This window comes from Triticum aestivum, chromosome 1A (assembly GCF_018294505.1).
Source record: "Triticum aestivum cultivar Chinese Spring chromosome 1A, IWGSC CS RefSeq v2.1, whole genome shotgun sequence".
Lineage (NCBI taxonomy): Eukaryota > Viridiplantae > Streptophyta > Magnoliopsida > Poales > Poaceae > Triticum > Triticum aestivum.
Window position 1 is genome coordinate 378488814 of NC_057794.1, and position 72089 is coordinate 378560902.

General features: G+C 45.5%; 2 protein-coding genes, 1 long non-coding RNA gene and 1 pseudogene across 3 annotated transcripts; 3 read left to right on the plus strand and 1 right to left on the minus strand.

Annotated features, from left to right (window-relative positions):
- The first annotated feature begins 7646 nt into the window (after positions 1-7646).
- LOC123134385 (uncharacterized) lies at positions 7647-8158 on the plus strand. Its single transcript, XR_006465639.1, has 2 exons — positions 7647-7814; positions 7902-8158. It is a non-coding gene; the product is annotated as an uncharacterized lncRNA (long non-coding RNA).
- Positions 8159-10664: 2506 nt separating this feature from the next.
- Positions 10665-14539, plus strand: LOC123134452 (VAN3-binding protein). The gene is made up of 8 exons (XM_044553740.1): positions 10665-10699; positions 11301-11403; positions 11720-11893; positions 12279-12410; positions 12508-12573; positions 12956-13478; positions 13589-13699; positions 14201-14539. The coding sequence occupies exons 2-8, from the start codon at positions 11329-11331 to the stop codon at positions 14389-14391; spliced, it is 1272 nt and encodes a 423-aa protein (XP_044409675.1). The 5' UTR covers positions 10665-10699; positions 11301-11328; the 3' UTR covers positions 14392-14539.
- Positions 14540-22967: 8428 nt separating this feature from the next.
- LOC123134567 (T-complex protein 1 subunit epsilon-like) lies at positions 22968-28573 on the minus strand (annotated as a pseudogene).
- A 3046-nt stretch (positions 28574-31619) lies between these two features.
- Positions 31620-36538, plus strand: LOC123051973 (phragmoplastin DRP1E). The gene is made up of 15 exons (XM_044474992.1): positions 31620-31942; positions 32058-32121; positions 32219-32326; positions 33181-33282; positions 33596-33646; positions 33736-33797; positions 33894-33984; positions 34487-34551; positions 34635-34829; positions 34917-35036; positions 35114-35184; positions 35261-35486; positions 35562-35612; positions 35700-36095; positions 36174-36538. The coding sequence occupies exons 1-15, from the start codon at positions 31796-31798 to the stop codon at positions 36300-36302; spliced, it is 1878 nt and encodes a 625-aa protein (XP_044330927.1). The 5' UTR covers positions 31620-31795; the 3' UTR covers positions 36303-36538.
- Positions 36539-72089: the final 35551 nt, after the last annotated feature.

The window sequence follows — 72089 nt, forward strand, 5'->3', positions numbered from 1 at the left end:
CCCACTAATACACGGTCGCGGAAACGGCCGTCCCCCTCCGTCTAACGGCGTCCGTCAGCCCGCGCCACGTCGACCCGACAGGTGGGCCCGACCTGTCGGTTTCGCTGTTTCCGCGGCTAAAACGACCAGTCAGTGCTCCGCGGTACCGATTAGTCCCAGAGTTGGTGGTTTTTTGTGACATGGCTTAAATATGGTACTGACCGGTTACCCTAGCCCCAAGTGTGGTGGTTTTGGGTAAATAACTCGGAACAGGGGGACAAAGCTTGTCTCCAGTTATGTCCCGTTCCGCCTCCATTTGTCAGGAACTGACCCGACCAATTTTTCCATCTAACAACCTCATATACTTTGGCTAGGATAGTCTAAACTGTCTGGATTTCCATGATTAAAAATAATCAAATTTTTTATTCCTAAATAGCTACGGTCCGCTACCTAATTTTAATAAGCATGTAGTCATGTCATGTCAACACCTATGCATGTTAATCACGCTACGGTCCGCTACCTAATTTTAATAAGCATGTAGTCATGTCATGTCAACACCTATGCATGTTAATCACAAGTTACTTTTTTCTGCATGAAGCCATACATATTAGAGGATGTTTGTTTTCAAGGATTTATTGATTTAGGGACTTAAAAAAGTCTCTATAAGTCCCATCTAAATCAAACAGAAGGGACCTATAGAGACTTAAAGTGGGGATTTGGAACTTATGAAATAAGACTCTCAAGGAGGGACTTATAGTTATAATATGGTCTTCTAGTCCATGTTAAGTCCCAGGAACCAAACAAGTAGGGACTTTTTAGGGACTTGAGACTTATAAGTTGGGACTAAAAAAAGTCATAAAACTTATGAACCAAACAAGGCCTTAGTTATGCACATCAATCATAAGTTACTATCTGCATTAATTTAATCATGTAGTCATGCCACATTAACAAGCATGCATGTGACTCATAAGATTTTTTTTTTAATTTATGTTGTCATACCTACTATATCTAAATAGCTAGCCCTCACTACTGGACTTCTCTCAACATGCGTGCTTACACATCACTTTCATTATTTATAGCCATCTGATGGAAATCGTGTGACATTAGAAGTCATGCATGTGCATTAAACTATCCATGCAAATCATGCCATTTCATTAAGTCATGCATGTCTTTTTCCCAGGGAATCAAGTCATGCATGTTAGTCACAATTTAATTTTTTCGTTAATTTCTGTGTGGTGGTATATGTGTTAGACTCTTGAAGCAAAAATATATGGTGTGTGCTTTACATTGTGTCGAATCCAAAATGTTTTTCTTTCTATACATCATTTTATCACATACTTTGTATGTTTTATTTTTTTAACACAAACTAAGAACACTCTTATCATATTTGTATTTTCATTAGGTTTAGTTGTTTTTAAGCACTTATTGATGCATTTATTTTAACATGTTTTCCACGGCAACGCGTGGAGCATCATCTAGTATGATATATACATGTGTCAGATACTTGGAGCACACATACGTAGTTTATGGTTCACGGTTTTGTTAGAAAACGAAATTTTGTTAATTATGATCCAAAAGTTTTTCGCCTTTATACATGACTTTGTGGCATGTTTCATATGTTTGCTGTTTTGAAATTGTAAACTGAAATCACTCTCACATTTCTTTTTTCATTTTGTCCGTTTTATAGCACATATATAATTATTTTAGCAAGTTTTCCTCTACAACGCGCAAGGCATCGTATAGCTTACACAAGCAGATAAGCCTCAAGGTAGGGCCGAAATCACTGTTCTGACCCTGTGAGCAATCTTTGTTGCAAAATAACGCCAAAGCCCGCGGTGTTGCCGTCCAACATAGAAACACGGAGCATGGCCGCGTTTCCGCTCCATATAAAAATGCAGAGCTAGCTAGCGTTACTACCCAGTCCAAGCTAGGGTCGTTCGCTGACATGGCATGCTGAAAACGCCAGTATCATTGGCGTTTCTAGCTTGACTACAAACGCCAGGGGCCATGGCGTTTCTGGCCTTGATACGCTGCAAACAATGAGCCTTGTAGGCTAGGGCATAGGCTGGTGGACATGCATGCTTGCACGGACTGCTAACAATGCGCTGCACCACAATATAGTACTTCTTGCAAAGCTAAAGGCTGGTGGACATGCATGCTTCCACGGGCTGCTAAAAATGTACTGCACCACAATCTACTTCTTGTAGGCTAGGCTATAGACTCGTAGACATGCATGCTTGCATGGGCTGCTACTGTTTGAAGTGGCAGAACTGGCATCATGCATATGCTTGCATGCAAAGCATCGAAAAAGGATCATGATCTAGGAAAATGCCCAATGGCCTAGCGGCAAGCATGCATGTCAAGGCTAGAAACGCCATGGCCTCTGGCGTTTGTAGACAAGTTAGAAACGCCAATGGTTTTGACGTTTCCTCAAAAACTACGTCAACGAGCGAAGCCAGTTCGGCCTAGACAGCAACGCGAGTTACCTCGCCGTTTTCATGTCGAGCAGAAACGCGAGCTTGCTCAGCGTTTTCATATGAAACAAAAATGTCACGGTCTCTGGCATTGCTAAAATGGTTAGATCGTGAAATACATCATGAAATGGTTAGATCGCCAATGGTTAGATCGTGAAATATTTTCATTCAGAGTTCATTTCGTGCCATAGATTGCTGACGAGGTCAAAATAGTGATTTTGGCCTCAAAGTAGCTGGACCAGCGTTGCCAAGGAGCAACTCGTCCACGCAAGCCCAACCAAATAGCATACCCCACTTGTGTGTGTTGTATTGGGTCTGGCCCGTGTTTTTGAGGTTCAGTAGGCGTGCACATGAGTGATTTAAGTGAACCCCCTAAAAAAGAGTGATTGGGTGAACAGACTAGAAATGGGTGCATACATATTATACTGGTTCAACGCTTATGACATACTAAGATTTAATTTGATTTATGTATGGGAAAGGAATACAAGAAAAGTTTTAATTTAGTTGAGGTTTTGGTAATATTTGATTTGATTTGGATAATCACAAGATTTTATTTTATTGAGTTAACACGGGGCGTGATTTGGGTAAAGTGTCAATTTGCTTTTGATTATTCCAGGTTACTCTATTTACGATGATTTTGTTGTGAACTAAGTAATAAAAGCAGCGTTTGATCCTCGAAAAAAAGTTGCTCTATTTACATTAGTTTTATTTTTGTGCGGCATGAGTTGAGAGTAAAAAAATATCAACAAAAAACCAAGGAGAGGGGGGGGGGGATTCCCGAAGGAGGACGAGGGGAGGCGACCGAAACAACTCTTAGAGTTTTCTTTCGGGTCTATTTAGGGCACATCTATTGCACATCTAAGTGGTTCAATGAAACTAGGAAGAAAAAGAAAAAAACAAAAGGAAATCTTTATAGGAATCTCTGCGTAAATTCAACGATATAGGACTTAAATGTGTAATACTTAGGGCATATCTAGATGTGCCTTAGCAAAATTGTTTTCTTTTCATGTCTTCTTGCTCTCCCTATCCTAATCTCTCATCCTGTGACAAATTTGTGTATCAGAGTTTATCAATCGTGATCCGAGGTGTTACACATATCAAGGGAAAAGAATTCTATGAGACCAGGTCTCACGCGAGACCCATCCTGATGGATGACACGTGACATTCACAAATCACAAAGCATCTCCACCCCCCATTTAAAATCAAGGGGAGGAGAGATTAAATGCTTTGTGATTTGTGAATGTCACGTGTCATCCATCCGGACGGGTCTCACCTGCTAATCGTGAGACCTGGTCTCATATAATATTTTTTTCTCATATCAAGCCTGAGTAAAGGTTTACCCCCTATAGAGAGATCTTGCAGTCCCGCGCACAATCTACCAAATACATACGGCAGGCAGACATTTTTGGGAAGGTAATAAATGTATTTATTACTCATTGCGAGGCAGCACATTACATCAAATTAATAGGAAAATATTTTTTGGTAGGAAACCCGGCCTCGGTGAATCAGATAAGACTGGCAGTAACAAACATAGCACATGTCTTCCTATATATATACGCATCGACATCAACCGTGGCCCAAATCATCCTCTGAGTAGTACGCACTCCCATCTCATCTGACGATCTTGAACAACCTGCGCGCGCAGGAATGGCGAACTACTACATGAAGCCGGCCTTCCAGTTCCTGGTGCTTTTCCTTGTTCTTCTCGGATGCTTCGCGTCTCGCGCTCAGAGTAAGCTGCCACTTCTCAAATCGAAAAATATGTGCCGCGCAGTGTGGTTTTTCAGGGGCGCTGCGCATTTCCTCTCTTATGCTAGATACATCATCTACATTTGTATATGCTGAGCTTCTTAATCTTGGAACTACTTTGCAGGTCAAGGGCATGGACCGGACATATTCTCATGTGAGAGGCAGCTGATGCGGCCATGCGACTTGTGTTACTGCTGCTTGTATGGCAACAATAAGGGAGTGTGCTATGCAACTGATGTGGACTGCAGGCTGGCTTGCCCTCCGCCTAAATTCACCCTACCATGAACCTGAACATTTTCTTGTAATGTCTCTCATGTAGTACGTCTGTACTTCTTACCCCATACTCTGAAGAATAACTGGCAGAATCAACTGATGCCATATGTGTGTGTGCTTATCTGTTTGCACTACTTTTTCTGTCGAAAAACAAAATTGTTCCCAGTTTGCTGAAGCACAAACAGCGAGACCCTAATTTATGTGTGTAGGCGGCCTGATCTTTCACGTCGGCTCTTGATCAGCAGTTCTCCCTTGTTCTTCCTAGCAACCTTGGCGATGTGGTGAACAACCCTCCGTCGCTTAAATTTTCATGATGGAAAAATGAAAAATCACTGATAATGCACACGATCTGACCGCCCTTAACTCGGACGTTTTCTGTATATTTGCATATCTCAAAAACAAATTAATCAAGGTTAAAAAAAAACAAATTAATCTCACATTTTTGTGAGATAAACTAATCATACATAGGAGGCTGCCTCGTTACCAAACTTGTGGATCGTGTAATTTCTATTTAATTTGTAGTAAAACTAGCCAGGATGGCATTTCCTAAAAAAACGTACATGTGCAGTACCCTTTGCAGATATAGACAACCCCATACATGGGATAAGGACTAAGCTGAACTTTTATAACAAAAAAACTATTACGGCAACAACCAAATCTCACGGTTCGGAAATCCAATTTGGCTCCCGGTAGCACGTGCTCCTGTGCTCAAAAATGATTTTTGAAATGTCAAAAAAGTCCCAACAAATTTTTTATGTATTCATAATCACATCCAAATGCTACATGCAAAGTTTTAAGCAAAAAGGTTAAACATATTGGAATGCTAAAAAAACAAATTGAAACACAAATGTTACCCCAAAATGTCACTTCAAGTTTGTTTTTTTCACCGACGAAACACTACACCTCCATTTTGCATTATTGTCAAACATGATTGCGACACAAACACGACATGCACTCAGAATATAATACTACTTTTTCTACTACAGCTCCGTTTCAGAACTTTTTAAAAACATTTTACTACTTTTTCTGAGTTGTTGTTCATCTGGGAGCATTTGCTCCCGGGAGCCAAAACGCCTACCGCGGTTCGACTCGGAATATAATACTAACATATTTAGAAGGAAATGACTCCTAAGTGACATATCTAAGGGGTCCTAAAATTTGGTAGCACCTTGTACTATGTGATCTTTTTTTATGTCGTGTTTCCTCAATTCAGCAGTGACAAGACGAAGGGCTCTCTTCTTTTGCGTTCCAGTGAAGAGAAGTGGAGAATCTGCGCTTGCGACTCATCCTTGGGGGGCAGTTCCTGGGGCATCTTTGTTTTATGTAGTTGTTGCTTGACTATGGTTTACTGTGTGACTCCTCCTGGCATGTAATAGGATTAGTTTAAGTTGTGTAAGTCGAACAAAACTTCTCCTGGATGCTGTTCCGATGGTTTCTTTAATGGAAATCGGAGGGAAAAACCCTCTTTTGCTCAAAAAAAATGTCATGTTTCCTCCTTTGATGGATATATATTAGCTGGTAAGATTTTAAATGCAGTTTAAAATCGAAACATGTTTGATCTTTTGCCTTACTGCACCATGCTGATCCACCCTGGTTTTTTTACAAACTTCTCCTCCTTTATTCACTTAGCAAAACAGTGGCATCGTTTCCAAGTAATGGAAGCACCTCGACCAGTGCGATCCTCCCTAGTTTCTTGTTTTTCTTGGTCGTACAATTCTTTATTTTTTAAAACTATTTTTTTCTTGAAACTGAGGTCGTACAATTCAAGATTTTGTGCGTACAGAACCATCCACCAACGTGTCAATCACATCCCTTGAATATAATGCATGCGTCACATAATTCATCTTTGGCTTGCTAATTACAGAATTAATTCCCGGCCCGAACAACTGATACACACAATCATCGTTTCCTTGATGAAATATGGTTGCATGTATAATATTATTTTCTGCAACTTTTCCATTATCATGGCTTAATTTTTTTAACTGGCTCAGCTCTAATACTACCTCCATCCTGATTTACCAGTTCTCTTCATATTTTACGTCATATTTGGACTATGATTTTAACTAATAAAATATAAGTTATACATAGCAAAAAAAAAATCATTGGACACTACATTCTAATATGAATCTAACAATATAATTTTTGGTGACATGCATTATTTTGCTAGTCAAATATGTGGTCAAATTGTAATCCAAAATACGGTGGCGACTAATAAAGTAGAATGAAGGTAGTAGTATCAATAATGGAGGTTATCGTTCCTGTATCACAGTTTATGCATATGTTTACTTCTATAAATTGCATTGATGTGGATACGCATATCAGTATCCAGGTGAACATTTTTTTGAAAAATTTGAACATATTTTGAAAATGCAATATTTTTTAAATTTATAAACACTTCTTGAAAATATGAACAATTTTTAAAATTGTGAACATTTTTTAAGTTTATAAAAAAATCAAACAGCAAGGAAAAAAGAACCCGGCAAAACCAGAAAAACCGGCAGAGAAAAACAACCGAAGAAAGAAAAAACCAACACATAATGTTCTAGAATCTCTACTACTAAATGAGAGTTTGTTCCGTCGCCTTCACCTACCACCGGTTTTTCTCCCACGTTTTCCTCCCCCTTTGGTTTCCTGTTAGTACTTTTGGTAACCTTAACCGATGCCGTACAAGATAAAAACCAACATGAATATATTAATTTGAAATAATTTAAACCAGATTGGTACTTTTCCAAAACCCCGTCCTGCATTAACTCAATCGGTCAAATCAATCTTACCAAAATTTGTACTAAGTCAAAACTTTCCTTGCCTTCTTCTACCCATACTCCCATCAACTTGAATGTTAGCAAAATTAATGTAAGGTATATGTCCAAGATTGATGTTGAATCACTAGAGTGCACGTCCGTTGCAATGCACAAGCAATCAGTGGTGTTCCTGAAACCGGAGTACCAAGAGCTGCTAAATAGGCCGGCCCAAATCCAAGTGTCATGCGTCAAATAGGGTATTCCGCTAGAGAGGGCTAGAGAGGAACTAAATTCTGTATTTCTGGACCCTCTGACTTCAAACGGCTACGCGAACTCGTGCCTTCAGTTCCGGGATTACGACGGCCCCGGTGAATTAGATAAGATTGGAAGCAACAAACATAACGCATGTCTGCCTATATATATGCATCGACGTCAACGGTGGATCAAACCATCCTGTGAGCAGTACGCACTCTCATTTTATCTGACGATCTTGAACCACCTGCGCGTGCACGAATGGCGAGCTACCACATGAAGCCGGCCTTCCAGTTCCTGGTGCTTTTCCTGGTTCTTCTCGGATGCTTCACATCTCGCGCTCAGAGTAAGTTGCAGCGTCTCAGCGCTGCACATTCCCTCCTCATGAATCGCCATGGTCGATTTGGTTCTTAATCTTGGAACTATTTTACAGGTCAAGGACATGGGCCGGACATATTCTCGTGTGAGAGGCAGGTGATGCGGCCATGCGACTTGTGTTACTGCTGCTTGTATGGCAACAATAAGGGAAAGTGCTATGCAACCCATGCGGTCTGCAAACTGAACTGCCATCTGCCTAAATTCACCCTCCCATGAAGAACCTGAACATTTCTTGTCTCTCATGTAGTACGTCTGTATTACTTCTTAATGCATACTCTGAAGAATAATTGGGCGGAATCAACTGATGATATATGCCTGCGTCACTGCGTGCATCTCTGTTTGCACTATTTTTCGGGTTGAAAAAAAATGCGTTTGTCGCAGTTGGTGTGTATGTTTAATTCTATAAATTGCGCCGATATGGATAAGCGTATCTGTATCAGGGCGATATGTATACATAGATAAATCATTTGAATTCTTTTTGGCAATACAGGCATACTATGGAGGAGTTAGCGTGGTAAACTAAAGTACTCCCTCCCATCCATCTTACTTATCGCAGCTTTAGTACAACTTTACCGATCCATATTAGTATATTACTTCTACGAAAACCAGGTTGAGGTTTCCGCTAGAGCGCACACACAAAAAACATTGCTCGACCATTATTTACTTACCGGTCCAAAGACTTATGACTTTCTTTTGGGATGCAACCAAACCTTGCCTGAAAATAAAAAATATGGGCATTTTCCAAAAATGTAATTTATGCGAATGAGGCATTGCTAGAGAGAGGTACAATCTCACGGTTGCCGTGTCAAATTATCGACCTCCCGCACAGGAGCGGGTGAGCGGGACTGGCCCATTAACACTAGAAGCTGTAGCATAAATTACAATGTGACGATATAATAAAGCTTTGCATGTTTGTCTAAACAAAAGTTGTGACAGAATAGCGAGCAGTTAGATATTTTTCCTACTGCAATTATTTGGGGTATCGGCAGTTTTTTTATTTGGCTTTCCAAAAACACCACGAAAATTTTATTAAATATAACAAGTGAACTAATTTTTGAAGTTTTGAGTTTTCTTTTGAAAATCTTATTTTTTAATTCCTAATTTTTTAACATGGTTTGTTTTGAAAATCTTGAACATTTTTGAAATACACAATTGTTTAAAAATGTAATTTTTAAATTTCTAACAGTTTTTTTAGAAAAACACGAACATTTTTTAAAAACGAAAAAATATAGAAAACTAACAGATTTGAAAATTCGAATATATTTTCTAAATACTTTTTTTAAAGATGAGCACTTTTTGCAAGGGAAAAGAGAACCTGACAAAACCGGCAGAGAAAAACAACCGAAGAAAGAAAAAAAAAACCAACACAGAATGTTTTAGAATGCTAAATGGGCCGGCCCAAGTCCGCGTCATGCGTCAAATAGGGTATTCCGCTAGAGAGGAACTGAATTTTGTGTTTTTATTATTTTTCTGACCCGGTGGACCATTTCTGGTGGGCCCAGCTCCCGACTCTTTCTCTCAACGGCTACACGAATCCGTGGCTTCAATTCCGGGATTACGACGGCAATTAGTGATCAAGCATCGGCTCACGAACTACCATCAGGCTGCTAGTCGTTGCGTGGGGGTTATCTCATCTCCACGCTCAGCACAAGAAGCAAAAATTCCCAACAGGCTCAAACGCCACTTACAGGCAGGAGGCAGCAAAGGTCAGGTCAGTCAGTGCCTATCATTTCTCCTCTTGGACAACTCTGTAGCCTGTACAATTTGCTGCGCCAATTTGGGAGCAGATATCTGCTGGCCTCTATCAGAAGCGCGGCGACGATGCGCCTGCGCGTCGATTAGGGGAGGCGAATCCACCGGTCACTGGCCTGATCCATATGGTTCCGTTCATAGTATGTGCTATCTGATGATCTGATGATCTGATCACCTTTTTAGTGCAGCTGGTCATGTAAAAATGCCACTCACATGTACTAGTACGTTAGTACTGCAGTCTTTGGGAATGCAAGGAGTATAGCAAGGTTTCTGCCCTCTCCTTGTCTGGGCAGCCAAATGCTCAACACTTGTCACCAGCTACAATGAGTAGCACACTTAAACTAACAAGAACCCCGCATCGCCCAACACATTGACAGTAGTACATTGTTCACACCTGTGGAAACCATTAGATTATATCCCATCACTACACTGTAAAGCACTAGAGAGTTGCTTTAGGCGTAAGCTTTCGTTATGGATGATCATCTCAAATCAGTGGTAATCCTCCCTTTCCTTCGGCGTCACAATAATTCATTCACCTTGCCTTTGCAGATCTCTCTACATCATCAGAGCAGATTGCCTGGCTACCATCCATTGCATAATTTGCATTGTGACCAACACATACACCAAAACACTTCCCTTTTTAACGAAGCACGCGGTACAGCACCGCGCATTTTCCATTCGCACATACCATAAGTGGCAATGATAAACCATGCCAAATTGCCATTACCTATTAGCAGGACCATCTCCCCTGTCTAATCCACATCAGTTCAGGCCTTGTTGGCCAGTCTTCAGAGATCAATTCCAGAAGAAGTATGCGAATCTGCCCCCTTTTCCGCAGTTTACTACTCTGCTCGAGCAGCAGAGATCCTGGATGAAGAAAGGTCGACCCAACCGGACGTCGAAACGAGGCGGTTTCAGGTGTATAATAAGTGCAAGATGGATCCTGTGGGGCTGGCAATCATAATACTAGATTACTCTTACTTACTGCTAATGCAGTGCGATCGCCGCTTGCGACTACCTTTTTTAGGTTGAGGTTGTGATATAAATACTTGAACCAATGCAGGTGTCACAACATCGGTGCATCCAGGGCTTCCTACTAAGGTAAGCCTTCCTTCTCTACAGCCCTTATCTTCAGGCTAAGTTTCATGTTCATTGCTTACTGCTACTACTATCACAGTTCTTCCTGGCCTTATTTTGCTTCTTGTAAAATTGGTACCTAAATCCTCTGAAGTATCCACCATTTAAACCAGGATTTGTCTCTGCTAATATTATTTTGTCGTTTAGCATATATATGATGTTTAGGCCACTGAGGCCAGTTCCAGTGTTAAGGTACTGCTCAAGGAAATGTTGCAAGTGTTAATCAGATAGATAACCATGTAGATTATCTCAACATTTTAGCATGGAAAAACAGATTGTCTCACCTGAAACTTGGCTCTCCAATAATTCTCTGCCTACAGTGTCAATTAGACAATGCTTTTTAATAATCTAATAATTGCAGCTGTTCTTTAGTGCCTGTTCTCTAGCAAATTGTCCGTAGCGAGAACGACGAATCGTGATACTGTGAAGGGGTTATACTGTTGGTAGGATCTTGATATCACATTTAGTGGACGACAAAAACTTGGCCCTGACTATAAATAGGCATGATCTTTGAGCTCTCATTACTCCATCCTCATTGATCAACCGGATTCTGCTAAATCTTTAGGTGGAGTCCGTTTTACGTGGGTGATAAGATGGAGCATTTCAGGAGAGGAGTTGAGTTTGGGACGGCCCCCTTCCAGAGATGCCACTCCTTGTCCTGTCAAATGGTGATGAAACTTTCCTGCTTGCTTCGTACTCTTCTCATAAGATAAACTTTTTTTAGCTCTATACAGTATATAATATGCATAGATGTGTGGCCTAATCCTATTATAATATAAATCATACAAATCTTAAGCACTGTTTGTATCTTTGGACAACTGCATCTTATGACAGGATTCAGAGAAAGGAACATCTTCTTTTTTTGTAGTCAGCATGGTGCACTAGATGTTTGAGCAACACTATTACTGCATCTCTATTTGCATGTTCTGATGTCTTAGCTAGTGACTAACCATCTCAGTGATCATGTGCTGAATGTCAAAGCAGGCAGAGAACACGCAGATCGATGCGCAGAAGGCGGGCATCCGTCGCAAGGAAAAGTCGTCGATGCGATCCCCGAAAGGCGAAGAGATGCCCGTGATCCCTGAGCAGGCGATGGAGTTCCTCTCTCGGACATGGAACCCCTCCTCCTCGGATCTCTTTCAAATACTCACTCCCAGTGTATGTTTACATGGACCACACCTCCCATTCCATTAAACAACAGAGGCGGCTAACGTTGATAATCTAGCATGAGGTCGTTTCATTATACTTTGCAACTCACTGGGACACAGTGCATTCGTATTACTCGGTGCGCGTGCTCTCTTTTCATAAGATCCAGAAAATTTCTAAAAGATGGTTACTGCCGAAAAACTAACGGTTGTAGTAATATATTAGCATGTACAACCTCCGTCGGGAATTAACTGTCGCTGAACTGAGTGCTCATTTCAGCGACGGTTAATTCCGGACTGAGGGAGTACTACTTTCTATTGCATTTCTCATGTGTAGATTATGAATGTTCATTAAAATACCACCTTCTGACTGCTGGGTTTTCTCTTCTACCAAACAGTGCCTAGGAGCATCAGCACAAGACCACCATGGAGAAGGCGAGACAAAGGAAGACGAAGACGGAGAGAAAGAGCTCGATGCGATTCGAGTCGATGGCGGTAAAAGCCAATTGTTCAATCAGATTCAGACGTGGGTGAGTTTTTGCTGACCTTTAATGGCAGTTGAAAAGACATCTTATGATCTTCCCTGTGATGGTCAATTTAACTTTTCTTGGTTTATTTATCTGACAGAGAGTTCTGGCCAGTGGGAAGCCTGGCTCCAAGCAGCGCAAGACTAAGCTGAACCAGCCTATATGGGTAAGGACAACAGCACAAGGAATTAATTAAGCACAAGGACAACACTAACATGGCCGCACAGTAGTATAACAAACAGCCAAATAGTGTAGATTGTACACTGTATCAACACTGCCAAACAGTGTAGGATATTAGGATGTACGCACGCCGTGCCGCCTCTGATCTTTCTTACTTGTCGTTTTAGAGATCGGTACAGTTAGACCGTCCTTAACAAGCACTGTCGTTTCTTAATTGTGCAAGAAAAAAGGACACTTGAATTAATAAGCAGAAAAAGGAAGGGTATAGTACTCCAGCTGGTTAAGTGCAGAGCAGTGAAGTGATACTGTGATAGTACGTTACTCAGTTAGCATATTGTCGGATTTGACAACAGTGGATGCTTTGGCAGCTGAACGTTGGGCAGATGAAGGCGCTCCTGCGCGGCTACTTCCTGGACAACGTCTCCATCACGGGGAGCCGGAGGCGGCGGCGGCGGGACGAGCTCCGGCTGCACTCGGCGCAGGCCCACGCGGCCGTCTCGGTGGCCCAGCTCGCCGCGGCCATCGCCGGCGTCGTGTCGGCGTGCGACCTGCGGGGGGACAAGAAGCTGGGCGCGGTGCTCGCGTCGGCCGCCGCGCTGGTGGCCACCGTCTGCGCGGAAGCCGCCGAGTCCGCCGGCGCCAACCGGCCCCGCGTGACCTCCGCCGTGAAGACCGGCCTCGAGAGCCGCTCCCCCGCCGAGCTCCTCACGCTGACCGCCACCGCCGCGACGTGCCTCCGGGGCGCCGCCGCGCTGAAGCTCAGGGCCGCGGACGTCAGAGGGATCAGCACCGGCGCCAATGGTAACGTCAACGCCAACGCCAACGCGATGGCCATGAGCATCAACGCCAGCATCCAGAAAGGCATCGCCCTCAGGGTCTGCCTACCCTGCGGTAAGAGCATGCAGTATTGACACGTCTCGGCCGGGCGCCATTGCTGTAAATGTGATCGATCGACTGGGAACTACAGACCTAACAAGTTAAGACCCGCCATTGGTTTGCAGGAAAGGTACGGGTGAGGACGGTGTCCGTCTTCCCCCGGCGAGGCGGCGGCGCGGTGGCGCTCAGGCTGGGGAGGAAGCGGCTGCGCGGGGCCTTCGCCACCTACGACGACCGTAAGATACTACTAAGATATTAATTTTCTACCATGATTACGACGACGCAAGCATCATCTGATCATCACGACGCATCCGCACCACACAAACGCGCAGCCCGTCCCTTTAAACTGTCTCTACTTTGAAAAAGCAGCATGTGATGCTCGTCGTCGTCTTGTTGTTGCCTCGCATGCACGCATAAGTCATGACCGCACCACGCGCGCTCGCCGTCGTCTTCCCCTCGCTCCACCTGCGCGCACGCGCCGCTTGTCGCCTCGCACCGTACGGCCCCCTACACGCAGAACCTGAAATGTTCCCCTCCAGGATAGCTAGGTCTTGTCTCGTCGTCGCCATGCATGGATTTTGCGTGGTCCAGCCGTGGCGGCACGTCGCGCTCCGGACTCCGGCCACTTGCACACACACTGAGACATCGGCAAGTCGACGACGATTCGTCTCCTCTACGTGTCCGGCTGCCTTACTGACGTGATTTCTTTCTCTGTGGCGCGTTTTGTCGTGGTCCAGACGAGCTACTCGGGGTGTCGACGGGGGGCGGCGGCGAGGCGGTGGTCGACGGCCGGAGGTGCTTCGCGGTGGCCCTGAGCACGTCGGCTGGGACGGTGCAGCTGCTGCTGGAGGACCAGACGCACTGCAAGGTCTGGAAGGCCGCCATCGAAGGCATGCTGTCCGATGCAAACCTCAAGCATGCGAAGTGATCGTTTTTTTTCTCTTAGAAAAGCATGCAAAGTAATTTGTAGATTCTGCTTGGTGTACAATTTTTGTATGTGAGTACTAAAGATGCTAAGCTATATGTAAACATTATAAATATGATCAATAAAATGACTAGCTCTGTGGATTTGTTTAGTTGAGATTTGTTTAGTCTCCTGTGGCCTCAGGATCATGGACGCACAGTGGATCCCGGCCCTTGTCTGCCGGAGGGCTCTGTTTTTAAAGTCTTTTTGAGTTTTTTTAGGGTTTGTGTCCTGCTCAGAGAGGTCAGGCGACGGTGGCTCTCTGAAGATGGAATGAGGTTTTCCCCGTCTAGCCCCTATCCCAGTGGTGTTTCTAGCCCCCCTCCCCGCGGTGCTTCTAGTATCGTCGGAGGTCGTATGAAGATTTGTCTACGGATCTCGCGGGAAGTCGTCGTTTTGTCTTCGGTGGATGCATGTGGATCCGATCTGCGTTCGCATGTCTACAGGTTTAATCCTTCTAATCTACGCTTCTTTTCATCGACGGTGGTTGTTGTTCTGGTGCGTTGATCTTTTGATGTTTCCGACTGTCTACTACAACAAGGTTTGCCTAGCTTCGGTGAGGGAGGGGCGCCTTCGGCTCGCTGTAGTGCTTGTGGTCGTCGTTTGGTGGTCGGCGAAGCTAGATATGTAATTTTTACTTTTGATGTTCTTTGTACTACCTTAAAAATTGATGAATACATCAAAAAAAATTCTGTAAAAAAAGATATCCTAATTAAGGGCGTTACAGGAAATCATGAAAAAAAATACAATTCTTCTTGGTGTACAATTTTTTTCACGCGAGTGTTTGAAGCTGCTAAGAGCATCTCTAGCAAAGGCCCTAGACTTAATCCCTCAAACTCTCTTCCTATCCCAACGAGTCAAATATTAAGGAAACTTTTACTCGGCTAGCAGATTCCCTATAGTTTGACCTCCCAAAAATTTTGGTTTGCCAATTCTTCCAAACCTTTGGTCAAACAATTGAAACATAATCATCATATTTTCCAAGCAAACATAAACAATTCAAATACACCATATCTTAATTGAACTAGGGCATATAAAGTTCATCCAATCCGTCAAACGCAGCCATAGTTTGTGCCAAAAGGCACCGAATGAACAAGTTCGTTCCAAAAGAACCACCAACACATGGTGGACTTAAAGTTGTCGTAGCATGGGCCTCATGCAATCCCATCATCCACATCGACACCATCATAGTCACTGCCTCCATCGCCAACACCACCATTCTTCTTGGTTTGCTTTGCAATTTTTCACCATCCAATCAGACATAAGGAGTGGATGGGTTCTCTACCAGCTCATCGTCATCAACAACATTAGTGTTGAGCGTTTGCATCTTCAATGATGTCTCATAGTTCCATCTTGTCCACTTTTCATGTCCATCAAGCTATGTGTAGCAATGATACAAATAAAAGGCTGTAACGCCCTGAGACCGATGTGCCAGGTGTCCTCCAGTTATTCGCTGTTGTTGTCTTGTCATTGCGTGCGTGTCATGCATTGCATATCATGTTATCATGTGCATTTCATTTGCATACATGTCCGTCTCATGCATCCGAGCATTTTTTCCGTTGTCCGTTTTGTAATCCGCCGCTCCTATGTTACCCGGTGTCCCTTTCTACCTCTTTTTGTGTGCGGGTGTTAAACGTTTTCGGATTGGACCGAGACTTGTCATGCGGCCTTGGTTTACTACCGGTAGACCGCCTGTCAAGTTTCGTGCCACTTGGACTTCGTTTGATACTCCAACGGTTAACCGAGGGACCGAAAAGGCCTCGTGTGTGTTGCAGCCCAACACCCTTCCAAAGTGGCCCAAAACCCACAAAAACCCCCTTCATCATCTCGGTCGTTCAATCACGATCGTGTGGCCGAAAACCGCACCTCATTTGGACTCTCCTAACTCCCTCTACCTATAAATATGTGGCCTCCCCCGAAAATTCCGCGGTACAAACCCTAGATCTCTCTTCTCCGCGCCGCCGGACAAATTTCTCCTCGCCGGACATGTCCGCCTCCATCTCCGCAGCCAACCACAACACGCCACGTCGTCTCTTTGTGCCTCCCACCGCGCAAGCCCGCCCGAGCCCATCGGAGCCCGGCCGGTCTACCGCGCGCTCGTGCCTCCATCGCCGGTGGCCTTCGCCTCCTCGCCGGAGTACCCGCCTGCGCCGCCGTCGCCTTGCGGCCCCCGCCGCCTTTATCCTCACCGCCGGCGACCCATGCCGCCCTACCGGATCCCCCAGGCTCGGATCTGACGCTAGGCGCCACATCGGACCCTGGCGCAGTCGCCGGAGTTCTCTCCCGACCTTGCCGACGTGCTAGCTCGCCGGAGCGTCGTCTGTGCCCCGATCCGGCCGCCCACTGTCGGATCTGGCCGCCGGCAACCCATTTCCGACCTCGCCATCCTCGCCAGGTCCCGCCGCCGACACCTCCCCTCGCCGGTTTTCCTCCTGACACCGCCGTGACCATCCTGCTCATGCGAGTGCATGAGGAGGAGGACGACCTCCCTCTGCGTGGGCTGCGGCAACCACCCGGCCCAGCTCCGTCTCTCTCCGGCCCAAGGCCACGCGGGTGAGAAGCCCTGCTACCCGCCGCCCTGAGCGTTGTATTTCTAAAACGCGCTCCTTTGTTGTTTTTTCAAAACGCCTAAGACCTTTTTCCATCTTATCACATGCCCATATTCATCACATCATAAATCCCTCATCATAGCTCCGATTTGCGCGTGTAGCATATCAAAATGTTCGCCTCAACGAGTACATCATTTTATCTCATTGCATTATTTTCATTTGAGCTCATCTTGATGCCCGAAATGTCATTGGAAAAGGGTTATGTGAGTAATTTGTCAGATCTGTTTCAGCAAATGGCATTTTGTCATTTTTGCCATGATTAATGTGTGCATGCTATGATCCTAAGCTCTACATGTGTTTTGTTATATGCCATGCCATCTTTACAGAGGTGCTTGACATGTATTTTTGTGATATTTGTGGTGACTTGAACAAGCATGCAAAGTAGCGTAATCGGTAATACTGATTTCAGGGACTTAGAATTTCACCAAGTCCTTGTTCTGTTTTTGTCGTTATGTCATATGTTCATGTTGTTTCCTAGTGATCCGTGCCTCTTTTGAGGATGATCAGTAAGGATGTTTTGTTAACATTGTGGTGCTCTATCCATCCATGTCTTTGTTTGCAATTATGGAGCACCCTAGCTTGAGTCAATCGAGCTCTACTTTTGCTATAAAGTGAATCCTGGCAGATTGTTGACATGATTAGCAATTTTGCCGATGATGTTGCTATTGATCCGTGCATGTTATGTTGTTATTCTTGCCATGTATAGCTCCTATGCCATGTTTTCTTGATGGGTGTATGCTTAGTTGTCATGCCATGCTCTGTAGTGAGTGCATCGAGCTCGTAAACATGCCTACTCGTTAACTGATTTGCATGCTCTAGTTTTTCACTAAGTCTGAGATCTGTTTATGTTTTTGCTATGTTCACATGCTTGCAATTGTATTTTTTGATCCCTTTTGGCTCAAGGTCACTAAGGGACTTTTGTTAAGTGCTTTGAGTAGATTCATGCCATGCCTTGATTTGCAATGTTATGTTCCTGTAGCATGTAGTTTTCATGCTCTAAAGTGTGCTTCCTCATGATAAATTCCAGACTTGTGTTAATTTCACTAAGTCTGAAACCTGTTATCTTTTGCACATTTGCCATGCTTGTTTGAACCTGTTAATGGATGGATTAGCCGTAGCTCAGTGTTCATCTTCTGTCAAGCTTCTTGAATGGATCCCTGCCATGTATTTTGTTGCCATGTTTGAGTGTTGTAGCATATTTATCTTGATGCATCTAGATGGCTACTTGCTTATTATCGCAGACTGATGCCATATTTGTTTTGCTTGCCATTTCCAAACCGTGCATCCGATTCCGGTGATCTTTAAATCGATTTCAACCGAAATCACCTCACCTTTTCAGTGTCACTCTTGGATTTCCAAGTTGAGGCCAGGTTCAATCATTCCTTTGCAAACCATGCATATGCATCGCATACCGCATCCCGCATATCATACCATGTTCATGTGTTGGTTGTTTACTATGTTGTGTTCTTCTTTCCGGTGTTTTCTTCTTCGGGGTGGTTCCGATAACGTCGCGTTTGTGAGGACCCGTTCGAGTACGTCCGTTTGTCTTCTTCATGGACTCGTTCTTCTTCCTTGCAGGATTTCAGGCAAGATGACCATACCCTCGAAATCACTTCTATCTTTGCTTGCTAGTTGCTCGCTCTTTTGCTATGCCTATGCTGCGATACCTACCACTTGCTTATCATGCCTTCCATATTGTTGAACCAAGCCTCTAACCCACCTTGTCCTAGCAAACCGTTGTTTGGCTATGTTACCGCATTGCTCAGCCCCTCTTATAGCGTTGTTAGTTGCAGGTGAAGATTGGAGCTTGTTCCATGTTGGAACATGGATATTTTGTTGGGATATCACAATATCTCTTATTTAATTAATGCATCTATATACTTGGTAAAGGGTGGAAGGCTCGGCCTTATGCCTGGTGTTTTGTTCCACTCTTGCCACCCTAGTTTCCGTCATATCGGTGTTATGTTCTTGGATTTTGCGTTCCTTACACGGTTGGATTATAATGGGAACCCCTTGACAGTTCGCTTTGAATAAAACTCCTCTAGTAAGGCCCAACCTTGGTTTTACCATTCGCCACCTAGCCGTTTTCCCTTGGGAGTCGCGCATCCCGAGGGTCATCTTTATTTTAAACCCCCGGGCCAGTGCTTGTCTAAGTGTTGGTCCAACCCAGAGCACCGTGCGGGGCCGTCCCTTGGCAACTTGGGTTACGTTGGCTCCCATACGCTTAGCTTATCCGGTGTGCCCTGAGAACGAGATATGTGCAGCTCCTATCGGGATGTCGGCGCATCGGGTGGTCTTGCTGGGCTTGTTTTACCATTGTCAAGGATGTCTTGTAACCGGGATTCCGAGCCTGATCGGGTCTTCCCGCTAGAAGGAATATCCTTCGTTGACCATGAGAGCTTGTGATGGGCTAAGTTGGGACACCCCTGCAGGGTTTTGAACATTCGAAAGCCGTGCCCGCGATTATGGGCAGATGGGAATTTGTTAATGTCCGGTTGTAGAAAATCTGAAGTTGATCTTAATTAAAATACATCAACCGCGTGTGTAACCATGATGGTCTCTTCTCGGCGGAGTTCGGGAAGTGAACACGGTGTTGGAGTAATGCTTGACGTAGGTTGTTCTAGGATCACTTCTTGATCATTAGTTGTTCGACCGTGCTTTTGCCTTCTCTTCTCGCTCTCTTTTGCGATTATGTTTAGCCACCATATATGCTAGTCGCTGGCTGCAGCTCCACCTCATACCTTTTATCCTTCCTATAAGTTTAAATAGTCTTGATCGCGAGGGTGTGAGATTGTTGAGTCCCTGTGGCTCATAGATACTTCCAAAACCAGTTTGCAGATGTCGTTGAACCGTGCAGATGACGCAACCAAGCTCAAGGAGGAGCTCGATGAAGATCTTGTCCTTTGTATTGTTTCATTCTAGTTGATCAGTAGTGGAGCCCAGTTGGGTCGATCAGGGATCTGTGTAGCATTTGGGGTAGTCTTCTTTTATTTTGGTTCCATAGTCGGATCTTGAGTGTATCTGGATGATGTAGTGCTTTATTCATGTATGGTGTGAAGTGGCGATTGTAAGCCATCTATGTATCTCTGTCCCTTATGTATTATATGGGTCGTGTGAAGATTACCTCACTTGCGACATTGCTTTCAATGCGGTTATGCCTCTAAGTCGTGCTTCGACACGTGGGAGATATAGCCGCATCGAGGGCATTACAAAGGCTTAGCCCCCATGTCTCTTGTTCCTCTCCACCACAGTGTGTCTTGGATCACACCCCAACAATGGATGAGAGACCCAATTGTGCGGTCCTGTCACGGGCCAAACATCATTGGATGAAATTTGGCATGTGATTTAAACTTCCTTCTTTTGAAGAAAAAGGGTTTCCCCCCGCTTTATAAATAAAGCACCAACACTTACATCCAAGTAACCGATACAAATGCACGCCACACAACCCAAGGCAAGATACAAGAATGTCGGGCACCGACACACAACTTCAATGACTACCAAGAATCAACAGAAATGAGCAAAAAGAACCGCTTGTAGCCGACGGAGACCACCATCAAGATGAGAGATCGTCCAGGAAGAAGTGCAACGGACCACGCCGGACCGAGGGTTCCAAGACGATGCCTCCAAGAAGGGCACGACCACGGACCGTCGCCATCGTCCGATCCAAAGATCAGGTTTTCACCTGGAACACGATGGGAGGAGTGAGAGCACCACGACGGAGCCTGCAGGGACGAACACGACATCCGCGGACGCCGCCACCGTCGACCCGTGTATGGACAGGTAAGTGATGAACCCCGGTGCTCCACCCTACCGCTGCATCCCCGGTCCGCCAACCACCTGCAACCATGCCACCCAAGCGGCCGTGGTTGCACGCCCGCATCCGAGTCGCGCAATCCGCCTACGACCCACGCGACTCCCACCGCCAGGGCCGCTGCCCCGCCACCGGACCACCCCGAGAATCCCCAAAGGTCACGTCTTGGACAAGATCCATGAGCCCAACCACCTCAGAACCGCCGGCGACCACTGCCTCAAGGGGAAGCCCAGATGGCCGGGGGAAGGGGGAGGAGGAGGAGCGGCCTATGGCCATGACCGGCATCACTGCGCCGGCGACGGGGAATGCAACGGCGCACCCGTCCCCCCTACCAGCTCCCCCCCCCCCCGAGACCCTGTCTCGCCCCCGAAGCCGAATGCCCAGATCCGCAAGAGATCGCCGGCCACCGCCCGCTGCCAAGGAGGAGGGCGCACGGAACCGCCGAGCCACAGCCATGAGAGGTCACCAGGGAGGCCTTCCCGCGTCGAGCGCCGCCGTCCAGCCGCAGGGGCCCGGCTGGACAGGGGCCGCCCACCTCCACCGCTGCCGCGCCGCCCCTCCACCTGAGATCCACGGCGAGAAGGGCCACCCGCGACCCGGTCGCCCGCGACCCGCAGCGCCAGACGAGGCGCCGAGGCGCTGCTGCGAAGCAGCCGCCACCCGCCGGCCTGCACCACCACCATGTCGCCCTACGCCACGCCGTCGTCGCTGGCCTACTCCGGAGCGCCGCCGCACCGCTACACCCGGCACGAGCGCGGCATCCCCACCGGCGAGATCCGGCCCGCGCCGCACCCCCCGCGCAAGGAGACGAGATGGTCCCGCCACCGCCGGCGACGACCGGGCTTCGCCCGCTCGTGCCCCTTGGCGGCGGCGAGGGAGGAGAGAGAGAAGGGGGGTGGCGGCGGCGGTGCTAGGGTTGCCCCCCGAACGGCCGCGGGAGCGTCGCGGGAGGGGAATGCTCCCACCGTAGATCCCGTTCACCTCACAGATTGAACCAATTGCATCGACTAATAAACTTCCTTCTTTTCATATTTGAGTTCATGTATTTTCTTTGGATCTTTGGTGAATGACCTTGGTAATTTGGCAAGCTCTCTCACCTGGGACCAGAAACTCGCTCAAAAACCATTTTGATACCAAGTATTTTTCTTAGGGTTTATCTTTAACCCTAAATCCAAATACTGAAAACCCTAAATTATATATCTGGCCACTATAAAGGAAACTTCATTTCTTTTGATCCTAAGATTCTCCAAATATTATCAAAGCCTCTAAGATATATATCGAAGTCCACTTCTAAAAAATATTGCCATGACATTATGAAATGTCTCTCTAAATTCAACATTCCATTTGTAGCCATTATTGGCTCATAAATCCCAATATATCTTTCCATGTGTCCAACAATCATGAAACTTGGTGGACATGCTCTTTGTGCTCACATTGTTATCCACTAAATTTCGTGGCTCGATTTGAGTTAGAAAAATAATATTTCCCCATTTTAAGAAATACTCATTTGATATCCATTGCAAAGGTAATCCTGAGACCATGTCCCTCTCCCTTCATGGTGGTAGCAAGGTCTGCCTCCTTCTGATCAATTTCGACCAATGCACGGCAACCCGAAACCTCTTGGTTTGCTAGGATGCGATTGGGTGCGCGTTGATCCCCCTCTTCACAACGAACAAAGCAAGCTTTTCAGTGCCAATTGTATAGAGCTCACCCAGGGCTTTACTACCCTGGGTTTTCCCTCCCCAACAACCAAACAAGTCCCAAGGGGCCATACCTGCACCTCAGAATTCAAAAAGTCAGCATGTAGCCATGCATGATACTCCCTCCGTTCCCAAATATAAGTCTTTCTATAGATTCCAACAAGTGACTACAGACGGAGCAAAATGATCCGTTCCCAAATATAAGTCTTTCTATAGATTCCAACAAGTGACTACAGACGGAGCAAAATGAGTGAATCTACACTTTAAAATATGTCCACGTACATTCGTATGTTGTAGTCCATTTGAAATGTCTAAAAAGACTTATATTTAGGAATGGAGAGAGTAAAAAAGTTTTCCGTTCTATTATACCAGTTATATTTAATAAACATTTTACAACTATACAACAAATATACTAAATCATACTCCCCTTGAGAATTGTATATAAACACAATAACTCATATGAGAGGTTGTATACATATGAGTAATCATTTTTTAAAGTAATGAAAGGTTGTATACATATTATTACTTGAAACATTTTACTCTTATTATAAAGTAATAATATGTTATATTCAGTTTCAATTCTCATATTATTACTTTAAAACACAATAACTCATATGAATACAACCTTTCATTGAAATATATCACAACCAGTTTGCACAGCAACGCAAGAAGTATTGTCTAGTTAACATAGACATTCAGTTCATTATACCAACTAGCACAATTCTAGATGTATATTCTGCGAATATTGTAGGGAAAAACTTTTCATGGCCTTTTAAATGGAGGGCTTACTGCACGAGTACACCTGAACGGCTAGGCCAAGTGAACCCCACCAACTGACCAACCTGTTATCGTGTATTTTCATATTTCTGCATAGTTCCTCTGTAGCAAAACAGATTAAATGCAATTTGTACACTGACGAATAAATAAACAATAGTAGAGGGCACCCAGACTAAAGCACTAAGCATCGGAAAATACAGAAAAAAGAGAGATTGTTTATTATTCATGTAACAAGATGTGAGAACGCAAGAACCAAGGTCTTCAGCAAGCGTCACAAGCAAAATATAGGCCTACGGTACAAGCAAGTGGCCAATCCAACTGCTTCAGCAATGCTGCATGGTATAATGATGGTTTGTTATCCAGCACGGTTGCCCATGCTTGCAACATTATCAGTACTCAGAACTCTGACGGCGTGATAACGTCATCGATCTTGAGTATCATCTTAACAACCTGCGTTGCCAACAATATCTGTTGTTGCTTGCCAATCAGGGTTTCAAAGACGTTCTGTTCTCTCATATCGTTGGTCCCGACGTCATTGCAGTCGATGCCACAGTAGGGATTGTTCTCCTGCAGAGGTGGTAACCGGTCAGAATCACATGCATGTTACTCAAATGTGAAACGAGACATCCAAATCAGCTTTTAATCACAGCATTAAATATGCTGCATTGACGGCATCAAGCAGTAAAATTGGTAGGATGTGCAAGCACATACTGTAGTGTGTGCCTTGGCCTCGAGTAACACTTCTGTATCACAAGTACAATAACACTAGGATTTGCGCACAGACTCATCCGACTCGAAGTACAAGGACGAGTGACGTTTCATTGAATCATCAAGAACAAATATTGCTACCTATTAGAAGAGCAGACTGGGGAGTAAGGCAACAGAACCATAATACCTGAATTTGCTGAGATTTTACCGCAGTCAACGTATCAATAGGTGGCAAACCACTGTTTTCAGCCAAGGCTAGTGGAATCCCATCCAGCGCATCAGCAAACGACCTAATTGCATACTGCAAGTACAAAGAACATGATGAAACGATATTGCATCTTGTTGCAACTTAGCTGTTGAAACTCAGCAGTTACCTGCTCGGCTCCAGCATATCGATCTGCTGCAGCTTCGACAGCAACAGAGCAAGATATCTCAGCTGAGCCGCCACCATAAACAACAGAATTATTGCGGATCAGATTTCTAGCCACACACAGAGCGTCCTGAATACTTCACTTGGCCTCCTCAATCATCATTTTGTTGCCTGCATGGTAGCTGCTGGCTTTATCATGGAAACTCCAAAAGCAATTTATCTTTTAGCTAGTGCACATATTGAAAATCAATACTAGCGGTGACAATCAATCATTTTCTACTTAGCATAGTTGGTTGGGTTGCTACAGTGAGGTCTTAGAACCCTACAATTCTTCAAGGAAAAGCAACACACAGCTCGATGGTGCATCATACAATCATGATGATATGAACAGTATATGAATATTTTGTACTCATTCTACAAATCCAGCTGGTTATGTATGACAAGGTACTCTCAAACTATGATCTGATAATGTACCCAACACAACGATGGGTCATAGGACCAAGTACTCACAAATTATGACCTAATTAAAAACCAATAGTATCATAAAAATTGTATTCATAATGGGGAAGTGAATGTTACAAAGAAATTTCTCATATATTTCAGTGCACAATTTGCCATTATGCAAGATTAATAACTAAAATTATGCAAGTACACTAGATTTGACAATTGGGTGCGGAACAGTGAAAACTGTCACGTATCTGGATACTGCCAACACTGGTAAAATTGTCTGCACTGTATGCACTGGCAGAGCCACGGCAAGGCTGAATGGGCCGTGGCCCGCCCAGCACAGGAGAAAAAAAATATACCTAGCCAGCCCACAACACAACACATAGCAATAACAGGTATCAGCCCAGCCCCAGCGAAACTGCCTCACACCATACCACAAATAAGGACGCGCAGCAGTCAGCAATGGTGCAGCCGCCCGCTGTCAGCCCACACAGACAGCCGCCGCTCACCGACACACCGCACACTTCAGCCGCCTCCCAGCCAGTTGACCGGTTCACGAGGCCACGACCCACAGGCCACTCAGCTAGCAGTCTGAATCCTTGTAAGCTGGCTCACAGGTGAATGATTTCTATGAATCATCTCCAATTTCCTTCTCCTAAATTCGACTGAGGTTGTCGTCTATTCGTGTGGTAGCATAAATAATTCACTGGAGATATGTTGTTTAAATTCTATGCGAAGGCATTGTTATAGATTTTAAAAGGACAAATGATTGAAACCAATTTGTAGTATGTGACTCAATATCTGATGTCTTCAAAAACTCCTGTAATGACTAACAAAAATAGTCTAATGAAACTGTATTTTGGTATAGCTTTTCTTTTATATATTTGTACTCATTTGATCTTGTAAAAATGGAACAGAAGGTACTGATGAATGCCGATGATTCAAAAGTTGGAAAAACATTTGCCGTTCTTTAGCTTGGCCCACCCAACAATTTGTTTCTAGCTCCGCCACTGACTGTATGCAACACAAAAGTATCTCAACTATATGGACAGATTGATCACTGATTGGTTGAAGGTACAAGCACAGATGACCTAATAAAGGATGTGGAGATATGCACATGCGAACATGAAGGAAGAGATATTATCCATTGGAACATACCGCCACGGATGAAGATAGTTACAGCTCTGGAATTTGCACATCTCTCAATGCAAAGCATTCGATCCTTTGTTGTTCCAAATGACTTCTCTCTAACCAAGCCAGCCTGTTTCAGCAAAGTATGCAGATAAGCAAACCACATGAGATACAAGTAGTATGGTATAGTTTTAAACAAAGCATAATTATATTACGATTACTTTCAAGAATATGTTACTTTTGCATGGTATCTTGATGGCAAACATCCTCATTGCTAGGTGCTGAAGGAACGCATTGATTACACCAGAGAGAAGTGGCAACCCTACTCAACTACCAAGAAACACGTAAAGATTAACATTGTTGAGCATTCAATTTTTAGTTTATTGTCCTGAGGTCAATCAAGTCACCCTCACAAACCGACATGCGGCTAATTAAAGTCGGCGGACATCTTAACAATTACTGGACATTGTATAGAGGCTGAGTCAATTAATTCGGATCGGAGGGAGTATCACTTATCTGTTTTAACTTCTTAAATTGTTCGATATACTTATACTATTAAGAAATAATAGAAAGTATGTAACTACGTATACAGACAAAAACTCCCACAAATTAATAGCTAGTCTCCGCATATGCTCTGTAGTCTCAGCTACTTAAGATTTCACATACTTGGGGTTCTAAAATTAGACACCCAACTATACAGCCTGCACCAATCCATGCATATTTAATATTACTTGGGTACATTATCAGAAAAAATTATTCCTTGTGTACAAAAAGGAGCACAAAACCAGTTGTACCTGCCCAAGCTTATCAGGAGTCAACTCTTGGAATCTTGGAACAATACGTCCCCCTGCAGTCAGTTTTCAAATGTTAGATAGTGTATTTATAAGACATTCGGGTTCACAAGGAGAGGTACTCATATCAACCTGTAGCTATGGCAATCAATTCCAATTCAACACCACCAACCCATCTGACAGCGGGCAGATTTCTTTGCATAAGCAAATGATTGGCTTCATCATCAAAACCCCACTGACAGATAACTAAGGTTGCACCAACATCCTGCAAGTGTTTACAAACAAATCTTTAAGTACTTATATTAAGAAATCAACAATGATACGATGCAAAGTAAAAAAAACTTTGCGCAAAATCATGACTTTGCCCTACTATAAAATACATTGAAATTTTGTAGGCCTTTACCTTGCATTTCTGAACCATTTCATCAAAGTATTTTTGCTCTTGTCCACGCATCGTCTGGAATTTTTCTACAGTGTCAATGTCAACCTTATGCTTTGTATTGGGCTTTGGGGGCTCAAATGGGCAGGTAAGGATGGCAATATTAGCATCCTCGATTCTCTTTGGCATTTGTGGGTGGCTCATATCTTTGTCAACAGCGATTCCGTATATTAGCTCAGTGTCCTCTAGCTTCCCACCAACTTTACCATCTACTTTAATCAAGTCCAAGTTTACATCCTTCCTTTCCAAATCAGCAACAGCAAGGACTGCCCTGACAGCAATCTCAGCAAGCATCCGCTTACAACGGTTAACACTGCAGTTTAAGAATGACGGGTCCAATTAGACAAACGGAGAGAAATATAAACTGAATCTACCCTGCTTCCTAGCAGATCAAAACATTGGTTACATAACTGAGAAGTTAAGAGTGAATATCTTCGACTTACATCTTTGAGGACAGAGTTGTCATGCAGGTCTGCACCAAGGGCTCTATATTTGCAGCAGTGAACTCAAACCTAGTGGAGATATGTTCGAGGTGATCAAAAGCTATCTTGGAAGCCATTTCATATCCTTCGGCAATTCTTATCGGTTGAATACCACGCTCTAGCAGTTTCTCAGCTTGTTCCAGGAGCGACCCTGCCAGGACCACCACCCCGGTAGTACCATCCCCGATTTCATAGTCTTGACTACGGGAAAGCTCCACCATAAGCTTTGCAATCTGGTTGTCAACATCCATTTGCTCCAGGATCGTCGCTCCGTCATTTGCTAAAAAATCATAAGGGAGGTAATTATTCAGAAACCCGAACTTCCCTTATTTTATTATAGGAATAAAATCAAAGTAATTTCCAACGGAACTAACAGCCCTACAGACATCTAGAACTCTGGACAGATACTGCGTAGCACACACCAAAATCCCTAGCCCTCGAAGAAACCGATGCAAGGGCCAGATCGCATGCGAGAACCTTAAGTTTTCCCGCAAAGAAAAAAGAACAGGTGAGGCTAAGATCAGGAAGCAGAGCGGGGAGGGGAGTGAGAGAGTGCGGTGGAACAGTTACTGATGGTGACGTCGCCGTCGGGGGACTGGAGAATCTTGTCCATGCCCTTGGGGCCGAGGGAGGTGCGGAGGCTGCGCGCGACGGCCTTGCCGGCGGCGACGTTGGCCTTGTGCGCGTCGAGCCCCCGCAGGCGGGACTTGCTCTCCTGCTCCCTCAGGATGATGAAGGGCCGTCCGAAATCGTCGAACGCCAGCGCCATGGCCGGCGCCGCCGATGGACGGGACGCGCGCGCGGCGCTTCTAGAAGGGTCGGATCGCACCGGGGGAGGAGGAGGCGGCGCGAGGGCGGCAAGCGGGCGTACCGGCGATCTTTGTCAGGCTTAGGCAAAAAAAAAAACTTCACGAAACATCCAAAAGGATATGGGCTTCATCAATGGATGCGTGGGCCGGGCTGGATAGATGGGCTGGCCTTTTCTATCCCACGAATAAAACCCGAAACCGTTGCTGAAAGGGGGAAAAAACTCATAACCGTGGACGAGATATGCGCGTCGGAGACCCACGTCACCATCCCACGAATCTGTTTGAAGAGCTTTTGAAGCGACCGGTCCACCTGCCCCGTCATCAGCGTGTTTTCTTCCTAAACTACCCTTGTACCTTCGCTGCCAAGCATGATAAGTGTTACACCGACTACACGCTTGCGTGGGAGCTAACGCATGCTTGATTTACTTTATTTTGGAATTTACACATCTTGCTCCGTAGACCATATATGTAGCCTGATTCATTCTCCAAACTGAGCCTCTCTCTTTTTTTCTGCGGGGAACTGAGCCTGGGTACTGTACTATTGTGTCTACACAGACAAAAATCTCATTAAACCACAATAGTGTGACTGAACAATCGACAAAATTGGGGTACAAAAGAAGACCCCGCGTCGATCTCGAGCGAAAACCCTAATCGTCGCCGCAAGCAACACATGTCATTGGGCAAAGCCCACTGGCGGGTCGACGCTGGCGGTTGACAGTTACTGGATTTGTTTCTCACGCGAGCGTTGCTCTGGGCGCGCCCCTCTCGGTGGAGTTGTTCGCCATGGTGATCGACCTTGGTTCGTGGGATTGCCCTTGGAGTGTTGCTCTGGCGAATGTTGAGGAGGCTAGGACGAGAGGCGATGTGGGGGCTTAGCGTAGCCACGTGCGGCAACGCCTAGTAACTGCTCCGCCCGATGGTGAGGTGGTCCTATGCTTCGTGGTGTCTATGGCGTGGCCTAGGCGGTGGTTCCTGGTTATGATGCACTTGGGCTTGGCCCAAATCTGGTTTGTGCTGGCGGTTGGTTGCAGTTTCTCGGGTGGCGGTCTCGGACTTGGTGGTGGCAGCTTCGGCCACGGGGCGGTGCATGTATGGGCGTGGCGGGTCATGGGACCCAGCGGACAAAATTGGAGTTGGCTTGAGGCATGGTTCGGTGGTTAGAGGGTTTGCGGTGGGCGATGTCCCGGTGTAGGGCAGAAGGTGGTCGAGGCATCTCAAGGAGAAATCCTCTTTCCACCTCCTTCAGATCCATCGATGACGGCGCCCACGAGTAGCGTGGTCTTCTTGGAAGCGCCGTTATGGAGATGTTCTCATCACTCTCCCCACATTCTTGGCTTTGAAGAGAAACCTCGTATTCTCTTAATCATGTGATAGATGTGTATTCGCGTCTTTCTCCTCCTTGGGGGCATCATCTTGAAGCCGGCTACGACTAGAAAACCGGTGGTTGGCAGCGGCTTGTCTGTGTGGTTTGTTGAGATTTAGGGCGTCAACGTCTATTCCGGCAACGATGATGGTGTCGATATGAGTTTGGGTCGCCGCTCGAGTCTGGTAGTGGCCTTTTTCTAGCGTGCTTGATGTGTTATTTCGTAGTTTGCTTGGTTGTTGTGGAGTCATTGCTGTAGTGGAATGTGTCCATGTGGTGACGATGACATCCACTCAACATTTGGTGGCTTACCCTCATCACCGTCGTGGCACACAACCGATGTGGTCGTAGCACGCGGACGTTGTGGTCCAAGCTTAGCCACTTGCGGATTACAATATTGTCGGGGGCGCGGTCTGAGCATATCCAACTGATGGCCATAGCGTCGCATGTGGCGATCCCACCATACCCGCCTGTCTATCATAGGATTGTGGGGTGCAGGATCCTAGCATATCCATCTGCTGGGCATAGTGCAGGGTCCCAACATCATCGGGGCATGGTCTCAACATCCCATTTGCGCGTCGTAGCATCACGGAGTGCTGGCCCAGCTTCCCCATCTTCCAGTCGTAGCATATTGTGGTGCCGGTCACAGCTTCCCCCATGACAACTATGGCTCGTAGGCAGAAACGAGAAGAAGAAAAAAAACGCAGGCCAGGTCAGGAGGATGTGGTTGGGATGGGGTCCTGCGCTGGAGGTGGGGTGACCATTGACGACAGAATCTGCGTGGCCGTGGAGGATTCGTGTGTTGGGGAAAGAAGATTGGGTGATGTCGGGAGAAGAATAATGTGACACAAATGGGAATGAGAAGAAGATAGGGGCACAACGGGGGGCATGTGTGTGGAGAGGGAGAGAAAAATGACACGTGTAGGGACAATTGGGAGGAGACTGGCGCCAAATCGAGATCATTTACCAAAAGTATACTACTAGAAAACTTACTTCCTCATGACACATGCAGAGTTTTCCATTCGCAAAAAGGCATTTGCTGTTCATTTCTTTCATGCACTAATAAAACTATTTAGGTTAATTATAAGCTTAAAAAGTAACTATTCAGTTTTAGAAACTACTCAAATTTAAAATTTTGGTGACCAAAGCCGCGACTTGGACTCCTCTTTCTTTTGCGTTTGGCGACTTGGAAAGTTGGAAATATCGTGAGGGGTGAAACTGGCAGTTAAAGGGTATGTCTAGGGCACATTTAGATATGCTCTAATTATTACACATCTAAGTGAGTGAATCAAGCAAAAAGGAAAAAAGAAAAAAGAGAAAGAAAATATTCACACGAATCTCAATGTAAAATCAATGACATATGATTTAGATGTGCAATACTTATGGCACATCTAGATGTACTTTAGGCTAGTCATAGTGGGAGTAACTTAGCAAGTAACATAACGCACTTCGAGAAATTTTTGCTTATGTGACATGTAGTTAATGAGAAGTGGTAATATAATATGTTACTGTAACATAACGTTTTTCAAGACAAGATAAGTCTACAAGCTAATTAATGAAGTCTTCTATGACACTACTACTCCCTCCGTAAACTAATATAAGAGCGTTTAGAATACTAAACTAGTGATCTAAATGCTCTTATATTAGTTTACAGAGGGAGTACTATGTTACTTTACATTATGAAGATAATAATTTAGACTAGTGTCGTATATATATGACACTAGTATAAGTTACTCCCGTTATGACCAGCCTTAGCAAAACCGGCAGTTAAAATACAGGCCGACGAAGCCGATTCTCAATTTCCACGACAGCAACGCCTCTCTGCTTCCTTCGTCCGCAGGGCCTCTCGCGCAGCAGCGAAGCGCCATCTCTCCCCCTCCCCCTTCCCGCGCCTTCTAGAACCTTCCACTCCAACTGCCGGGGCTGCGCAGATGGCGACCATGGAGAACGTGATCGTGCTCGTGAACCGCATCCAGCGCGCCTGCACCGTGCTCGGCGACCACGGCGGGGACGGCGCCGCCGCCTCCCTCCCCGCCCTGTGGGAGGCGCTGCCTTCCGTGGCCGTCGTCGGAGGGCAGGTACTCCCACCTTCGGTCGCCTGTGCTCGCCCCGCCTAGGGTTTTCGTTTCGTGGCTTAATTACCGTGACGCCTGGGTTTGATTTTTCTGCGCCCGGTTGCGTTCGTACGTGCAGAGTTCGGGGAAGTCGTCCGTGCTGGAGAGCATCGTTGGGCGTGACTTCCTCCCTCGAGGCTCTGGTATGGCAGCGAATCCCGCGTCCAGCTCCGACTATTCGAGCTTTTGTGCCGTTTGTTTTGATTGTTTAATTTCGCGGTTGTGCGTTGTGGTTCGAAGGGATCGTGACGAGGAGGCCACTGGTTCTGCAGCTGCACAAGACGGAGGTCGGGGAGCAGGAGTACGCCGAGTTCCTGCATGCACCAAGGCGTCGGTTCACCGATTTCGGTGAGCTCTCTCTGTGCCCGTAATGGATGCCTGATTAGGGGGTTATTCAGGGGTTATGCTTCAAGTAAACACTAGTAGTAATGGATGCCTGATTTTTTAATGCCCGATTTCGGTGAGCTCTCTCTGTGCCCGTAATGGATGCCTGATTAGGGGGTTATTCAGGGGTTATGCTTCAAGTAACTACTAGTAGTAATGGATGCCTGATTTTTTAATGTCTACTGTGATTTGCTGTGCTATTAATAAGTGCAGTGGAATAATATATCTATATGTACCTGCACCTGCACCAGAAGTTGTATTGCTCAATACAAGCTACATATGTGTGATAATATTCAGGCTGTGGGCACTTGATGATGCACTGGCTGTGGAGTGCTATTATATAAAAAAATGTGTGGTTTTATCTATTGCTTATCGATATGGTTGTAATCTTCTACTCCACAAGGATGGGTCAGGTGCAATGGGGAGTTTTTTAGGTAAAGTTCTATGGTCACTCTCTCTAGTCTCCACCCTATGTGGATAGCTCAGACTACATTATGCACTTGACTGTGTTGCTAAGTGTTTAAGACTTTTCCATCAGTGATTCAATGAGTAGGTGTTAATGCTGAGACTGGCAGATTTAAACGATTTTATTTGACCAACCTGCGTCTGGTGCTACCAGTTCAAGTGTTATGTGTTTTTGATCAGGCTGATTTGCATATGGCCACATGTATCCAAAAAACATCACACACATCCATCCTTCAGAAAAAAAATGATGTCCTGAAATGAATTTGGAATAGCTGAAGTATTTTCATTACTGGGAGGCAACTCAAGTTGATCAGATGCTTATTCTGTACATGCTGTTTGTCTGTTTTCTGCAGCTCTTGTGCGCATGGAAATCGAAGATGAAACTGATAGATTGACGGGGAGATCAAAACAAATATCTCCAGTCCCTATTCATCTCAGCATATACTCACCAAACGGTATTATACGTTGGACATAAGTGCATAACTTAGTGCTACATTGATGGAGAATATTGCTGCTGGTATTTACTAAATATAAATTTCCAGTTCCATTTTATATGAATATCACTGTAACTTCTCTGTTTGACAACAGTAGCCATGTATCTCTGATTTCATTCCTTTTTCATGGTGGTGTTTATATAGAGATCTTAGTTTATAAACAATAGCATTCATGCAGCTCTTGCATCTTCTTGGATCTTAATCTTTTTCCGGAGGGGTATTACTTCTACATTTTCTTGATAAGTCATTTATTCTACTCAATTGGCTATTGCAGTTGTCAACTTAACATTGATTGATCTGCCGGGTCTAACTAAGGTTGCTACCGGTATGCCAATGTCTATTTTTTTTCACATTTTCTGATCTAGGCAATGTTCACAAGGAATTTTCATTCACCATGTTGTCATCTCTTTTCAGAGGGGCAGCCTGAAAGCATTGCCCAGGATATCGAAAACATGGTGCGCTTATATGTTGAGAAGGTACTGCTATTGCTTCAATGGGGTGCACTTGACATACATAAGATGTGCATGTTGATATTTACCTATGGAGTGACACATTCCTATCTTCTTTTGTAGCCAAACTGTATTATACTTGCTATATCTCCTGCCAATCAAGATATAGCAACATCAGATGCCATTAAGCTTGCTCGGGATGTTGATCCAAGTGGTATGAACCAAAATTCTGCACTTATTTTGTTGTGATCTACTAATTCTATTATCTGATGGTACAATCCTTCAGTATGATGTTGAATAACTACGTATGTACTTATGCTTTATACGCCTATCAATGTCACAACTCATCATATTTGCTGATGTCATTTGCTTCAAAGATTTTAGCACTATGGATGTTCAACATGAAAAATAACAAAACAACATCTTTTCGGTGGAACCGATACATAACTTAGCAAGTATTTGGTTTTAACTCCAGATTATTGTGGTCGATTAATGATTACTGAGCCATGTGCGATGTACATTTCACTCCAATGGCTTAGACTACTGATTCTCTTGTCTAATATTTTATGACCTGTTCACATTTGATTGATATTCTCCCCCACTGTGACAAAATTATCTGTTTGATGCATCTACCATATTTTCTTGCCTATTAATAAAAGCGTACTTTATAAAAAAAACATATTTCTTGCCTGAGGGTTCATTTTAAATTTTCATAGGTGAAAGGACCTTTGGCGTGTTGACTAAGCTTGATTTGATGGACAAGGGAACAGATGCACTTGATGTATGCTTCTACTTTACTTTTTTCTGTGAATTTTGGGCTTATTAAGGACCTAATAATGCCCAATACTTGTTCTTCTCGCTAAGGTTCTTGAAGGAAGAGCTTACAAGCTACAACACCCATGGGTTGGAATTGTTAACCGCTCACAAGCAGATATCAACAGGAATGTTGACATGATTATTGCTAGGGAAAAAGAACAAGAGTTCTTTCATTCTAGTCCTGAATATGCTCATTTAGCCAGCAGGATGGGTTCAGAATATCTTGCTAAACTTCTTTCACAGGTTCGAAACATCCTTCTAGTGTTTTTATTCTTGTTCTTTGTAAGGTAGCAATGGTCTCATCATGCAATCCTGTTTTTTATCTCTCAGCAACTCGAGGCAGTTATTAGGGCACGCATTCCAAGCATCACATCTTTGATAAACAAAACTATTGATGAGCTTGAATCTGAGATGGATCACCTTGGTAGACCTATTGGATCAGACGCTGGGGTAATCAATGAAACTTTTGAGCTAAATTGCATTGGACTCAAACAGACATATGTAACACCATTCATGTACTTGTGCAGGCTCAGTTATATCTAGTCCTGGAGTTGTGCCGTGCGTTTGACAAAATATTTAAAGAACATCTTGATGGAGGGTAAGTTCCATTTTGATTATTTCATGTCTTTATTTTTCTTGGTTATAATCTGTAACGTGGATATTGAAATATGCAGACGACCTGGTGGTGATCGAATTTACTGGGTCTTTGATAATCAACTCCCTGCTGCTCTGCGGAAGCTTCCATTTGATCGCCACCTCTCCTTGCCAAACGTTAAACGAATTGTGTCACAAGCTGATGGTTATCAGCCTCATTTAATTGCTCCTGAGCAAGGTTACCGTCGACTGATAGAGTCTGGTCTCAGTTATTTTAGAGGGCCAGCTGAAGCTTCTGTAGATGCTGTAAGATTTCTTCTTCCTGTGGTTGCTTGCTTTGCCATGTTTCTTCCACTAAGTCCCCTTTTATCATCACTTTAGGTGCATAATGTCCTGAAAGAGCTGGTAAGGAAATCAATTGGGGAGACTGAGGTTTGTTTTCTTGTACACTTCAACTCCAACTTGCCACTTAAAATTTTTGTAAGTTATGTATTTACTGTAGTGATATTGTTTCACTAGGAACTGAGAAGATTTCCCACTCTTCAAGCGGAGCTTGCTGCTGCATGCAACAAAGCCCTGGAGAGCTTCCGTCAAGAGGGCCGTAAAACTACTGTGCGATTGGTCGATATGGAGTCAGCGTATTTGACGGTCGACTTCTTCCGCAAGCTTCCACAGGAGGTGGACAGGGCTGGAACTGGATACCCTGTGGACAATGCTGGAACTGGACCTTCCACTCCTGTTGATCGGTACTCTGACGCGCACTTCAGGAGGATTGCTTCTAATGTGTCCTCGTACATTGGCATGGTATCGGACACACTGAAGAATACTATTCCCAAGGCTGTTGTTCACTGCCAAGTCCGGGAAGCCAAGCGGTCCTTGCTGAACTATTTCTATATTCAAGTGGGCAGTAAAGATGTAGGTGTCTTCTTTTGTTGTCTAAATATGTTCATTCCTTATCCTTTCAGTTGTCTCAGTGATCAATTTCCTGTGTAGGCTAAGCAGCTCGCGCTACTCCTTGATGAGGATCGTGCTCTTATGGGGCGCAGGCAGCAATGCTTTAAGAGGCTTGAGCTATACAAGTCAGCAAGGGATGAGATTGATGCCGTGTCATGGTCGCGGTGAAGGTAACATACCATGTGCTTGTAATATACTTGCTACCTTAGTTCAACTCATGTTGTTTTGAGAAATGCCGAATTAGCAGTCGGTTAGTCTGGACTATTGTTGTCAAATCTCAGCTGACAGATCAGTTACCTTGCTGTAAATAACTCCTAGTCTTTTTTTCACTGTGTAATTCCGAGCTATTAGTATGAATATAACAGTTTTGTGTGACTACGGATATGAAATTTACAGACTTCTAAGTTTACAGACTTCTAAGTAGAAGTACTAGTTCTGGTACTTCTTAGTAGGATGCATGTGATCTTTGACAATCTGTATGCGGAGTTCTCAGCATAAGTAATGATCTTTCACCATCTTTGTGCATACTGATGCATATGCTCATTTATTCTCAACTCTCAAGCCCTGAACTCCCCTTTCAAAGAAAGAGCGCCTATTTCGTTTCCAGACTGTATACTATGGCATTTAGGCTTACAGGCCATTTTGCCCCTTTTGTGCTTCCTTCAGTTGTGGGACCTTCAGAGTTCAGACCATTCATACCTGCTGTTGGTAACCGTTCTGGCCCGGCCTGATACATTATAATAGTCCTCTTGTCAGGAGATTATTACTGCAACTAGATTTAGTTTTGGGGCGCTTTGTTTCCAGGTTCAGACAAGAGCCGCCCTAAAGAAAATCTTAGACAAGAGCCTTCCCGGTAAATCATACATGCACTTTCGTCTGCGCATTCTTGGCACAACTCAACCTGCATGTAATGTAAGGCCTGCCTACCGATCTGATAATTTGTTAACGGTGGCTTTTTCAATACTCCAGAAGAGGAACCTGAATTAGACGAGTCTGGTCAAGTTACAGGTTATTTTGTTCTTGTAGCAATGGTTCCACAGGATACAAATCGCTCATATTTTTTCTGGTCACCTACTCATCTTTTGTAGACTTGAATTTGACTCTGCAGTACTCTAGTATGTTGAACTGACTTTTGGTTTCTTTGGTGATTCTTCACCTGGTATTTAGTCCACGCTTTCTAAAGCTATGATTTTCTTTCCCGTCGATCTTTCACGAGAACCCTGCATAGAACATATCTTCTATTACAGCAAATTGACAAAGACACTTTTGTGCCAAGAGAAGTATCATTGTTGATGACACATCTCCCCCCCTTTTGGTTTCTGGTACTTTTAGTAGGATTCATATGTTTATTTAGGCCCTGTTTGGAATCTCTCCACTCCGCGGAGTTGGGGAGCTCGGTTTTGGCAGCTCCGTCAAAGTGAGCTGTAGTCTGGTCCGCTCCGGGAGCAGAGTCAGAGAAGTGGAGAGGAACCGAACACTCCCTTATTCTCAACTCTCAAGCCCCTACCCCTTGTTTCAGAGAAAGCGCACCTATTTCTTTTCCAGCCTATAAGCCATGGCATTTAGACTTTCTGCTTCTTTTAGTTTTCAGACCTTCAGAGTTCAGACCATTCGTTACCTGCTATTGCTAACTGTCCTGGCCTTACTAAAAGAGAAAAGGTAACCGTCCTGGCCTGGCCTGATACATATTGTCCAGTGGTGCTCTTGTTAGTTTTGGGGCTCTTTGTTTCCAGGGTAGACAAGAGCCTCCTGGTAAATCATATATGCAGTTATGCACTTTCGTCTACACATTCTTGGCAGAACTCAATCTGCACTATATCTGTAGCTTTTCAATTCTCCAGAGACGAGTCAGGTCAAGTTTACTATCGGTTCTTTTGTTCTGGTAGTATTGGTTCCACAGGATACAAATCGAGCATATCTTTTCTTGCCACCTACTCATCTTCAGTATACTTGACTTTGACTCTGCAGTATATGCTAGTATGTTGAACTGACTTTTGGTTTCTTCGGTGATTCTCCACCTGGTATTTGCTACGGACTGCACGTTTTCTAGAGCTACGATTTTCTTTCCCGTCGATCTTTCACGAGTACCCTGCATAGAACAGATCTTCTCTTCTCTTGCAGCAAATTGACAATGACACAAGACATGAGCCATTGGGGTTGACTCTTTCTCCTCCCCTCTGGCCTCAAGAATTGGCTGCTTTAAAATAGGCAATTGACTGGTCAAATTCTTTACCGACAGAACTTTTTGGTCCATTAAAAAGCAGTAGCTCTCCATGCATGGACTATCTGGTATAGTTGCACAGAACTGTAATCGCTGCCAATTCATAGCAGCATAAATGGCCATGCAATGTGTCGCAGTCGATCATGATAGTAATGTCCGAACGAACGATCTCCAAGACGGTCTCCTCATGGACAATTATTTTGCATACAATTAGGTATAGAAGCAAAAGGAGAGGATCGGCGGTTGTTGGCCATTAGGGCATCTCCAGCCGTTGGCCCCAAGGGGGGCGTCTAAAATCGCCGCCTGGGGGTGAGCTGGCGCAAAAATTGGGCCTGAGGGCGAGTTGGTCCCTAGCCGCCGGCCCCAGGGCCGCCCCCAGGCACGTTTTAAAATAAAAGAAGTTCGGCGAAGTTCGGCTTAAACACGATAAAATTCGGCCAAACACGATAAATTTCGGCCAAACACGATAAATTTCGGCATATTTCGGTGAAGTTCGCGGATTTTCATTACATAGCACATATACATAAACTAATCTAAAGGAAAAACTGGCTGAAGTCGCCGCCGTCGCCGCCATCGTCGTCGTCGGCCTTCTCCTCCTTGACGCGGGCGTCCCTACTGGATCCCTGCCCGGCGTCGCCATGGCGGACTGGTGGCGGTGCATCGTCGTCGTCGTCGTCGCTGTCGCAGATGACGACGACTCCGCCTTCGTCGCGGCCGCGTCGACGTTCCGCGAAGCGAAGCAGGGCGGCGCGCTGGCGCTCATTCGCCTTCTCCAGGCGCTCCTTCTCCATCGCTATGGAGTCCTTGCGCGCCCATTCCAGGGCCACGTCGTCGTCGTCGAGCTCCGTCGTCACCGGCGCGGCCGGCTCCTTCTTCACCGGCGCGAACCCCGGCTCCGTCTTCACCGGCGCTAGCCCCGGCTCCGTCTTTGGCTTGACGAAGCGCGGAGGAGGAGCCGACGAGGAGGCGCGCCGGCCGCCCTCGTTGATGACGATGCCGGCGCTGCGGGTGCGCCAGCCGAGCGGCGTCTCCGCCGCGGGCTCGGCCTTGACGCCGAGCAGGGCCGGAGTGCCGGAGGAGTGCGATGAAGATCGGGAGGAGGAAGAAGAGGAGGACCCGAACCTCCTTGGCGCCCATGGCCCGGCGCGTCGGTGCTGCGCCGGGGCGGCCGCCCTCGCTGGGTACGCGCCGCCCTCGAGGTACGTCAGCACGCCCTCGAGTGTGCGGCCGGGGACGCCCCACCACAGGTGGCGCCCCTCGCTGTTCTGCCGGCCGCCAACCACCGGCGCGCCGTTGATGGACGCCAAGCGCTGCTGCTGGCGGCGCTCGAAATACGCAGCCCAAGCCGCGTGGTTGTCGGCGGCGTACTGGGGGAGGGAGAGTTGGGCGTCGGTAAGGGAGGCGCGCACGACCTCGACTTTCTCGGCGAAGTACGTCGGCTTCGCCACGGCGTCGGGCAACGGGGGAATGGGAACTCCCCCGGCGCTGAGCCTCCACCCCGTCGGCCCGGCGCATGTCCGGCGGCGCCAGGATGTTCGCCTGGAACAGGAGCCAGGACTCCTGTTCACGGAGCGAACGGCGGCCGAAACCGTTGGCCGCCGCCTCGTCTCCGGGGTAGCGTTCCGCCATGGCGACGGGCTCGGGAGAGGTAGAGAGATAGAGGGAGGGGCTGGGCGGCGGCGCTCGGGAGAGGTAGGGAGAGGGAGGAGCTGGGCGGCGGCGAGGGGCGGGGCTGGTGTGGGCACAGGCGAGTGCAGGCCACCGGCTATATAGCCGCGCCGCACCCGTGTGTACGTGTGCGAGGGAGGGGAGGCGTCGGCGCGCCGTCCCGTGACGCGCCGCCCGTGAGGAATCAATGGCAAGGCTGACCGGCGGCAGCCTTGGCATTGATTCCCCGCGGGAACCGAGGCCGTTGGGGGAAGACGAGGCGCCGTTCGCTGACGCGGCGGGCCTGCGGCTGTTTCGCGCCAAAACAGTTCGCCCTGGCGTCCCCGGGCGCCCCTAGCGCGCCGGGTTCGGTCTGGGTCCGCCGACGCTGTTTTCGGTCCAAGCCAGCGAAAATCGGGCTCCTGAAGGCATGACTGGGCCGTTTTTTTGGCGCCGGCGTGAAAAAATCGCCTGAGGCGCGGCTGGAGATGCCATTATACGCCAGAGTTTACTACTCCACTAGCATTATTTTCGCATGTGATGGCCAGCCGTGAGCGAGCGATGTCTAGTCGCTAGTGCGAGTAATAAGTTTATGTCGTGGTAGTTCTTGTGCGGATTTGGTCTGTTGGTTGTGTGCTGCTGCCTCCTCTATTTGCTGCGCTAGCACCGGCCGGGTTTAACCCGCCTAACGTAGTCGTGGGACATGCCTAGCAAGAACACCTTACTCATTGCACATCCTTGCATCGGATGCTATTTTTTTTCCTTCTTATATTATACATTTTGTTCATGACATTGCCTTAGTTCTGTAGCTACAGAGTTGGTTTGCTTGTGTTTATGATTGAGAGCCTTTTTTTAGGGAGAGATCCTCATGAATCTGTTATATTGGCTATTTGCATGCAATACGAAAGTCAACAAAATTCTTTTATCTTGGGGATAACTTTGGCGAGCAATCTTTCAGAAAGTTTTCACATTTTTCTATGGTGCAACTAAACAATATACTACTACTATGTGTTACGTCTTCCTGTGTTTTGAACTTACCACGTAGAATACATCTACATTTCAGATTTTTTTTACATTACCGCGTTTACTAAACCTCAAGTTCTAAACTTTTCTCCCCGGTAAATAATTGTTCCGAGCGTGTTAAATAAGAGATGGGCAAAGGGGGCTAAATTTCGTGTTTTGACCCTTTTTTTAAACCTATTCGAGATTTGATCCTAGTTCAAAAAAATTTCAAGATCTGACCCTTTTGCTACCGCCAGGGACCATGACTGTAGGGTATAACAGTCTACCGCCAAGGTCCCTAGCCGTAGGGTTGCATGCCCTATCGTCAAAAAACTTCTAAGTATTGAACACAATGCGTGTTCGTGCCTACCGCCAAGCGCCTTGCGGTAGGGGTGTGCAGGCTACCGCCAGCCCGGTTGGCGGTAGCGATGTTTCCTACCGCCAAAGTCCCTGACGGTAGGCTGTTAGACCCTACAGTCATGGACTCTGGGGGTAGTAAAAGGGTCAGATCTTGAATTTTTTTTAAACTAGAGTCAAATCTCAAATAGGTCTTAGAAAAGGGTCAAAACACGAAAATTTGCCGACAAAGGGCCATGTGTGCTCTCCTCTCCTGTCCGCCACGTGCCGGGCAGGAGGATGCTTGAAGCGGCTACCGCCCACCGGCACGGCAGAGAATATCGCGGTCGCTGTTGGCATGTCGCGTCGCCGGTGCGCCTGACGCGGGCGACGGAACGAGAATGACCCGTCGGCGTCGGCGTCTCGCTCGCGGTCATGGTCCCGCCTCCGCGCTGCTCCCCCTGATAATAAATCTATATCGAACTGTTCCACGTCCAAGGAGCACGCACGTCGATCGGAGAGGGAACAGTTGGGATCAGAGACGCGACAGTTCGTCCGAGCGACGGATCAACCCATGCCCTTTGCTTTGCGCGGTCAAGCGTGGCAGCCCTTCTCCGACCGACCGCGTCCGCGTCGGCGTCGGCGTGGAGGGGTGGTACGGCACTAGTCATCTAATAAGGATCTGCGGTTCTTCTTACCAGCGCGACGTATCTCTGATCCAGAATCCCGGTCTTTGTAGAATGCTGGATAGGTGATCCACCGCATCTTGATCCCGAATCCCGGTCTGGTAGAATGCTGGATGGGTGATCCGCGCAGGAGTTGTCACAACTCAAATGCCCGCTTCCGGTTCCTCCCCAACAAAGAGGAAAAAGTCTAGCTCCCAACAAAAAATGTAATGTATCGGAAATCCAACTCGGTGCACAGGGTTCATCTGCTCCTGCTCAGAAAAAATCAAAACAAATACTAAAAAGATATAAACAATCCAATTTTTGTGTGTGGTAGATAATTTGATGCGTGAGGTCCAATCTAAATTTTAACTTATTTAGGCATCCGAGCAGCTCTCGGTAAAAAAGACAAATCGGGTCATAACATTGCGTGACAACTTATTTTGACAGATAAACCTTCAAATATGAAGGCTTGTGGGCTCGATACGAAGTGCCTCCAAAAATTATGGGGATCGAAGTCGGAGTGACGACTGTTAAAGCTCCATTTTACCCAAAAATTATTGTGGCGACCCGAATTGTACGACTGACTCCTGCTGGAGTTCCTCTTACAAAACTTTTATTTGTTTCGTCTTTCTCCATGCAAATCTGAGTCCAATTTCATGTAAACCTCGAGCTAGTTTATGATCGCACGGTCATCCTCCCTCATTTCCGTCTAAACTTTGTTGTGAACTCACGCGAAATTTCTTCATTATCATGCCGTGACCCATGAAATCGCACCGAAATGTCCCTCTTTCTAGGCCACCGCGACAGCTCTCAGGTTTGACTTCATGGAAGGGCCTACTCGCTGGTACAGTTCCATCACCGCCAGATGTGATCACCCTACTCGTCCGTCCGTCCGTCCGTCCAGCAGAGCGGATGGATGGATATGAAACCGGTGCCCCCTGCAAGTGCGGCATTGAAAGCATTGAATCTGTCAGCCGTGCAGGACGGACACAATTGAAACCGGGTACAAGTGTCGATCCTCCCACTGCACCGGGGCTCGGGCTGCATCTATGTTGTTTCTCTTGGATGTACTCCCTCCGGTCCTTTTTACTCTGCATATTAGGTTTGTCCGAACTCAATCTTATTCAACTTTAACCAAGTTTATATAAAAATTATAGACATTCACATAACAACACCAATATCATTAGATTCATCTTGGAATATATTTTCATATTATATTTATTAAATATTATAGATGCTAATAATTTCTAATATAAATTTGGTCAAACTTAGCAAAGTTTGACTTTTGGCAAATCCAATGTGCAGAGTAAAAAGGACCGGAGGGAGTATTTGCTGGCCGTTATTTTTCTTTCTTTTAACACATGTAATACTGTCACGCTCCAAGGCGGCGTTTTCTGATAGGAGGAGATCAGTAAAATAAACGACGGTACTACTGAATGAGCTGCCTGCTAATTCACACTGTACTGTACATAGGAGGATGGCTCCTCCAGTCCTCCCCTCCATCCCAGTCCACCTCCCCCTCCATCCCAGTCCACCTCCCCCATCACCGGTCGCGGCACCCACTCCTGCTCCTCGGCCGACCTGCAACCTCGGTGACCGCCTGGTCCATGCCTAGTGTAACAAGATTAGACACGAGAGAATTGACATAACATTGTGTATCGTATTGAGCCTCTCGGATGGTTTATATAGGATGGTTTATATAGAGTACAAGGCTTGGAAACACTGATGTAGCTAAAGGTTAGTCTGTGTAACTTAAGGACTCTTTTTCACCATGTTTCTTTTTTTTCTTGAATTTAGGTTGACGAGGTTAAGGCTCAAGGATCTCGAAACAGCTATCCTAGAGGAGTAACCTGGGCCCTTGGGAAGGCAACCTTTGGAAGTCAGCACGCAAAGGAAGATCAGGAACTTGGATCTCCGAGAGAGATGTGCTTGTTGGCCACGTATTCGTCCTAGACACCGTCATGTAATTCTAGCCACGTTTTAGGTTTTGTGCTTGACAAATTAAATGCTAGTTTTATTCTGCATATGTTCAAGCATAAACCGTAATTATTTTAAAGTGCCTATTCACACCCCCTCTAGACGAGATCCACGATCTTTCAGCGGCTCGCACTCGGGCGACCCGCCTCGGGGGTCAATGATAGGTGGACCGCGGGCGCTTGGGGCCACCATCATGGGGCGGCTTGGAGATCCCCATTAAAGATATATTATTAGGGATCCCCATTTATGGTTCCACTCACAAATGGGTGAACTTCTCAGAATAAACTTTATAAATTATTAATCCTTTCAATGCCCTTGTCGTTTGATCACTAAAACCCAACAGAGGTATATAAAATGCACTTTCACTCATGGAGCGATTCAACATTGGTTTCGCGCTGCACAATAGAGCGATATGGTGTCACTCCCGCAAGATTGTGGCTATCATCAGGTGTGAGGACCCCCCCTCCTCTAACCATATTTTGGAATAAATAAAAAATATTGGAGAAAAGAAGTACCGGAGGGGACCACCCAGGTGCCCACGAGGCACCAGGGCGCGCCCACCCCCTCCCCCCGACGCGCCCTAGTGGCTTGTGGGGCCCATGACCAGCCCCCGGTGTCCATCTTCTGGTATATAAGCCCATTTGCCCTAGAAAAAAAAAAATAAGGAGAGGACTTTTGGGACGGAGCACCGCCATCTCAAGGCGAAACTTGGACCGGAGCACTTTTGCTCTTCGGCGGAGCGACTTCGCCGAGGACATTTCCATCTGGGAGGGGGAAATCGAAGCCATCGTGATCACCAACAACCCTCTCATCATGGGAGGACCAATCTTCATCAACATCTTCACCAGCACCATCTCATCTCAAACCCTAGTTCATCTCTTGTATTCAATCTTTGTATCAAAACCTCATATTGGTACTTGTGGGTTGCTAGTAGTGTTGATTACATCTTGTAGTTGATGCTAGTTGGTTTATTTGGTGAAAGATTATATGTTCAGATCCATTATGCTATTCAATACCCTTCTGATCTTGGACATGAATATGATGTGTGAGTAGTTACTTTTGTTCTCGAGGACATGGGAGAAGTCTTGTCGTAAGTAATCATGTGAATTTGGTATTCATTCGATATTTTGATCATATGTATGTTGTTGTTTCCCTTAATGGTGTTATGCGAATGTCGACTACATGACACTTCACCATATTTGGGCCTAAGGGAATGCATTATGGAGTAGTAATTAGATGATGGGTTGCTAGAGTGAGAGAAGTTTAAACCCTAGTTTATGCGCTATTTCATAAGAGGCTAATTTGGATCCATATATTATGATATGGTTAGATTTATCTTAAATCTTCTTTCATAGTTGCGGATGCTTGCAAGAGGGGTTAATCATAAGTTGGAGGCTTGTTCAAGTAATAACATCACCCAAGCATCAGTTCATCCACATATCAAATTAGTAAAGTAGCGAACATGAATCAAACAAACATGAAAGTGACTAGATGAAATTCCCGTGTGTCCTCAAGAACGCTTTGCTTATTATAAGAGACTGTTCCGACATGTCCTTTGCAACAAAAAGGATTGAGCTACCTTGCTGCACCTTAGTTACTATTGCTACTTGTCACTTGTTACAAATTATCTTGCTATCAAACTACTCGTTACCGCTAATTTCAGTGCTTGCAAAAAAAACCTTACTGAAAACCGCTTGTCATTTGCTTCTGCTCCTCGTTGGGTTCGACACACTTACTTATCGAAACGACTACGATTGATCCCCTATACTTGTGGGTCATCAAGGCTCTTTTCTGGCGCCGTTGCCGGGGAGTGAAGCGTCTTTGGTAAGTGGAATTTGGTAAGGAAACATTTATATTACGTGCTGAAATTTACTGTTACTTGTTACTATGGAAAACAATCCTTTAAGGGATTTGTTCGGGGTATCTTCACCTCGATCGGAAGCACAAAGAGTTGCTCCTCAACCTACTGCACCTACTGAAAATATTTATTATGAGATTCCTTCGGGTATGATAGAGAAACCGCTAGCTAATCCTTATGCAAGAGATGGAACACTACATCCTGGTATGCATCTAATCTATGTGGATGAAGTTTGTGGATTATTTAAGCCTGCAGGTTTACCTGGAGATGAAGTTAAGAAGAAGGTTTTCCTTTATCTTTGAAGGGAAAGGCATTGACATGGTATAGGATATGTGATGATATTGGAACGTGGGATTGGAATCGATTGAAATTGGAATTTCATCAAAAGTTTTATCTTATGCATCTCGTTCATTGTGATCGAAATTATATATATAATTTTTGGCCTCATGAAGGAGAAAGCATAGCTCAAGCTTGGGCGAGGCTTAAGTACATGATGCACACATGCCCCAATCATGTGCTCTCAAAAGAAATTATCTTAAAAAAAGTTATGCTCGGTTTTCTCATGATGATCAAACCATGCTCGATTCTTCTTCGACTGGCTCCTTTATGAAGAAAACTATTAAATTCAGATGGGATCTTCTGGAAAGAATTAAACGCAACTCTAAAGATTGGAAACTCGATAAAGGTAATGAGTCAGGTATAATACTTGAGTTCGATTCTATTAATCTTTTGTGGATATCGATGCTTTTCATAAGTTTAGCACTAAATATGGACTTGACTCTGAGATAGTAGCCTCTTTTTGTGAATCATTTGCTACTCATGTTGATCTCCCTAAGAAGAAGTGGTTTAAATATTATCCCCCTGTTAAATAAAAGATTGAGGAACCCGTTATAGTGAAATATGAAACTATCATTTACAATGTTGATCCAGTTGTGCCTACTGCTTATATCGAGAAACCATATTTTCCTGTTAGGATAAAGGAACATGCGAAGGTTTCAACCGTGGTTAACAAAAGTAATATTAGAGCACCTAGACCCTCTGAAAAAATTAAAGTTGAACATAATGTTGCTATGGTTAAAGATCTCTTGGTTGATAATATAGATGGGCATGTTATTTACTTCTGTGATGTAGCTACTATAATTGCTAAACCCGATACTGAAGATAAGAATAAGCCTAGTTGAGATAGGATATCATTGTTATCATGGCTTATGTGATTTGGGTGCTAGTGTGAATGCTATCCCATTTACCTTATATCAAGAAATTATGAATGATATTGCACTTGATGAAATAGAGGATATTGATGTTACTATTAATCTTGCGAATAGAGATACTATTTCACCGCTTGTCAGTGTTAACTTTGGTGATATATCTCATGATTTAATTTCTCTAAGTTTCGTAGACAACCTCGTGATAACACTACAAAAAAATACACTTCTGTGATGATACGTGTTTGTCACAGTAGGTCACGTTTTCTGTCATGCATGTATATCCATGACGATTTTATGATAGAATCAAGATAGTCATACCTGTGCTGTCATAGAAGTGTTCCATGACATTACCAAAATTATCATCATCGAAGTGTCCACTTCCATGATGATAAATGGCATGTCATGGAAGTACTTTCGTCAAGGGTAACCGACACGTGACATCCACCGTAACGGGTCGCCGTTAAGCTATCGGGTCCGGTTTTGGATCTGATAACCCGTTAACAGCCTGGACCAATGGGGATTTTCCACGTGTAAAATTCTCAATGGCAGAGGAACCACGTGTCGGCTCATCGTTGGGACAGATGTCATCCACTCATTGGACAGGAGGCGCCTATGATACGTCGACACGTGGCACGGCCAACAAAGGCCCATTCCGGTGAAAAGGCCGGCCCGTTTGACTTGGTCAAAAGGCAGCGGGCCGGTCCACGGAAAGCTTGTTAACGGGATGTTAGTATATAGCCCATTTACGACCCGTTAACTCGCCGCCCGTTACGGCCAACCTGAATTAAGCCTAGTAGCTTCATCTGGGCCGTCCAATATGATTCCAACCCGTTGTAACTTCTGGCCCATGTATAGATCATGACGTCTTTCGACCCATATGAGGCCCTTTGTAATTCTTGGCCCATTAATGGCCCGTGGTGAAACTGGCCCGCAATGAACAATGTATTGCTTTATACCCATTAACGGCCCATTATTCCATTGGGCCATTTCCAACCAGTGTTATCTTTCGGCCTTCTCAAGGCCCATTTATTCTTGGGCTCATTTCTAGCATTCGATTACTTATGGCCCGTTACTGACCTTTTCTGCTTGTGGGACAAATTCAACCCGTGGTTACAGTCGGCCCGTTTGTGGCCCGTTAATTCGTTGGGCTGTTTTCACAGCGCCATCAAATACGACCGATTAACAACAACCCGTTATGGTCGGCCCGCCCGTTTACGGCCCATAATGTGGTCTGTTATTTGCTCATGTTTGGCCAATCGATCATACGGCCCGTAGAAGGCCCATTAATGCTACGACTTGTAGAAGGCCCATTGTTTCTACGGCTCGTAGGAGGCCCATGGTCACTACAGTAAATATGTAGCCCATGGTTATTGTGGCCTAGTTTTAAGAAATAGGTTATTGCGGCCACTAGCAAACCGCGGAAAAAGAACCGCACCGACCACAAGCAAATAAATAAACAAGACAACAAGGAAATAAATAAGCAAGCAACTTACGCTAGGCTATCATGGCTATTACACATATTACATCCACTGGGCATCGAAGTTCACCACGAGTGCAAATATAGGGAACAAATCAGCATATCACATACACTGGTTGTCAAAGTTGGCGACCAGTGCAAATAAACGGCGCAACAAAACAAGTCCAGAACTGAAACCACTTAACAAGAGCTCAAGAAACAATATCCTGGGTACCGATAATGCTGGAAAGATGCTTAGCAAGCTTATTAACTTTCTCTTGTTTGGCGCTTAAATCCTCCAATGCTTGCTATTGCACCAGAAAACATGCATCTGAATTATGCAGGGACTTCCTCAGTCCCTCGGCTTCGTGTCGCGGCACATCTAATCGATGTCTTTCAACTTGAAGTTGAGACTCAAGAAGACTAACTAATTCAGGCGGCGAGTTCGAAGATCTTGTGCCAGCAGTAGTGGCCAGTAACTCGAACACTACATCAAGACAGGACTTTGGGTTGTCTCACTGTCGTCAAGATACTTTTTATCAGCTTTCTTGGAGACCAACAGGGATGTCTCACTATCTTGAACCTTATCTGCATTACTTCCTTTACCATTGCATAACAGGGTACTCTTCTCTAATATTTTGTCCGCATTCTAAAAGAGAAACAAGCAGACACATCACAGTTTTACCATGTTGTATATGAAACTCATTTCGGTAAATCAGTTTAGTAGTAAAGTGGACATGATAACAACATGAAACAAACATATATCTACGTACCATGGTCACTGTATGGTCTATATCATTCTAGTTTTTGTTGCCAAATCAAGATAGAGACACAATTCAAATAATATCTGTTTAAGACAAAGCAGAATAGATAGAATATAACTGTGGGAAACTACAGAGCAATAACAACACTTGTAATGTGCATGACATGAGAACATAGTTGTTTATTCAATTGAAACATAAATCAACATAGAGCAAGTTACAATAGCAAACCAGTTAAAGAAACAGGTTTAAAACATACTTATTGTGCCATTGAAGTTTCAATTCCATCCTTCAAATTTGAAAATAGTTGGTATGAGTAAATACAGTGATGCAAGAGCAAAGGAGTATGAACCATGGCTACAAAACCTGACCTGAGAACAATTCTTCTTGTGCTTTAAGCATTGAGTTGGGATTCAGAGTGGTGGTCCTCGTGCTTTGGGCACTACTGTTCTCTTACTAACTGCTCATGTTTGGGTGCTCTGTGGTGGAGACAATGCTGTGTCAACTGGAACTGGGTTACTATCTGCTGGGGTTGGGGTTAGAAGGGGTGTAGCTGGTTCTCTGTCCAACTGGGTAGGGGTACAATCTGCGAGAGTCTGGGTTATGTGTGGTGGGGCTGGTTCTTGGGCAAGAACAACTGTGGTTCTATCTGCATCGACTGGTAGCACTATCTTTTCCGAAGACCGCATTGTTACTCCCTTAGATACTGCCATCACCCTCTCCAATTCAAATGGCTAATAAACAAGAAAAGTAATTGAATGTACAAACATTGTATGATAGACATGTGCAATGGATAGTGGGGAATAAAAGAGGGCATGAAATAATTCACATTTATGTTGTCTAACCAAAAAGGATAGCATGCCACAATTTCACATATATGATGACTAACTAAACAGGATAGCATGACACGATTTCACATATATGATGGCTAACTAAAAAGGATGGAAAGACATAGTTCAAAATATGATAACTGTATAAACAGGATAACATGATATAATATATAATGTATTTATTAAATAGGTTGGCATGCCATAATTTACATACATGCCGCCTATGGAAACATGATAGCATTATATAATTCACAGACAGAATGACATAATTCAAAATATGATGACTGTAAACACTAAACAGGATGAGATGATATAACTATATGATGTGTTTATTAAATGGGTTGGCATGCCATAATTCAGATAGATGCTGTCTATGTAAACATGATGGCATGACATAATTCAAATATATGATTTATATACTAAGCAAGTAAGTAGATGACAATCGCATATATGATGTAAAAACTAAGCAATGCACAACATGCATGACATGAGTAATATAACCCTGCCAAGTTTGAGCATAGACCTCAGGGGGGAAATAGGACTGGTCATCTGTCTCTGAATCCTCCTCTAAAGAGCTATCTGTAACCAGAAAGATGTCTGCTTCAGCAGGTAGCATTGTCTACTATGAGTACCTTGTTCTCACTCTAGAAACTTCCATCACCGCTTCAAATGGCTGATGCACAAGAAGAGTAGTTGAATATACAAATGTTGTCGACAAATGGAACACGCAATACAAAAAAGGATATCATGATATAATTCACATATATGATGATTGGCTAAACAACATGGCATTGCATAATTCACATATATAATGCCTTGCAACAAGGTAGCATTGCATAATTCACATATATAATCTCTTGCAACAAGATGGCATTGCATAATTCACATATATGGTAATTAGACAGTAAATAGGTGGCATTCAAACAAAGCATGTCTAAACTAAGCAAATGACATAGCAATGCAAGACACCATACGCACGATATGAGCAACATAACCCTGCCAAGTTAGAGCATACACCTCGGGGGGGGGGGGGGGGGGATAGGACTGGTCATTTGTCTGTGAATCCTCCTTTGAGAAGCTATCCATAACCAGCGAGATATATCTCTGAATCCTCCTCTGAAGACCTTGTTTTCACTCCAGAATTTTCCATCACCGTGTCAAATGGCTGATGCGCATGAAGAGTAGTTGAATGTACTAACATTGTTGACAAATGTAATACGTAATGAAGAAAAGGATGACATGATATAATTCACATATAAGATGACTGGCTAAGCAGGATGGCATTGCAAAATTCACATATATGATGCCTGGCTAAACAAGATGGCATTGCATAATTCACATATACGATAAAGAAACTAAAAAGATGGCATTCACATAAAGCATGTCTAAACTAAGCATATGGCATATTTGATGTATACAGTAAGCAATGCAAGGCACCATATGCATGATATTACCAACATCAGCATGCCAAGTTAGAGCGAAGACCTCAGGGGGTAAATAGGAGTGGTCTTCTCCTTCTGAATCCCCCTCAGAATAGTTATCTTCCTCTTGATTACAATCCGAAATGGGTGGAGGGGGCTGCCTTTGCACCCACCATGGAGCGACGTCTGCATGAAATTTTATTGCCACGCAAGGCTCGTCTCTTTTGCTCTACATGTTCATTTTCATTGTGTACAATAACTGACATGCATAGGAATAAAACATAGTGAGATTATGTAAGGAGTGCATGCAGAAATCCAGAGTGATGGTAGCAACATGTGGATAGACCCAAAACCAATGATAGCAGGCAGATGATGGCTTCATTAAAAAAATACAGATAATGGCTTCTTTACTGTTTGTTTCCCACCCAACATGAAACTCATAGTAGACACCCGAGATTAACCAGATAGTAGATAGATACTATTGATTGCGGCCCCGATATGTACCCCACAACCATTTAAAACCTCAAGTTTGAGCATTAGTTTGGAGCTGTCTTAGAGTCTAATCGGTGAACAGGATGATAAAGTAGCATGTAATGTTAAGCGATGCATAACATAAGCAGACACGAAAGAGTGCGACCTCTCTTGCGGACCTGTGTAGTCCTCGAGGTCATCTGCTCGGTTGATGATGGTAATGAAGTTGTCGTGGCTACTGGCAGCGGGGAAGAAAATCTGAGGCGGCGAAAGACAGTCTGGAGGCCGAATCCTTGCTGTGGTGGACCCTTCTGTCGTTGGAGCAGCTGAGCTGGGGTGGACGACGGCACAACAGGAGTGGGACAAAGCACACAAGGTTTTCTTTGACACATATCTGTAATAGAAGTAATTGTGTAAGGGCTTGTTTGAATTTGAGGATTCTAACAATGCAGGGATAGGAAATACACACGAATAGGATAGGAATGCAAGTGCAAAACAGAGATTTTAAAAACACATGATTTCTGCCAATCTGTGTGTTTGGTTCACAAGAATTGGAAGATCACAGGATGCAAAGAAGCATGGTGAGATTAAGTCAAACCACAAAAAATGTACGGTTATAATGCTATTATGCTACTATCTCTTAGTCTCGTACTTCATAAATAGGAATTTGAAAAGGAGGACAAGTGGATATTAAAATTCCTATGGTTTTTCTTTCAAGGAGACACCAAAGGAACAAATTCTACAGTTTTCCTTTGCTCCATTCCTTTGAACCAAACCCATGAATAGTAGTACCATAGGAAACTTTCTAATTCATATGTTTTTCCTTCACTTTTCCTTTCAAGCACTGACGATTCTAGTAGGCAGGCTTGAGTGGGGAAAAACCTACACTCAAAAAATGTTTTTGTGCTACTTCTATTACTTTGGACCCAGGCCACTGCCCTATTAGCTCAACTCCCAGGCCCATCTACAAATGCACAACTCAAACGCGCAGAGATAAATAATGATGGCATTCAAGAGAGTCCATCATGGATAGCTAAGTTGCCTGGTACCTCACTGCTTGTCATATAGTAGGAGAAACTAATCATATTTCATGTTACTACGTGTACTCAGTGGACAATATATATAACATGTAGAGTAAAAAAGCGATGCAACAAGTGTACAACCTCTTTGGCAAAGCCATGTTGATCTCAGCGCGATTGGGTTGGTCGGTGAGGATACCCGGGGTACTGACCGCTGTCATGGAGGGTTTCATCATTGGAGCAGCTCCGGTGAGTTGTACGATGGCGAGGCTGAAGCAGGACAAGAGAGATAATGTTAACCTGAGTGGAATTCTAATAGCATTTCCAATAGATGACGTAAAATACGTAACCTCAAAGTGCTAGATGTAAAATACATCAGCCGCTCATCTCTGAACTTAACTGTCGAAACTGAATTTAATTGTTGAAACTGAATTTTGCCGTCGAAACTGAATTTTACAGTCATAACGGAACACACTAGTAGTAGAAAAGCAGTAGCAACAACATCCATGCCCAGAGCAGCAGCGCATGCGAGAGCTGGGGCAACTGGTCGTGTAGCAGCATCTCGGGTAGCAGCTGCAGGGGCTTGAGGGAGAGCAGGATCTGCTGCTCGTACAACAGCAACGCGCGCAAGAGTAGAGCAGCAGCGCAAGCAAGAGCAAGAGCGAGAACAGCAGGGCAAGCAAGAGCAAGAGCGAGAGCAGCAGCGCGAGCAAGAGCAAGAGCAAGAGCAAACCAGGCAGGGGACTGAGAGCAAGAGCAGAGCAGCAGCGCGAGCGAGAGCCAAAGCAGCAGCAGCTCCTACTGATGTGGACGTCGCCACCGGGGAGCGATGCCGTGGAGGAAGTGTCCGGTGACGCCACCGTGGATGGAGCCGTGCCATGTCGGCTCGGGATCGAGCGCCGACAACACCGTGAGATCAAATCAAGAAGAAAATACAGCGATTAGTGTAGAACCTCTTTGGTGGCGCTGATTAGGCCTCAGCTTCATCCAAGGGATCGGTGATGATGCCACCCTTCCGGTGGTGCAGGTGAAGACGATGGTGTGGGAATGAAGGTGGCGCAAAAGACGAGGGGAACATTGGGGCAACTCCTTGGAGGTGGAGGATGGGGTGGCTGAACCGGCGGGACGACGAGATCGACGAGGGATCCTCATCTAGTGCGGTGGATGAGGGACGTCAAGGTGTTGTTGTGGACGACATCGTCGGGGAAGAGGCTCCAGCTGGCTTGCAAACGGAGGAGGGTGTGGGGCTTCGCGGGTGTTTGCGGCCTTGGTGTACGAATGGGTGGGCAGATGGGATGGGAGGAGGGAACCATGGATTAGGGATGCTCTTGTCTGAAATGTGGGGTAAGTTACAAAAGTACCCCCACCGATTTGAGTTAGGGGGTTCTTTCGGTTCAGGGGTATCACATGCATTTCACGTGTCGGGATTTCGCAGGAGGTGGGAGTTTTCGCGCATGTTGTATTTTTGGGTTAGCAAGGCGCGGGTTGAGATGGAGGGAGTTTTCGGAGCACAATGATACAAAGATATATCTTAAATATTTCAAGGTAACAAGGCGCGGGTTGAAATTTCCGGACAAACCTAACATGTACTATACCAAATCAATTCGCACTTCCCTCAACGAAAAAACAAAAAGAAATCATTTCGCACCACACAAGAGAGTCTAGTCTCGTGTACTGTACCAAATCAATCTGCACTACAAATGCCATTCAAAACTTTGAATTCATGTTATGTTCAATTAAAATATTTTTCTACGTGTATAATGCATGCAACCTATTACTCAAATGAGCGTTTTAGTGCATTCCAAACGTATATACACTACCGCTTCAATATGAACTAAATTTGAATTTGTTTCTCTATTTAAATAAGATCTACAATCATGATTGTTGTAAAGTTAAACCATTTGAATTCCTATTTTAATAAGATCTACAATCATCAATATTGTCAAGTTAAACCATCATTTGTATATTATCTTCACATCACACCACATGATTACTATCGAGTTAGATATGAACTATGTGTACTAGATGAACTCAAACTCGATTTTTTGAATCCACTTTATGTTGATTTCAAGTCACAGTACATTTCAAGCTCTAGCTAGTTCTTCATAATTTAAATCATGTCTTATATCTATAATGTGTTTATCACATAATGTATGGTGCCCCGCCCCCTATGCCTACAAGTATCTAGATGTGAGTAGCAAACACCACACATTATCACAAATTCAAATGAAATGTGAGATTGTTCGATATATAGTATGGTTTAGATTGTTCGATATTTAGTTGTGAGCTGCAAATGCCACACATTATCACAAATTCAAATAAAATGTGAGATTGTTCGATGTATAGTATGGTTTAGATTGTTCGATATTTAGTTGTGAGTTGCAAACGCCATGCATTATCACATTATGGTATAACATGTCCAAAACCACACCACGCGTATCACTGCTATATTCATGCATGCATATGTTTATAACACTATGATCTCCTATTCAAATATTTGAATCCACTTTCATATTGAATTATGATCTTTGTCAGTCTCTTACACCCACACAATCCTTTAACCTTTGTAGCTCGCACTAACTTTCTCTCGTGCATGCACACGCCCTCCTCACCCTCCCCCTCCCTTAGCATTCTATCCATCGTGCACATTCATTTTTTTCTTTAGGTCGGTCTCCACAACTCCTTTCCGACACACACCGATTGATAAACCTCTCCAGCGATGTCTGCCTATCACATACACACACACCTTCCATCTCCTCCTTTCTGTTTCCATGCCTCGTGTCTCTCATACGGTCCCACACACGTGTAAACTCTCGCCCCTCTTTTCATCGATCTCACAATCGCACACTCCTCCCCCTATCTAGGTAGTAGGCCTCTCGCACCACCTCCTAGCTCCATTCTCTGTGTCTATCCGTCTCGCTGCGTCTTATTTGCCTCTAACAAATGGATGTACATCGACCGATCTCCCGCTATACATATAGCTAGCTAGGTCTTTATAACTCATTTTCCCCACGCGCCGATCGGTCTACCTCATTAGTTTTGTCTCTCCCTTCCTCCGACACACAACAATTGATCTACCGATCTAGTTAGTTCTTCTTACCAAGCACATGGTCCCTCTTCATCATCCATGCATGCCTCCCGACACATCTATCACGCACACGCACACACAGAAACACATCCCCACTCTTACTGATAATATTGTTGTTCTACCCTCAGTTTTTCTAGTAGGCCTCTCCCACCATCTTCGAGAAGCAACTCCACCACCCATCCGGCACTCTACCCTCTCTCTCTCTCTGTCCCAACCTATTTCCCGTCCTTCACTTATGTATGGATGTCGACCGATCTCACTCAAGACATAGTTGGGTCTCTCCTTCTCAACACATATACGAGTCGGTCTACCTCTCTAGTTAGGTCTCTGTCTCCCCCCTCCCCCCGGACACACACTGATACATCGAGCGCTCTAGTCATGTCTCCCTGCCACACACAAACTTGCCATGTGCCCTCTGACGTTCCGGTAGCTCAGTCGCCCTATATCTTTGACTTGCACACACACAATTTCGATGGCTCTCTTCATCGATCTCGCACCCACCCACTTGATGCTCTCTTCGACTCTATCGATATCTATGACCCCTCCCTCTCTTCTCATGGATCGCCCCCTTTATATATGATATAGATAGGCCTCTATTTCACACACATTGCATGTGTCAAATTTTTGTTTGAGATATCATCAACACATATTCCCACAAATACATTCACAAAATCACCCCCAACAAAAAACAGTCACGAACGCACACGCCATCTGTCTAGGTTTGTATCTCTCTCACACACACACCCACGTAGGTGGGGGACGTGCATTAAGAGAAGAGGTGCATGCACGGCACACGTACTCCCGCCTCTTTCCCAACCACACCCGTGCGGGTACACAGTGGAGCTCATTTCTGTACGAAAAGGCGGCCCATGTGGTAATTTGACACATGTACTGGTTGTCCACTTGATGGAGGATCATGTACCATGGGTGAACAAACAAATTGCGACTTGATGCGTTATGTTAAAAAGAGGCAAACCATGTGGGGCCTACCTTATAAGCAACACTCTATACACTGGAGATGCTCTATACGTATTACTTTTGATGTGTCATGTCAGCTCGCAAAACAAGGAGAAGCTTGCTTAGTACGCCGTCTACCCCGCCCATAGGTGTGGTGGCTCGCAAAGTCGCAGGACGAGGAGAAGCTTGCTTACTACGCCTACACCCACCCCCTCGCCCACGCGTGCGGTGGCTCGCATGGCGAGGAGAAAATTTTACTACTCCCTCCATTACTCCTCGTCCCTACCTTGGTTAGAGTGATTATCATATTGTTTGAAAATATGTCTTTTAGTAGATTTCAGTATGAACTACTAGTACATACTCCAAACACTGATGTATATAGACGTATTTTAGAGTGTAGATTCACTCATTTTGCTCCGTATGTAGTCCATATTGAAACAAACGTACTAGTACGCACTCTCCCTTGCCCCTCGACCCTCACCCACGTGATGGACGTGCAGCAATTCATTCGGTCTCAGATAGCCAAAATGATATACTGTACTACCATTATTGCTCGACTTCCCGAAGAGGCGAAGAGCCAAGCGCAAGGTTTATAGGAGAACGAGTAGTAGTAGTACTAGTAGTATGTACTAGTGGTACATACTTTATGAGGAAGAAGGCAACAAGATGTATGTTTTGCATGACAGTCTCTTCTTATAGGACGTGCTAGACCTAGTGGACCTCATTGTTGCAATGGGAGTACTATCATAGATGGCATGATTCAGAGTGGTGGGCGGCGAGCATAATTCGGAGCTGCTTAGTCTTAAACCCCATGAAGAAGTCCCATCGAAAGGAATAGCCATCCTCTACATGTGCTCCTATGTAAAATGAGTAAATGTGACAAAAAGAGAAAGAGACAAAGTAAAAAAAAACACCAGCCTTAGAGCCAGCCCTATTGTATCAGTGAATGATATTTCTATGTCGTGATTGACATGGCTATATTATTAACCATGTTACGGAGGTAGAAGCGGATTTTTATTTATTTGCGGAGGTAGCAGTGGATGGATATTCAACAAGGAGTGAAATGATGGATGCTTCCTCGGTCAAACATAGAGAAAGGCGGGCCTCGTGATTTGACGGCTTATTAGTCATTATTACTTCCTATACTCTTTGCCCATATAATAACCGCGTGGTAGAGTAGTGGGTTATACTTTTAATAACCATGCCCGAAGAGAAGAGGTGCACGCACCCACACACGTGTACTCTTTGTGTCTTTTGCGTCTTCCCCAACCACACACGTGACACGGTGGAGCTCATTTCTGTATGATGATGCAACCCTTGTGATAATTTGACGCGTCTAGTAGTAGTTACTCACTTATAAATAATGGAGGGTCGGGAATAATGGAGGGTCATTTATAAATAAATTTTTTTCCTTCAGTGGCACATTCTCAATATAAAAAGGTTCATATGGAGAGAAAAAGAAACCGCTCCACTATATACGTAGCCAGGACGAGCCTACATGATTGCTTGTTGGGGTTGCTCTCTTCACACTCTCTCGCACAAAACGAGTGTGGCCACATCTCTAACATCTGGGCGGATCATGTCCGACGGGGGAAGGGGTGGATGCTTTGTGTAGATGCGGTCGCCGTCGCCAACGGCGAAAACCCACTGTCGGCACTTCCCGATCAGGGGTCCCCGCCGTTCTCTCTCACAAAGCCGATATGGTTTCCTTCGTCCCTTGCTCACTGCTGCGACGTGGGCAGTTGCCGCCTCCCGTCGCCCTCCTCTAGGTTGAGCTACGTCCCGACATCCCTCAGGTACAACTTCCTTTATAGCCGGCTCGCACCACTGCCCTAGCTGCCCACATCGCTCCATGTGGATATTTCTCTACTTCTTTGCCCCGCACGTACCTCTACCGGCTTCTACTGTATTTGTGATGATTTTATGTCTCATCAACTAGTCCCAGTAATCTTATTCTAATCACGCTTCTTCAATTTCTTTGCCATGGGGATGCTCATCTTGATTTTAATGAAATTGCACAAAATGATCCGATGGTCAAAGGGTTGCAAACTTCATTTTTCAGAAGGTTCAACGTCGCCAGCAAATTAAAGCCTGGTTAGGGTTTAGGGTTCAAGGGCTAGGGACTGCATGGATCGTCTTTTTCTTTAGTTGTCTCTGTTCCAAAATAAGTGTCAACTTTAGTAGTAGTACAACTTTGTACTGAAGTTTGCATAAAGTTGAGACACTTATTTTGGAATGGAGGGAATACATATTGGCTATGATCTGTCAATCATTGAGATGCAATAGCATGCATGTTAGTCTCCTTTGTATTTGATGAAATGTTGCAACGGGGCAACCTTGGACGCAAGATACATGAAAACAGAATTTGGAATCTTCATAGCATTGTACAGATTTATCTTGCTGAGAAATTACAGTACACACCATACTACTATGTAAAGAGTTAGGTGTCGCACGGTATCCAGAAAATATGGTGATAGTGTGAGGTGGGCCATGTAATCATTGAGCTTGCATGTTTTCACTACTTTAGCACTCCTCCGCCGTAAGAATGGAGAAAATCGTAATCTAGTACCTCTGTTCGCCGAAGCGTAGGACATCCAGCAGTTGTACCACCTCAGTAATAATGACCAATGAGCCATCAAATCACATAGACCCAGCAGTAAGTTGGATGGACGAAGCAACCATCACTCTTGAATCCGCTTCTCCATTCAATGCAGGCGCCAGTGAGGGGTCGCATCCGCTCTGCCCGGGAATGAATGCGACACCGATTCTCTGGAGCGGCGCTAACCGTTTTAGACGGGAAGTGCACGCGGGTGATGGAGGGGCTTTGGGTAGGCCAGGCTGGCCAGGAGCGGGCCTGGCAGCTGTCCCGATCGGACGCCCGGAAACGAGAGGATGCACCGACTCTTGTGGATAAATCGTACACTACACACCATCTCTCTGTAGGAGTAGGTCGATGTGTCACTCTCTATAACACACACACGCGTTAAAACACACACACACACACAAGTTCATAGAATAGGAATATCGTGCGAGTGGGAAGCCACAGGAAGTGATATAAATGGAGTACGTACAAGAAGAGAAGAGGTGAGGAATATTCCATCAAACCTGGACTGAGGAGTAGTACACCCTCCGTCTAGGTGTTAAGTCATCTTACGAAAATCAAATATTCCCAAAAAATTTAGGTGTCATCCATTAACTTCGCATCTCAATCCCCTCCTAGCCTCGTTGCTAACGAGCGTTGTTACTTACTCTGCCTTTTTATCTCCCCTGGAAACCCAATGCATGGAGCGCAACTACACATTGATCAGTCAAGGAATCAAAGTCGACTTGCATGCGAGTTAATATGTGGCCCTGCATGGTAGCTAAAACAACATCTCTTAATTGTTGTGTTTAGTGACAGAAATCAGGGCTTTGATTGGAGGAAGGACCGATCAAGTTTCTCCTTCTCGTCCAATCTGCTTGCACCTTGGTCTCGCTGCACCTTCTAACGTGACTTACACCCAGACGGAGGGAGTATTATGAGATACAGTGGCACACTGACTTAGGTCGAATACAAGTGCCCAAAATTATTGGAAGAGAGCAAAGTGTACAAACTAAATAATTAAAATTGAATTTCCCATTTATTTTTCTGAAATGGAGGCAAAAGATTTGCCTCATACACTAAATAAGAGGAGAATAGAGTTTCACTATTTGCAAGTGAACCTACAAATAAACGCCATGGCAATTACTCTCAATACGCCCTAGTTTCTTAGCACCCGCTGTAACCCTTAGTACATACGGTGGCACACTGACTTAGGCCGAATACAAGTGCGCAAAATATTTAAAATTGGAGGATGGTGCAGCCCACCTTTCCGATATTTTGACCGTGTGTGGTTCAGTTGTTGTTCACTTCGGAGGGTCGTGTATCACACGTGAATGTTACTAAGGGCGACCGGGAGGGTGCAGCGTTAATTGCGAGTTGACAACATTAAATTTTCTTCACGTATTAGCATTGCCCCTAGTATTTTTCTTCACTATGTTAAATAAAGAGTTCCGTTTCGTGCATGATTTAAAACAATTTTTATGGAGAGAAAAAGAAAACCACTCCATCTATATACGCTGCAGCCTTGGCGCTTGTTTTCTAGGGTTTGCTCTCTTCACACTCTCTCTCCACTATATATATACACGCCGGAGCCTCAACGCTTGTAGTTGCTCTCTTTACACTCTCTCACCCTCTCCAGATCTAAACAAGACTTCGTTGGCCTCTCTCTCTCCCCCCTCACTGCTGGTCAAAGAGCCGGCAGGAACCGTCCGCCGGGAAGGGAAGGAGGCTTAACGCTATCACCGTCGGCGAAGGAGGGAATCCACTACCACACAACTATTCTCTTTCACCCAGCGGCGGCGCGGGAGGGCCTCCGACCCCTTCTTCCTTGCTGCCGTACATAGTGTCAGCAGATCGGCCTCCGGTCACCCATTGAGGCACACCCCAAGAACCTTAAGGTATAATTTACTTATTCCACATGCATTGCTCTAGCTGCATGTGGGCTTTTTTCGCTTCTACACTCAAATCTAGGTGTTGGATCAAACAGGAAAGTAGTGGGGAAAGTTGTGTAGCATGAATCTAGGACGTGGTTCAAAGAGGAAAGTAAGGGGGAAAGTAGTGGAGAAAGTTGTATAGAATGAATCTAGGACATGGTTCAAAGAGGAAAGGAAGGGGGGGGGTTGTGGGGAAAGTTGTATAGCATGAATCTAGGACGTGGTTCAAAGAGGAAAGGAAGGGGGAAAGTAGTACAGACTGGCTATCCAGCACCTATGTTGGTCGAAAAGGGAAAACAATGACCAACGCAGTACACACATCTGTAACAAACTGATCTTTCTGTTTTGGGGGACAAGGCTATAGAGTTTGAGCAGGACTAGATTTCCTGCCCTCACATAGGGAAATGTGTCTAAAGATAACAAAATTGGGACCAACACAAATATGCTCCTTGGTTGTTTGTTCTTTGTCACAACAGACTATGCATCACCCCTTTATACATCGGTAGATGCACATGGTGCTGGTGCGTCCACTGTCCCGTACAACTCTTTAGTTGTTGTTAATCTAAGGCCCTGTTTGGTTAAAAAGTCCAAGGACTTTTTTTAGTCCCAACTAAAAATTCCCTAGTCCCTACCTGTTTGGTTCCAGGGACTAAACATGGACTAGAGGTTATTAAATGACATGCTAAAAGACCATGTTGCCCCTAGTAATGAACTAATAGACATAAGGTGCGATGCGGGGCAGGGGCAACTATTGGAAAAAGTCCCAAAAAGACTCCCTGAGGGTCTTCCTTATTTAGTCCCAAATGCCCACTTTTAGTCCCTAAAAGTCCCTCCTGTTTGGTTTAGATGGGACTAAAAGGGACTTTTTTAGTCCCTACACCAAAAAGTCCGTGTAAACAAACACCCTCTAATAATGCCACTAGAAAATTAAAGCAATGCCACTGTTAAAAGAAAATTATATGTTTAACGAATTTTATTGTTAATATAATCTCTCTATTAATATGAATCAATGCCATTGTTTGAGAAATGCTATTGTCTTCTTTCTTTTTGTGGGCTTCTGTGTCATCCACCGTTGTTGACCAGTAGTTGTTTCCTTTTCACATCTGTGTAAACAGCGTTATCTACTTCACCTTGTTGCTATTGCGACCTTTTGTTACACTTCACAAAAATATTTTGTTTCAAGAGTGTTTTGTGTAGTTCAACCAAAATGTCACTCCAACAACATTGCTTGATTGCTTGATCTTAGTGGAACCGCACAAGAGGAGATCTGACTTCCTATCCGTGTTGGCAAATTTGTTTCATAACTTCTTCTTGTGAGTTGTTTGAATTCTGCATCATGAGAGGTCAGTACTAGCCTTCCTTCACATGATTGTGCAATGTGATTTCATATGTTGTGCTACTTATACGGTAATGTTGCTTGATTTTAGTGAACTGCACAAATGGAGACAAGACTTCCAACCTGTATGTGCGCCGTAATATCCCATTGAGGTAATATAATGATATTTCACAATTGTTGGCCTATATTTTGCCACTGTCATAAATTAATGTCGTTGTTTAGTGCTATACTTGTGCTCCCTAATTGACATGCCAAATCTTACATTGAAGGCGAAGCTTGTCTGTTATTGAACCAAGTGATGAAGGGGAAGAACAAGCGGAAGAAAAACAAAAATCAATTCCCGGTGCTGTAATGAAGCACTATAACTATAATGACACAAGTAATGATATAGTTTTGCATCTTAATTTATTGCTATGGCTGGAACAAGCAATTATTTTGCCACTGATTTGATGCCACTCTTAATGTAATATGTAATTATCTCTACTTGTGCAAACAAGGATCTTCTTTGAAGATAACATATATTTTAGTGGAACTGCAAAGAAGGTGTTGGAAACATTAAACTAATCGAGGAGTATATAGTAAGCATGGCAACCATAGTAGATAACAACAGATGGTTCCGGGGAAGTGCTTCATCCGTATGCTCTATACAATTAGCCTCCTGACAAAGGTTGGGACTGGCCCACGGATTTCATCCATATGATTGAGCTTTGTCATCTCTATTGGTGTTGTGCTACTGTTTAGATACTGTGATGAGAAAGTGGTATTTGTCCTTGAGAAGTGCTACATCTGTGTTGTTTTAATTATTTCCTTTCCTTTTTTCGAGCAAACAGGGATGCAGCATTTAGTTGTTCTATTGCCTTTGCACAAAAGGATCATCCTTTTCATATCAGAAGGAAGCAGTTGAAGGATCATTACATTACTGCCCACAAGAACAAACTAACTTCAGCTCAGAAGGACTCACAGAACTCCATCTTTGTTGCGGTGATGGACAATACAATGTTGTTTTAGAATTCTTTCCTGTGAGTTCCATTTTTTAAATGTGTGCTCTGCATGGATCATGTAGGTTGCCTGTTAAACTGTCAATTCATAGTACTGTTTGCTTTATACTAATCACTTTTTTGGTATTTATGCAAACAGGGGTGCTGTAAGGGCATATTTCTCTCTTTTATTAATATGGGAATGGGAGCAAATGAGGAGTCATTGAGTCGAAGAAATGAATTGCTCTTTTGTTGATTGATGACAATGCATTTGCGGACTAATCGTGTGCATTGAGCATTTCAGATATCTCATGTCTAGGCACAAGATGATTCGGTGCCCCTCGGAACCTATCGAAGATGATGTTTCTCTATGTTTCTTTTCGGTGGACTTGAGTCATAGGAAAGCTGTACTATTAAGAGGGGGTCCGCTTCGAAAAGGTTAGGGTGGAATCAACACGTACATGTCTGTTTCTTTGCACCACCTTTCCTTGCTTCATTGGAGCACCGGTTGTTCCCCTTGTTGTTGCGAAGATGAAGGCTTTGTAGTGTTGCTGATGTGTGACGTGCGGTAGTACTGCTCAAGGGAGCAGTAGTACCGCAGCTGCCCACGGTAGTACCGCCCATAGCAGCGGTAGTATCGCAAGTGCGGTAGTACCGCTCCTAGCACACGGTAGTACCATGGCCTCTGGCCCAGATCAGTGGCTTGAGCGGAAGTAGGGCGAAAGTAATTTTTTACTTCCGCACGCGGTAGTACCGCTCCCTGCGAGCTGTAGTACCGTATCGGATTTTTGCACTGACCGAAACTTAGCGGAAGTAGTCACGGATGTAATTTTAGTCTGTGCCTTCCCAACCCCGAATGAGCCCTGCCTTGCGGTAGTACCGCAAGGGTGAGTGGTAGTACCACTCCGGCGGTTCTACCGCTCGTTGCCGTGTGCAACAGGGCCTCACCTGGTTCCTTCCATGCAAACAGTGGTACCGCAACACCCATCGGTAGTACCGCAATCCTATGCGGTAGTACCGCGTGTATGTGCGGTAGTACCGCATGTCGCGGGCTGAGTAGATGGGTAACGGTTGGATTTTTCCTCTCACTATATAAGGGGGGTCTTCGTCCCCAAGTTGACTACCTCTTCCTTCCCTAAGCTCCATTGTTTCTCAAAGCTTCATTTTCACCCGATCTCTCTCCCTAGCCAATCAAACTTGTTGATTTTCTAGGGATTGGTTGAGAAGGCCCCGATCTACACTTCCACCAAGAGAAATTTGATTCCCCCACTAATCCCTTGCAGATCTTGTTACTCTTGGGTGTTTGAGCACCCTAGATGGTTGAGGTCACCGTGGAGCAATATTCTATTGTGGTGAAGATTCGTGGTGTCGTTGAGAGCCTCCAATTAAGTTGTGGAGATTGCCCCAACCTTGTTTGTAAAGGTTCGGTCGCCGCCTCCAAGGGCACCAATAGTGGATTCACGACATCTCGCATTGTGTGAGGGCATGAGGAGAATACGGTGGCCCTAGTGGCTTATTGGGGAGCATTGTGCCTCCACACCGCTCCAACGGAGACGTACTTCCTCTCAAAGGGAAGGAACTTCGGTAACACATCCTCGTCTCCACCGGTTCCACTCTTGGTTATCTCTTACCTTTACTTGTGCAAGCTTATATCGTGTTGTATCCCTTGCTTGCTTGTGTGCTTGTTGTTGTTGCATCATATAGGTTTCTCACCTAGTTGCATATCTAGACAACCTACTTTGATGCAAAGTTTAAATTGGTAAAGAAAAGCTAAAAATTGTTAGTTGCCTATTCACCCCCTCTAGTCAACTATATCGATCCTTTCAATTGGTATCAGAGCCTCGTCTATTTATCAAGGACTTTGCCTTCCAAAGAGTATGGTTGAAACCATAGACGGGGGGGGGGGGGGCGTGAGGAGTTCAATGCGGCTTTGGACACATTGAAAACCTCCATGACGACCGAGGTTGAAGGCATGTTCAGTAAGTTTTTTGAAGGCCTTAAATTATCCACCGCACCAATGAAAGTGGGTGATCCCGCTAACAAGGTGACGGATGCTAACTCCGACAAGGGGGGGCTACTAGTGACAAAGTTCCTTTATCTAGTGGTAGAAGTGGAAATGGCATCTTTGCCCATGTTGAACCTCCACTTACTTATGGAGGACCAGTTCCCTCCACTCATTTGAATCATGTTGGTCATCCTCCTAAGCTTGTGGAAAATGAGGATTTTGCCTCATGGGTCAATCGCTTTAAACGTCATTTAAATCATAGGTCTACTAACCTTTGGAGAATTATTGAGCAAGGTTTCTACCCGCATGACCCAAGCAACTTCACTCCTAGAGAAGCCGCGGATCATCAATTCAACGAGTCTGCTCTTTGAATTCTCCAAGAGGCCATCCCTCCCGAAGATATTGCTTGTCACTGACCTTTCACCGTGGCCAAGGAAGCATGGCAACATGTTGTTTCCATTTACAAGGGAAGCACAAGCATTCAACGCTCCAACTATGAAGTGGTTCAAGATGAAGCCGATGAGTTTGCAATGAATGAAGATGAAGAACCTCGTGAGCTTTACCGGAGATTAACCACTCTCGCGGTCTCACTTTGAGATCATCGAAGCAAGGATACAGATGACAATTGGATCAAGCGCAAGTTTCTCAAGGCCATGATGCCTTACCATAAGGCCATGTCCTCCATCATCCGTCAAAGGCCAGACTTCACACCTTGTCCTCAACTGAAGTGTTCGATGAGTTTGTGGCAATGAGGATCTTGGACAAGACTGCCGATAATGCGGTGTTGCATTCTCAACGCGTAAAGAAGCCCAACCTTGCCTTGAAGGCCAAGGCTAGTGTAGAAGAAGAGGATGAAGAGGAAGAAGAGGAGAGTAACCCCGAAGATACAAAATATGCTTATCATGAGCACATGGCTCTTGCTTCAAGGCAATTTTGGAAGAAGAACTCAAGGCCCAACTTCAACAAGAACAACTCAAGTGGCGCCAAGGAAAGCAACATGTGAGGACATGCTATAATTGTGGCAATGTGAGCCACTTTGTTGCGGAGTGCCCATATGAGAAGAGGCAAGACAATGGTGGCAAGCTCATCCGAAAATAGAAGGCCAAGTCCTTCCCCAACAAGAACAACTTCACCAAGAAGACTCGTCTCAAGGGGTTGGTGGCACAAGAAGAGTACAATGAGGATGATGACGATGATGAAGATGGTGAGACGGTTACCATGGCCTCCGTTGCCATTGCAACAACTCCGTGGGTGTCCCTCTTCGATTCACCCAACGAGAACATCACCGCCAAGTGCCTCATGGCCAACCAACAAGGTAACCCCAAACATCAAAACTACCATCACTACTAATCCCTCTTCGATGGATTGCATTGATGAAAGTGAGGGGTCTAATGAGGAAGACAATGAATTTGAGTCTTTTATGAGTAAGCTCAAGGGTAAATCCAAGAAGCACTTTGTTGGTCTCTTGGAACAACTTGGTGAAGCTAATGACATGATCGAGGCTCACGAAGACACCATCTCTAAGATGGAGGGGCATAGTTGTGACTATGCTGATGAGATATCGCATCTCTCTAATGAGCTTGAGGAAGGGTGTTGTCGGTGTCAAAACCGGCGGATCTCGGGTAGGGGGTCCCGAACTATGCGTCTAGGCCGGATGGTAACAGGAGGCAGGGGACACGATGTTTTACCCAGGTTCGGCCCCTCTTGATGGAGGTAAAACCCTACATCCTGCTTGATTAATATTGATGATATGGGTAGTACAAGACTAGATCTACCACGAGACCGGAGAGGCTAAACCCTAGAAGCTAGCCTATGGTATGATTGTATGTTGTGGTTGTTGTCCTACGGACTAAAAATCTTTGGTTTATATAGACACTGGAGAGGGTTAGGGTTACACAAGGTCGGTTACAAAGGAGGAGATATCCATATCCGTATTGCCTAGCTTGCCTTCCACGCCAAGTAGAGTCCCATCTGGACACGAGACGAAGTCTTCAATCTTGTATCTTCATAGTCTAACAGTCCGACCAATAGAGATAGTCCGGCTGTCCGGAGACCCCCTAATCCAGGACTACCTCAGTAGCCCCTGAAACAGGCTTCAATGACGATGAGTCCGGTGCGCAGTATTGTCTTCGGCATTGCAAGGCGGGTTCCTTCTCCGAATACATCACAGAAGAATTTGAATACAAGGATAGTGTCCGACCCTGCAAAATAAGTTCCACATACCACCGTAGAGAAAATAATATTTTCGCAGATCTAGTTTGCTGGCTTGTTTTGGCAGCATGACGTTATGTCATGGCCCGGTGATTATTCAAAAGTTTCCTTTAACCAGCCCCGCACATAACGCGAGGCAGTTTTTCGACACGTCTCATCAAAGCAGAGATCGTGTCCCCTTATTACGGGATTCTCATCAATATGGGCGTGGGTAACCCAACCGTGCCATCTATTATGGCGCTTGGGGGATAAGCGAGTTTTACCAGGCAAGTGGGGACGCTTAGCTTTGTCCGCCCATATAAAGGGATAAGGATTCACCTTTCTATCCACGCCTTCTTCCTCATTTGCTCATCCGTTTTCGCACACTCGAGCTCTAGTGCCCAAGTCCGCACTTCCCACCTCAACCTTCTCCAACCATGTCCGGAGCGGGAGGCAGGTGGATGGTCTCCTCCGTCATGGAGGGAGACATCAAGAAACTAAGGAGAGTCGGATACCTGCCCGACGACATCGCGCACCGGCTCCCAGATGAGGGGCAGCTCATCCCCACCCCCAGGCCCCATGAGAGGGTAGTGTTCCTCACCCATTTCCTCTGCGGACTGGGATTCCCTCTCCATCCATTCATCCGGGGGCTCATGTTCTATTACGGCCTGGATTTCCACGATCTGGCCCCGAACTTCATCCTCAACTTCTCGGCGTTTATCGTCGTGTGCGAGGCCTTCCTCCGCATCAAGCCCCACTTCGGCTTATGGTTGAAGACCTTCAATGTCAAGCCGAAGGTTGTGGGCGGGCGCCAGGCGGTGTGCGGAGGCGCCATGGTGGGCAAGATGCCCAACGTAACATGGCTCGAGGGCTCCTTTGTGGAAACCATAAAGGGGTGGCAATCGGGGTGGTTCTACATCACCAAGCCGCGCGACCCTACATGGGCAACGGCCCCCGAGTTCCGATCTGGCATCCCCACGCGGCTCACTTCCTGGAAAGAGAAGGGCCTATCCTGGGGTAGTTTGGGAGAACTGGCCGGACTCCAAACATGTATTCAAAACATGGTGAACAAGAAGCTATAACTTGTCAACGTGGTCCAGGTCATGCTTCACCGCTGGATCCTCCCGTGCCAACAACGGGAGTTCAATTTGTGGGAGTTTGACCCGGCGCATCACCGAACTCTGAACAGGCTCTTCGACACAACTCACGAAGATGCTTGGAGGGTGCTGTTCAAAAGTGCCGAGGTCCCCCCTCCTATTACTGAGGATCGCGGATTCAGCGCGAAGCGCCAAGCCAGTGCAGTAAGCCACTTTACCTTTCACAGGATACTTATTTTTTATAGATTGACTCCATGCGGGATCTAAACTCCCGAACCTTTGACAAGACTGGCAGGAGACGGCCGGACAGATCGATTGTCCGGCTCCCTTGCCCGAAGGCCCAGCAGACGCTCTTCTGGCGAAGATGCTGATTCCTGCTCCTTATATGGTGCCGGAGAAGACCAAGAAGGCCAAGGGAACCTGAAAGAGTTCCCGATGCCAGGCGTCATCGGACTCACTATCCGATGACTCTACGGCGCACTCCTCCCCCGAAGATGAGGAAGAATAAGAAGATGCTCCCCCTCCTGTAGGGGAAGATAAGAAAAGGAAGGCTGCCCTAACTCGGGGGGGGGGGGGGGCGAAGGGTCCAAGAAGGGAAGGACTCTCCTTCCGGACAGCTCCACCGCTGCCGACGAAGACGAAGATGAGTGGTTGCCCAGGGCCAAGCCCCTGGGGAGATCGTAAGTATTCGGATACCAGAGTAACTCGTAGCATTCCTTTGTCGCACTGCTTTCCCTAACGCCGAACATGATTATGCAGGCCGCCGCGAACCAGCATCGATGTATCATCAGACGGCTCCCTGGGCTCGTCAGACATGGATAGCGATCCAGTCCCGACCGCCACTTCCCCTCATCCTACCGACGACGCCGAGGTGTTGTCTCAAGAGGCACCGGATCAAGGGGAGACACTCTCGGAGGCGCCTCAAGGCGACTTTCCGGACTCCGGGAGCCGAGGGGACGGGGCCCCTGAGAGCTCCGAGTTCGGCCCTCATCCGAACATCGCGCCGGAACCTCCAGCGGTTCCAGGCTCGGGCAGGCGACCTCCTTCTAAGAGGGGCAAGACACCTGTGCCCTCGACCTCTGTCCATCCAGAGGCGCCGGACAATCTGCTGGAAGCGCTTCGCAGCACTTCCATCGACGAGGAGCACCGTACTGTTATGAGTGCGGTGGTCCAGAAGGTTCAGTCCGCCAAGAGCGAGTTGACTGAAGCCTGTGCCAGCCTTCTAACTGGCTTTGAGGTAAGTGTTTTAAAATGTAGTAGAAATATTACCGCATAGACAGTAGCCCCTGATGCTTTGTTCGGTGTTCATAAAGAAAAGCCGAGCAGAGGATCAAATAATATCGCAGGAGTCTAATATAAGTATGTCAATATGCATATGCAAGCTTCGCTGTTGGCGTCCGCCGCACTGACTGCGGAGGTCGCCGTACTGAAGCAGGAACTCGAGGGGTCCAGGAAAGAGCTCGGCCTTGCCAAGAGGCAGCTCGAGGAGAACAAGGGTAAGTAATACCATGTCTATAGATATGTATATATAAAAGAGGATGCGATTGCAAAATGACAGGATCGTCGTATGTTTGCCAGGGGCCACGACCGAGGTGGCGACCCTGAAGCAAGCGCTAACCAAGGCCGAAGATAAAGCGGCCAAGGAGCGCACCGAGCGAGAGAAGCACGAGGCTCGGGTGGGCGAGGTGCAGCAAAAGCTCCAGGCTCTCATGGCGAAGCACAAGGCGTTGGAGCTTGACTCAAAGACGCGGGAGTCCGAGCTTGCCGCGGCCCTCGAGGGTGCAAAAAGTGCCAAGGCCGAAGCCCAAAAGGCCCTCCAAGAGATCGACGCGATGAAGAAGATATCAGCGGGTAAGGCTTTCTATATGCAAAGCAAGCATGTAAAAGTAAATTACCGATTACTTACCCGAATCCGGAGCTCTCCAGGAGCATTCACACATTTGCCCTGCAGTGTGTCCGATGCCGCACAATTTTACCAGGCCGAGGATGGATGCTCAACGGAGAAGCTGTTCTAGTCTCAGTATGCTGAGGCCGAACACCCAGTGCCAATGAGCGACCAGCTGAAGCAGATGGTCGAGCTACATAAGGCGGCCGATCGGGCCATGAAGAGCTTTATAGTCCGGCTGTGGCCTGGCGACGCCCTTCCGAATAGCTTCTTCGGCCTGGTGAGGCGGCTTGTGGATGCCTGCCCGCGGCTGGAGGCCGTCAAGCGATCTGTCTGCATTGAAGGTGCACGCCGGGCTTTCGCCTATGTGAAACTGCAGTGGGTCAAGCTAGAGGCCGTGAAGCTGATCAAGGAGGGGCCGCCGGAGGGCAAGGAGCACCGCCACCGCGAGATGTACTAAGAGGGTGTTCTACCGGGTGCCCGTCTCATTGCGGACGAGTGTTCAAAAGATGTAATATTTGAATGAGACTTGCTCGTTTTATCCTGTATTTATGAAAACTTGTTTCATATGTGCTATGCAACGCTTGTTTGAATTTAAAATATTACCTTCTGTTTGGCTGTTTATCCAATCTGAGAGATGGCTAGTCCTTGGCTTCTACCCCCATGCCACGAGTGCTGGGGTGTTCGGGATAAACCTGAGCACTCTTGTTCCCATGTTTGGGTCCTTCGAGGGAGGTGCTCAGCACAGCGAACAAGGCAACCGGACTAATAATGCTTTATCACTCTCACTTAGCCATAGAATTCTATAATTTTAAATTTCAGCGAAGCCCCTGGTATTCGGAAGGCCGAATTTGGGGCGCGATAGACGCCTTTAAGCCGGACAGGGCCGGCCCCTCGCTTTAAGCGGCATAAGTCTTTAGGGACTCGAAAACCTCGCCAAACAGCGACCAGTCTCTCGCCTTATCATGACAGTCAGTTTTAGCTTTCTCTACTGAGGTGCTGAACCCAGCTGAACCGGGGCACAATCGCA

Excerpts from the sequence above, each read along its gene's own strand:
- LOC123134452 (XM_044553740.1), top strand. The coding sequence starts at position 11,329 with ATGGAGCATTTCAGGAGAGGAGTTGAGTTTGGGACGGCCCCCTTCCAG. Across the intron at positions 11,894-12,278 it reads TTCAAATACTCACTCCCAGT|TGCCTAGGAGCATCAGCACA; the intron begins GTATGTTTACAT and ends TCTACCAAACAG. Across the intron at positions 12,574-12,955 it reads AGCTGAACCAGCCTATATGG|CTGAACGTTGGGCAGATGAA; the intron begins GTAAGGACAACA and ends ATGCTTTGGCAG.
- LOC123051973 (XM_044474992.1), top strand. The coding sequence starts at position 31,796 with ATGGCGACCATGGAGAACGTGATCGTGCTCGTGAACCGCATCCAGCGC. Across the intron at positions 33,647-33,735 it reads TCTAACTAAGGTTGCTACCG|AGGGGCAGCCTGAAAGCATT; the intron begins GTATGCCAATGT and ends ATCTCTTTTCAG. Across the intron at positions 33,798-33,893 it reads TGCGCTTATATGTTGAGAAG|CCAAACTGTATTATACTTGC; the intron begins GTACTGCTATTG and ends CTTCTTTTGTAG.